The 72,089-nt window shown below is 32.8% G+C and overlaps 2 protein-coding genes across 2 annotated transcripts in view; one reads left to right on the top strand and one right to left on the bottom strand.

Annotated features, from left to right (window-relative positions):
* The first annotated feature begins 8,764 nt into the window (after nucleotides 1–8,764).
* LOC129227393 (LIM domain kinase 1-like) lies at nucleotides 8,765–41,743 on the top strand. The gene is made up of 14 exons (XM_054861943.1): nucleotides 8,765–8,798; nucleotides 8,905–9,001; nucleotides 9,999–10,010; nucleotides 14,205–14,340; nucleotides 17,238–17,347; nucleotides 19,002–19,184; nucleotides 21,424–21,517; nucleotides 21,744–21,955; nucleotides 26,972–27,119; nucleotides 32,097–32,375; nucleotides 34,040–34,105; nucleotides 34,593–34,820; nucleotides 38,204–38,358; nucleotides 41,494–41,743. The coding sequence occupies exons 1-14, from the start codon at nucleotides 8,771–8,773 to the stop codon at nucleotides 41,741–41,743; spliced, it is 1,998 nt and encodes a 665-aa protein (XP_054717918.1). The 5' UTR covers nucleotides 8,765–8,770.
* A 26,959-nt stretch (nucleotides 41,744–68,702) lies between these two features.
* LOC129227522 (nuclear cap-binding protein subunit 3-like) overlaps nucleotides 68,703–72,089 on the bottom strand; it is a 33,768-nt gene continuing 30,381 nt past the window's right edge. The window contains exon 12 of the mRNA XM_054862097.1: nucleotides 68,703–69,441. Coding sequence (XP_054718072.1) covers nucleotides 68,820–69,441 — 622 coding nt within the window. The 3' untranslated portion in view covers nucleotides 68,703–68,819. The remainder of the gene's footprint in view (nucleotides 69,442–72,089) is intronic.

The following is a 72,089-nucleotide window of genomic DNA, read 5'->3' on the forward strand; positions in this document are numbered from 1 at the left end:
TGACTCCAATATCATCACCTGATCCATGGAGTGACGACCAAGTTCGAAAAGATCAACTTGAAGACCCCGACATAAAACCAATTTTGGAGTTCATGGAAAGTGACAGTCGGCGACCTAGCTGGCAGGACGTTTCCATCTTCAGTCCTGCAACAAAAAGATACTGGGCTTTATGGAACTCGCTCCATTTACGGAACGGCGTGCTACACCGAAAATGGGAATCTGACGACGGCAAAACATCTAGGTGGCAGTTACTACTTCCCCGATCAAGGATTTCAGATGTTCTGAAAGAAATACATAGTAGTGCGACTGGAGGACATTTTGGTGTCTTGAAAACCCTCAATAAAGTTCGGGAGCGCTTCTTCTGGAGCAAGGCGAAGGATGACGTGGAGAAGTGGTGCCATTCTTGTGACGCCTGTGCTGCTCGTAAAGGACCGAAAAAGAGAAGCAGAGGGAAGCTACATCTGTACAACGTTGGAGCTCCTTTCGAACGAATTGGGATCGACATCCTGGGTCCTCTACCAAGAACTGCTGACGGGAACAAATACATTCTTGTTTCCATCGACTACTTCACCAAATGGCCGGAAGCATATCCCATTCCAGATCAAGAAGCTACCACCGTAGCAGAGACTCTAGTTCAACATTGGATCTCGAGATATGGAACACCTTTGCAGATTCATTCCGATCAAGGGAGGAATTTCATCTCTGCTGTGTTTAAGGGCCTATGTCAAATTTTCGGAATTGAGAAAACTAGGACAACACCACTACACCCACAATCGGACCGCATGGTGGAGAGATTTAACCGCACAATCCTGAACAATCTCTCGCTTATGGTATCCAGAAATCAACAGGATTGGGACAAGAAGCTACCTTTGTTCCTGCTGGCCTACCGCAGTGCTGTCCACGAGACTACCGGATATGCCCCATCTCAGATGCTCTTCGGACGAGAGCTTCGGCTACCTTGTGATCTCGTCTTCGGTCGTCCTCCGGATGCGCCTGCATCGCCTGAGGAGTACATCCAGGATCTCCTGGCCCGGTTGGAAGACGTTCATAACTTCGCACGAGAGCGAATCAACATCGCGGCGGAGAAGATGAAGACCCGATACGACACAAGGTCTACTGGACATGAATTCAACGAAGGCGACAAGGTTTGGTTATGGAATCCCATCCGACGGAAAGGTCTGTCACCCAAATTGCAGTCGCATTGGGATGGACCCTACAAAGTCCTTAACCGGCTAAATTACGTCGTAGTGAGGATCCAAAAATCACCTAATGCAAAACCTAGGGTTGTACATTATGATCGGTTAGCCCCATACTATGGCCATAGTTCATGAATATTACGTAAACAACCATGGTTAATAACATAAAAGTTGTAGATAATTTTTTTTTTTTTTTTTTGCTTTTAATATTTAGTAATATTTCTTGTTATTATTGTGTCTCCTATGCATTATTGGTTATTATTTAATGTGTGTATTTGTGAACTTGTGATGGACTTGTGTTTGCACCCTTTCTGGGGATTGTACTGCCCGGGACGTGCAGTCCTTAGGAAGGGGGCAATGTTACAAATTCTGTAAATAGTAATTATTGTAGTAACGTAACCTGTAAATAGTTTCCCGTAATGAATATACAACCCCTTAACAAATGGCTAAAGTATACAACCCCCTATTCTTTTTTTTTTCTTATTTCATTCACTGATTTTATCAATGAAAGTGTAGTTGTAGAACGTTGTAGCATTTTCTGGAATATTTGAGAGATTTCTTTTCGGTGTATATAAGCCGTTAGCGATGGATAAACAGTTTAGTTTCGATTGAGAATTTGTTCTGAGAGTGTATTAGCTTTGTTTATTGCGAGGCATTTCGCTGTTCTGTTTTCGTATTTGGAAGTAAATACGTGTGTAAACGTTGAGTTTACGGTGTTGTGTGATAATTGCTTAATTGCTGATGAATAATTTAGCAGTTGTTGACGATATTTCCTGTACATAGTGTAAATAAATTTCCTGTGTTTTTATCAAGAACTGTGTCATCCTTTCAAGAAAGTTGGAAGTCTCACCGAATCCGTTACAGTACGTTCCGACGTAAGATGCCGACGCTGGTCCAATGTAATATGATAACGTTGGACCAATGTTCGTGTGCTAGCTGGGATTGAAGGGGGAAAAAAATCAAAATTGCAATTTTGTCTCAAACTTCGTCAAATCATCAAACTTTGTAGAATAAGAAGGATTTTTGGTTTTTGGAGGGGGGAGGCTTCCACAGCGATCTGCCATCGGAATGCTTTAAGAATTTTTTTAAGAAAACCAATATTAAACTGCAGTGTTGAAAGATAATTTTCATTTTTTAAACATTTTAAGTCCATTCCCACAATGCAAAAAAAAAAAAAAAAAAACTGTCTAGCAAAGCTTGATTCCGCGTGGAAAGATATATTACTAACATGTTTTAAGATGTCATTGTAGAATTTACTGAAAACAAAACAAAAATCATTTGAAATCTAGGTAATTTTTTTAATTGCTTTTTTTTATTACTCCCTTGCATATAGGGGTTCCAGTCTGTCCCAGGTTCTGACAAAAGGCATGACACACCTTGAAACATCTGCTCGGGGTGGGGGGGGGGGGCGGATTTTGAAACTGTTAGTTTTAGACGTTCTTTCGTGATATAAGGGGGAAGAAAGGCACAGCATGCCTGAAAGGAGTTTTTAGAAATTGAAGTTGAAAAAATGCGAGTATAGGCCATATTTTTGATGTTAAGATAAAGGGATGAAGCTCAGGGACTGTCCTTGATCGATTTTTTGAAAAGTAGATCAAAACTGAAACCTCACTGGTCGACCGGCGAGTAACCGGTTGCTAACCGCAGCGTTCTTGAGAGCTATCGATTAACTGGTTGCTTCCGAAATCATTTTATGAGCCTCACCGGTTGATCCACCGGTCGACAGCAACTCTAGCTGGTTGATTTGTTGATGGAACCACGTGACATTTTTGACCAATTATATGTAGTTTTCACCTGCGTGCTATTCGTCTGCGCAAGTAATCGGTGATCAACCGAAAGCATTCGATGAAGCATTGGTTCGTGAACAAGCGGTTAGTAACCGCTGAAGTCAATGCTGCCACGTGATTCACCAACCGGTCGTGATCGTCGAACGTAAGCTCAGCATTCTGGGTTTCTTTTCTGGTTGTGCCTCAATGGAGGGGGGGGGGGGGATCGAAATGTATAAACTCAATGCAAATTCCTTTGAAAAAGATAAACATCACGCAATTAATTTCTTAAAGCTGGGGGGATAATAGCTCTCCCCCCCCCCTCCGAAGACAGGCCTGTTAATAATGTCGTCTCATGAAAGAACTTTAATACATTTATTAGAATTCTTCATATGCATTTATTGGAATTCCCTTCGAGGATTCTAGTGCAGGGCGTAAAGTGTCTAAAAAAAAAAAAAATTGGTCCCGAAACGGCAAAACGAAAGTGTGCACTTATGAGCTTACAAAAAGTTGTTTCACAGTGAAAATGACCGTTTTTGTAACAAAAAATACAACTATACACATATAACCACCCAGGAGGAGGGACATGCTTGGGAGGAGGGAGCCATTTCTAGAAACAATAACTCTAATGAGTAGGGTCTTGTCGCAACTCGTGATTGCGAAAAACATAATTTGGAATTCAAAGTTTCAGAATTCAAATTAGAGATGATTGGAGGAACAGGGTCACAGGGTTTTTTTTTTTTTTTTTTTTTTTTGAGCAATCACGATTGCTTATTGTTCTCATTTGACCGTTTTTGGCGTCCGTGCCTTTTTCAACTTGGATCAGAAGCCATTGCAGCACCCACCGTCCACTGCTGGCGGCGCGGCGCGGCTGCTCCTGTTTTGAGCTATCCGATCTCCTGGTCGGCGACGGCGGCGTCCATGTCCTACACACATGCACGTTCACACACATACACACACACGGCTTCACACACATACACTCACACACGCCTACGTGCATACACACAGGTCTACGCACACACACAAGCCTACACACTTACACACACGACTATGCCCACGTAACCGCCCAGGAGGAGAGGCAGGCTTGGGGGGACAGGCACAGGCGGATTTAGGCCAAAAATTTTGGGGGTGCAACAATAACAGGGATCTTGGGACGGGGGGGGGGATTCCTAGGACAACAAGGCAGTGGCAAAATCAGAAAATATTTTTGGAATGGGGGAGCACTATTAAAACTGTTTCCCCCCCCCCCCCATCAAATAACCGGCTCCAGGTGGTTCTCTCCCCGGAAAAATTTTGATATTGTGATCCTGAAAACGCAGTTTTATGCTGTGTCTGGTGATATAGGGGAAAGAAAAGTTCGCGGAGACTACTACGAAAAGTTTTAGGAATTGAAGACTTAAAAACGCGATTATAGGCCATATTTGTTGACGTTAGGATTATATGGAAGCGTCCGCTCGCTTAATTTCAAGAGGACGGTGTGCTAAGCGTCTCATCCAATTTTTGTCTTAAAAAAAGTTTTTGACAATCTTAGATTATATTAGAGGAAAGGGTATTGAGACTCTTTCCCGAAAATTTTTCGAAATTTAAGTCTTAAAAACGCGATGTAGACCGTGCTTAGTAACATTAGGGGCTCGGCAGTTCTTAACATTTGAAACTACAGAAAAAGTTTTAAATTATTTTCGATGTTGTTAGAAGCAAAGGTGGATCCAGCTTCAGGTTTGGAAGGAGCCTGGAGAGGGGTTCACCCCCCCCCCCCCCGAAATAAATTTGAAGAAGTAGTTTTGAAATCGCAGTTTTAGAATGGGTGATGTTAGGGGGAAGAAAGGTACGAGGGGCTCCATGGCTATATTTAGAAATTTAAGTCTTATAAATGTGATTGTAGTCCATATTTATAGCTTGGGTAAGGAATGAGACTCGGGGATTGTCACCAATCGATTTTTTGAAAAACAAATAGAAATATGTCCCCCCACTACCTCTTTAATTATTCATAATTGAAGTTCCAAAATCGCAATGTAGATAATTTTTGATGCTGTTACCGAAAAGGGAGTTCTGGAGCTCTCCCCTTGAAAATTATCGAAATTGAAGTTCTAAAAATGAAGTTCTTATGCAACATCCCATTATATTAGGAAGAGGATTTCAAAGGCTGATGTCCCAAAAGGTTCTCCCCCCAAATATTACGAAATTGTAGTTTTGAAAACCAAATATTAACAATCTTTGACGGTATTAGAGAAAGGGGGTCGAAGGCTCTTTGTTCGAATATTTTCCAAAATTAAAATCTCAAACGCATGAGTGTAAGGCCATATTTGGTAACGTTAGAGACACTGCAGTTGTTCAAAATGGAAGCTCCAAAAACGCAATTTTAAACGATTTTTGATGTTTTTAGATGATTGGGGGATTTTCCTTGGAAAATTTGAAGTTAAAACCCAGGAAACGAAATTTGAGATACTCCGTAATAACTTTGGATGAGGAGAGGGCTTCGGAGAAGAAAAATTTCGAAGACTTGCTTACTTTCAGACGAAGGAAAAAGGGGGGAAATTAAAGAAAGAGGGAGAAGGGGGATGAGGCACACAATTTACCGCCAATAATCTGAAGATGTTGAAAAATTTAATCGTCGAAATTTCTCTCCTTTTGAAAGAAAAGGGTTTTTTCCCAACATTATTTTTTTTTCTTAAAATCATTGCGTTTTCACAGGATGCGTTCTTTTCTTCTCTGCAATGATAAAGAATATTTTTTAAAAAACATAAACTCATCATTCTGCGGGAGAGGGGGCACTGGTATTGTGCCCCCCCCTGAATGCAGCAAGAAGTCCGGGAGTATTCCTTCGAAAAAGTTTGAAAATTTGCCTTAAAAACTTTGGTTTTTAGTTGATTATGGAGAAGATTTTATTGATTAAGTTTGTTACAATACTTATGTTTTTCTTTTTTCAACTTGATCAGCCATGGTTGTTTTAAAATAGAAGAAATTGTAATGATATACCAATAATACCCAATTTACAAAGCGTACAATGATTCTATAACACTGCACTGAACAAAAAATAGTCAATAATAGAAATTTCTTTATTTGCATGAAATTATTTATTAAGTTTTCCTTTTTTTCAAATGGATAAAATTACTTAGATTCTTAATATGAGCACAGTTATGATATATAACTGTATTCTCACACTGGTGACTTGTGGTGATACACTGGATTTGTTTCAAGTAAATTTACTTGCATTGTACTATGAAAAGAAAAAAAATCCAACTGCGTTTCTGGGTAAAATATGTACTAAATTTTTTCAAAACATAATCAAAAATGTTGGGGGTGCGGCGCACCCCCTGGCAGTGGCGTACCAAGACAGATGGGGGCCTGGGGCGCTACTCGAAATGGGGGCCTACCTGGTATTAAAACTGAAGTTTCTCAAACTATGTGTACGTACCATACAGTAATTATTTTAAGTGGTACATTTTTACATATTTCAGTAGTGTTGGTTTGATTTCGGACACTATTGTAAATACCACAGTAAAACATATGGTTTTAAGTAAAATTTAGTAAATACTATATTTTTAATAAAATTGTGCTTTGTCAGAAAATATCAAAAACGGAAAAAAGTCCTAAAATTATATTGTATCTTAAAAATTTATTGCATCTGAACATCCAAGTACAGTGAACAGAAACGTTTAGGCATTCCAGATTTAATTAGTTTTAGGATAAAAATTGGCTTTTACAGAAAAAAACCCTTTACTATTCCTTTGAGTAAGACACACCAGGGAACTATTTACCTGATAACATCACCTAATCTCAGAGAAAAATATTTTTAAAACATGCTTACCTAAATAAGGATGAAATTCACACGTTCACAGTCTAAATAAAACTTTTCTGTTAGATCTCACTCACAAGAAAGAAAAAAAAAAAAAAACGTTCAGACCAAAAAAAAAAAAAAACTCTGGTGTGACCCTATACTTGCCTGGCGCGTTTGATTGAAGTGGAGAAAACGCTACGCGCGGCTTCGCTGGTAGAATTAAAAATATTTAATGTTCGATAGAAATTAAGACAAAAAAATTTTGCGTATGCGTGGGTTTAACTAATCCGATTTCTAAAGCGAAGAGCGTAATTTCCCCCGATTATCGGACAAAGGGCTAGGAACTATTTCTTTTGCTTGGCCGTAGCTCATTTCTCCATAGTCAAGTAAGCTTGCAATCGAGTATAGAATGGATGGGAGGAGGTATTATGCAGTCAAGGTCAAAAGTCCCGAAGGATTGACCAATTAAACAGTTTTACGCTGTCGAAAGGGGCATAGCAAAAAGGAAGTCCCCTTTGCTTGAGTCAGAAGGGATCCGATTTGTTCTTAGAAGTTACAGCTTCGGGCAGGAGACGAAACTTAAAACCACAGAAGTGCAGCTGGTAAAAAGAAAAATTTATCTGACTGATTTTTCCAACGCCACAAAGGATAGACAACTTCTCATTTAGGAATGGATTTTCTTGGTTATATGTTTGAATTTGGTTTCAAAAATAGTGTATGAATTAACACTAAACCATCGTAGTCTTAATACACAAAACAAAACATAAAACAGATATTTTAGCTGTATACTGTAATGATCAAAAATTATAAACGTGCATCTGTTATGCATTAGTTTTTTTTATAAATTGTTTGAAAAAAAATGCATAAAACTTTCCTGAAAGCACTTAACAAAATAAAAGCAAATGATTTTTAGAGGTTTAGTTAATTTAAAAATTTGGGGCCCCCATTAAATTCGTGGCCCAAGCGCTCATGTGCCTTTGTACACTAGGACGGGTCACTATGAAAAAAAGTCATATTTAACAAAATTTATGATATATACTCGCATATATAGGTAACTGATTAATATTTCTAATCATGATGTATATGACAGATCTACTGGAAAAAATAAGATACAATTTCGGGGTTTATGTCAGAGCGGGGCCTGTGGGACATAATTTGCCCTCTCTTTGTTTAGGCAAGAGTCAATGAGAAAATATTCATTATACATAAAAAGTCAACTTTTTATTTATCTAAACCATGACATAAGGCACGTCTGGCGAAAAAGAAAACGAATTAAAATTTTGGGGCCTATGTCAAAGCGGGGCCTGGGTATCATAAACCCTCCATTGATCCCGAAGAGGTATTGATTGCATCCCTGAACAAATATTTGGTCTTTAAAAAAATTATGATTTATTAAGCCAACTTGTTTAAGCATTCAAACCAAGATATGCGACAATATTGGTGAAAACCAAAAATTGAAATTTGGGGGCCTGTATCAAAGTGGGGCCTGGGGCGGACCGCCCCCTCCGCCCCCCCTTCGGTACGCCACTGCCCCCTGGCACCCCCATAAATCCGCCAATGGGGACAGGAGCCGTTTCTAGAAACAATAACTCCAATGAGTAGGGTTCTGTCAGTTCGTGATTGCGAAAAACATATTTTGGATTCAAAATTTCAGAATTCAAATTAATTTTTTTTTTTCTTTTTTACTTTAAACTTTTCTTTAAGAAGCATGATGGAGCTCTTTGGTCCAGTCATTTGTTTTCACTTCTCAGCTGTTGATACAGTTGTTCTTCTTTAACTAAAAGTATGATTCTGTGTCATGCATAACCAGAAATAATCACCTTAAATTATATTATGTATTACCTGCTTTGAAATTTTTTTTTTCTCTCATTGAATTATGATTTACATTCTCCACCCTCATTAACCACTTGACCTTGAAAATAATTTTCATTGATGGTTTTGGTTTCATCAATTGGCAATACTTGTTTATGTTGATTTATTTCTCGAGTCTGGTGTTGCAGAAAAACACATTTTCGAACAGGGATGAAGATATGGGAGATAGTTCGCCTTCTGTTTCTGGTAATTTTTCGTGGAACAAAATTAATTGTTAAAACATTTCCTTTTGAATCTTAATGGGTTTTTAGTGAAGCTAATAATCTAAATTCTTATTTGTATTTTAATTCAGATGAATCCGCAAGTGTGTGCGCTGGTTGTTTGAATGTCATTGACGATGACGAATTTTTGCAAGCATTAAGCAATGAATGGCACGTAGATTGCTTTCGGTATGTTTAAAATTACCATAAAAGCTGTATTTCATTGTAAAAAATATATGCTTCTGTTGTTTTCGGATGACACTTTTATTTTTAAAATATACTTATTGTGGAGAGAGTAGCACGGTACGTGTTTCATGTTTTTTTTATTAATGACAGCTGTTTCATCGGAAAGTTTATTGGTTGAAGTGAGAAGTTAAGCTGCGACTGAGCGGCGGATTTCATTTCAGATTTTAAAATTACTTGAGTCAAATATATAGTCATATTCACAGGCTTCCTTTAATCACAATCAATAATGCAAATCACAAATTATGTCCAGAAACAACGTGGTTATTTTTATTTTTCAATTTTTAATTCTGAGATTGAAAACTTAAATCTGTTTTTTATTTTTTACTGAATTATGAATTTTTGAATAAGTAAATGCCTTTTATAAACTGTTCGTAATCATTTACTTTTTTTAAGTATTCAATATTCATTATCTGACTGTACAAAAATTGCAAAAACTTAAGAACATTCATGTTTACCTGCTATATGAAATTTTAGACGGTGTTTAGGAGCAGTCAAGGCTTGTCAGAGCATGGAACATGTCGGACTGTTCTAGATAACTGTAATACTATTGATATTTTTCATTTTAATTTATAACCAACAAATAACACTTACAGTTCAAAAATACAATAATAAGATTCAAGGCCGTATCCAGAAATTTTTTTCGGGAGGGCCCCGAATTATTACATTGCCCTAACACACACACACACATATAGTATACATAGACACACCAAACTCATAAAAAATGTTAACATAGAAGACTTTTTGTCTCAATTTTTAATGATTCCACTGTTTGGACTGTTGTTATTTCATTTTAATTTCTTATTATTTTTCTTATTCACCTTGTAGTGGTAAGGATAACAGAAGAGTGTCCCTTTAAGTCGGATGTAGAACATCCATAATTTCTGGGGGTCCGTGAGTTTTTCCGCAGAGAAAGTTTTGAAAAGAAAATCTGTATTTTGAGGCTTTATATTAGGTAATTGAGACTACAAAAATATGAAGAAAAAAATAGGCAAACAAAGTCTTTCAAAAGTTATACATTCTTTTGCAAATCAAGATCAAACAAAATAAAAATTGCTTGCTCGACAAATCATGGAAATCAATGGACAGAGAGGAGAAAAGAGAAGCACCCAGTCATCTGCTCATATCGGCTTTTAGTGAAGTTTGTTTTTGATCACTAACCCTACTCCCATTTTTTTTTCTCGTTTAATGCCCTACAGTATGAAAATTCTACAAAATAGTTTAAAAGAAATGGTGTAGACATTCAGAAAATAAGAACAGAAGAGTAATATTCTGGCCAATTGGACAATTCACACTTTATTTTCTTGATAAGATACAAAATTGAAGAACTTTTCAAGTAATTTCAAAAACTTAAATAATTTTCAAAGACACTCGAACAGTTGAAATTATTTGAAGCTCTTTATTTACACTTTTTAGAAGTTGATTGTACAGTCTTACAAAATGATTATAACTTTGTAAGACACACCCGTTTTAAGTTAAAAAATAAATGCAACAAAATATCAGGTGTCTGGCCAGAGGATATTTGGGTCCGTTAACGGACCCTTCACAAAAATCCGATCAACCAAAACGGACCCTTCACAAAAATCCGATCAACCAAAACGGACCTTTCACAAAATCCCGATCAAACAAAACGGACCCTTCACAAAATTCTGATAAACAAGATCAGATTTTTCACAAATTGTTTATTGAAAGAGCAAATCTGAAAGTAAAATAACGCATATTTCTGTGTATAAACCAATATTTTTTTGAACCTTTTTTTAAGTCAAATTAGAGGGATCAGATTATACAAAATCGGCTAATTTTGAAAAAAAAAAAAAAAATGGCACTCTTGCGATGCTCTTTCAAGCAATAATTGCTACTGCCAAATAAATGTAATGGTTGTTTGTTTTATCACAGCTAATTAGCAGCGGTGTTGTAAACTTTTCTGAAAAGGCATTGGTAAGCACTTTTCTCCCTGCTCATGATTTAATAAACAATAATAATATATATCTGCAAAATGAACTTATAACTGCAAAAGGATAGTAAGGGTGGGGGAAAAAATATGATCGCTTCAGATAGGGTTACCAACTTCAAAATTATCACCACTTAGTGTCTGGCGTTGAACCTTTATAATGACTTGATTAGAAAATATTCTCATCATTTTACCAGCTTGTCAATATTTGCGTTTTTATGGTGGGTGTGGTGCGATGTTTAATTGTTATTTTGGGGAAAAATTATATGGGTTTTGATTTTTCGATGCTAACAAGGATGATTAACTTTAAATAAACTCTTTTAATTACCGTTTTTTTTCTTTAGATGTCTACATTTTGAAAAATGCAATCCTTTTAATCTGATATGAGAGTCATATTTTGTTCTTTTTTCGAGCTAACTTCGCTTTATTAGGATGCAAATAAATGAAAAGTCTCTTTATTTCTGTTAGAACTCTCATTTCAAGTTTTTAAAGCAAAATTCCATTTTCTGTTATTAAATCAAAAATTAAAATGCTGAATAGATGGTTTATTTTATTTTATTTATTTTTTTTTTTTTTTGCTTCAACTGTGTCCACAGATATTAATGAAATGTTTATCATAGAACACTAAAATGCAATTTTAGAATAATTTTATCAAAAATATTTCTTACACGAGCCGTTTTCATACTTTTGATGCCTTCACTTTGAGAATTGCGATCTCTTTGCATCCGCTATGGGAATCCGATTTTTAGAATTTTTGATGATTATTACGCTTTGTTAAGAGGTAAACAATTAAAATATCTTTTTATTTTTGTTAAAATCACGGAATTTATAAGTTTTAAACGAAATTCTGTGCTTTTTAAGAGTCTTGGGTCAAAAAGTTTAATGCTGAACCCTATTCTGAATTTTATTTTATTAATTTATTTTTCTGTTACAATTATTTTAAATACTGTACAGAAATATTTCTAGTATAATTTAACATAATGTAGAACAGTAGATAAATATTGATACTTGAGAGAGCGATGTCCCCCCCCCCCCTCCGCCAAAAATCAGACCACTCCAGAATGATTTTCTTGACATAGAAGAGGAAAACACTCAACTTTAAGTTTAATTGATGCAGTTTGTGCCATCTCTAAATTCTAAAATTTTGTTTTAACAATAATTTCAATCAAATAATTTTGCAAAAAAAAAAATTTTTTTGGGGGGGGGAATTATTTGATTTTTCACAAAATTAATTCATTTTTCACAAAATTATTTGATTTTTCACAAAAAACGGACCCTGTGAAAAATCCTGGACAGATCCCTGAATATTTCTTGAAACAAACTTTTTTTTTAATCACAAGTAGTGCAGAAAATGAAAGAGAGTATGTGTTATTTTTTTCTCGTACTTAAGGTATTAACAGTATGCAGTAGAGGTAAGAAAAAAAAAACAAGCAATAACAAAAGAACTTCCATGATACTGAATTCAGCATTGAATAAATGCAAGACATAAAACATATCAGTCACAAAAATGATCTTGAAAATTATGCTACAAAAACGTGAGAATCGTGATTCTTGCATTTTTTACTCAGGATGTATCAAGGAGCTGAATTTGGCACATCTTGGTAACAAGATACTCGCCTAATTGGAAAATAGGGGCCCAGCCTTTGGGGAGTCCCCGGCTCGAAATCAGTACAGTGTAAGTTTTATAAGAGTTATAGGGGGAGGAGGGCAGGGTCGTTCACAGAGGGGAGAAAGGACACCTGTTGACCCGGGCCCGAGCTTAAATGGGGCCCAATATTTTTAAACCTAGGGTTGAAAATATGGGTAAACAATATGGAGGGGGCACAAAAAAGACATTTGTGACAGCCCCAAAATTTCTGTGCACGCCCCTGGAGGAGGAAGTGCACAGAAGTCAGTTTGGTAGACTTGAAAAACAACGAACTGACAAAGGGCCTGCCTTAACCCTGGACTGCCCTGAATTGAATTGGGAAAGAGAGCAGGAAGTCCTAATTAAAGGTCTAAATTTCAAGTGTGCCTTGCAGCTAATGAGAACTGGAACTGCTTTTTCTGTATTTCTTCAAAATATTATAAATTTTGAATAGTAGCAAAATTAAGAATTAAAAAAAAAACTTTGTTATTTTCCTTTTCTGACATTAAGAAATAAAAAAATAAATAAATAAATAAAAAACCTTCTGTTTTACGGTACAAAACATTTTGGGTTTCGGGGGTGGGCCCGGGCCCGTCAGGCCCCCCCCCCCCCCCTCTGGATACGGCCCTGATAAGATTACACGGTACATTCATGCTTGGCAAGTTTTTGTTGCTGGTGGGAAAAACTTTTTTTTTTTCACCTGGCAAAAATAAATTTTTTTACAATGGTAAAAATAGAATTTTGGCTTAACTTACAGCACAATTTTTCATATTTCTTTCCTCTGAAAACTAGTATAAAGCATTATGTATACTTTTATAAAACTTCATTTTTTTTTCTAGTTTAAAATAAATGTAAGATTTAATTTGTTTTCAAAGATATATATTTTGAAATTTTTTACTTTTCAATTTTTAAACATAGAAACAGTATTTTAAATTTGTATTTGAGATAGGAAAATAGTTGTAAACTTATTATAATGTAAAGGTGATTGTCTTATTGGAGTCCAGCATCAAAAAACGGCCATTCTCATGTCATACCACTCCTATGAGCTGCCAAACATACATTCTTTTGATTTTATCAATTGCGGAGAACAAATATTTTTTTAAAAATAAGTTAATTAATAAATAAATTAGCAATTTTTAACCAATCAAATTATTAGTAACAAATATTGAAATTACCAGTAAGCACTAATTTATGCATTGTTTTTCATAATTCAAAAATGAAAAATACAGTAAAACGCGTCTACAATGATACTGTTGGAACCTAAAAAGAATATCGTAATAGACAGGTTATCGTTATAGAGAGTTTGATTATTTGTGCTGACATTTTGCTGGGGCCAAAAAAAAAATATTGTTATAGACAAGTTTCACAAATCATTTGCTGATAGAGCAAAAATCTCTCACTTAAAGAATATTAATTTTTTCATCTTCACCTACATTTTTTGCTAAAGACAACATTGTGACTTGTTTCCTTTCATGATTTTATCACTCATTGTCTTGAAGAAAGTTTATCAGTGTACTTGAAGTGTTCAATTTTTGTATCAAGAAATGAATTCAATCACTTTTATTTCCTAGGTGTTCTGTCTGTGACATTTTACTCTCTGATTGGTATTTTGAGAAAGATGGTTTATTATTTTGTAAAGATGACTACGGGTCTAAGTATGGAGAATCCTGCCAAGATTGTAATGAAGTTATTACAGGACCAGTTATGGTAAATCATTTTTCAAATATTTTTATTAATCGTCTTTATAAAAATTTGGAAAGCTTTCAACTGCAGTGGTACCAGCATCAGGGTGCTGAAAGTACACTGCCGTGTGCAGATAAAGGGCAGTAGCAGCAAAATTTTTATTTTTCATTTTTTTAAAAAACATTTTTGTCGTTTGTTCTAGTTTGGCTTTATTGCACAAGCTTGCTTATTTGGTTTACGCTGCAAAAAAAAGGCGTGAAAAAGATGCCTAAATCCAATGTTGTCCTATTGTTAGTACCTGTTGAATCCAACTCGCTCTCCAAACCTCATTTCTGCAGATACTGCCATTTACCTGCCTATGACAGTACATAAGCACAATTCAAAATGTTTGCAGCAATATTGTGTAACCACCACACTATTGTATGTGGAAGGGAAGAAAGAAAGTAAAAAGGGGGGGAGGATCAATTTTTCTTAATTCAATATAAATCAAATTCCTGCTCTTTAGAAGAGTTGCTTCAATACAGTTTTTCATTAGAACAATGTATTTTAAATGCTATGTAAGTAAATCCAAGCTTTGAACTGTTCAATCCAGAATTAAGCAGTATTTGGATGGAATCGGTTCTAAAAATGAGTCTGTTAAATGTAAAGGAAACTGCTGCAATACGATACATACCAGTACATATGTGACAGTACTATAGGGGGGTTGCGTACAAGTCGATCCCCCTACTTTTAGGAGAAAAATCAGGGAAAAAATTGAAAACCTGCTTATAAGTTGAGTCCTTACTTTTTGGAAAAAATGGGAGCGCGTTTCAATATAATTGTTACAAAAAAAAGGGAAAATATATATATATATAACTTAACGAACATTCTTATGTTAAAAAACGTCAGTTTTTTTATTCCTTTGCACAAAAAGCATTCATTTCTGTGATTGAGATTTTTGCAAAGAGTTTGACTTCACTGTCCCGAGTTTTGTTACTTGATGCTTTTATTTTAAATTAACACCAATGAAATTTTTCTCTGTAGCCCTATTAAATTATCATTTCTTCTTTTTTTAATGAGCATTAACTCGCAACTATCGGGAAAATTCATGAATGCAGGATTTCCTGCACTTTTCCCATTGGCTCAGTCATTACTACAATTATTTTGTCTATTTCACAGTCCGACCATGTAAAGTTATAGCGTAGTGCATGTATTTACTTCTTTAGCATCTGTTTAAAAGGGTTGGACTAAAATCGGGGAAAACATTTAACTTTTCGAGTGTTTTTTCAAAAATTGTTCAGCGAAAAGTTTTGGAAATTCGGCCCCTGGTTTAAGTTGACCCCTAACTTTAAACCTCATTTTTAGCCTACTTTCCCAGTAAAAGTCAGAAAAAGAAGAAAAAAGCATGAAAGAAGGCTTAATGCATCTTAAAAGTATCGCAAAAAACAAAAAAAAAGTTGAAAATTAAATAAAATAATTAAACAAATATTGAAAAATTAAAAATTGGAAAGTAGGATATTGAGATGGGGAAAAATGTCCGTCTGTCTGTCTGTCCCCCCCCCCTAATAACTTTTGAATGAATAGTCCGATTCAAACAAACTTTTTTTTGTTTGAAAGATCTCGGCGAGGACACCTCATTCCCATATTTCACTTTTTGATTTGAACTATTTTTTGTTCAATTTTGAACAGTTCAAATAAACTTAACATTAGCGCCTACGGGGAAGTTCAAGGTAAATTCCAAACTGTGAGACGAATTTGCTTCAAACAAACTTTGTAGGAAAAAGCTCTGGATGAAAAACTTGTATATAAAATATCTTTTTGATTTGAACAATTTTCCGTTCAATTTTGAACAGTTCAAATCCCTTAACATTAGCGCCTACGAGGAAACTGAAAGTCAATGTAGATTCCGTACTTGAAGGCGGATTTTTTTCAAACAAATTTTGTTGGAAATAGCTCTTGACGCCAAACTACAGACTTCGACTCCGAGAATTTAGGGGCACTTGACTCCGACTCCGACTCCTATGCCCGACAATTAATCGGACTCCGACTCCCCGACTTAGACTCTGACTTCGTAGCTTTGGCAAAAATTTATACACGTAGGACAAATGACCGACTCCGATTCTTAGATATTCGACTCTGACTCCTTTACCCCAAAATGAGATTGACTCCGACTCCGCAGCAATGGTTCTGACTGTGAAGTAATTATTATTGATTTGACTTGTTTTTATTTTTACGCTAAACTTTTAATTTAGGTATTCAGTTTTCGGCGAATAAACTCGAAGGCCTTTTTTTTTACATAAAGATATGCGCAGACGATTTTTTTTTTTTTTTGACAATGAAAATTATTTCTTTAAGCTGACATTTTATTGTTTTTATTTATTTTGGTAAGTGCATTGATTCATTTAAAAAATTGTTGTTGGCAACAGGGGAAAAAGAAACAATTTTTTTTTTATGATATGATGTATTTATTTTAATGAACTTATTAATTTTAATTCTTATTTTTTCGTTTTGAAAGCTGTTAAAGTTTTTTTTAATGGAAAAAAGTGTATTAGCTGCTTTGTTTAAAACTTGCTGCTATATATATATTTTTTTTTACGCATTTAATTTTTTTAGATGAGTGAGGAATATTTTATTCCTAGAAATCAGCTTAAAGTATTTTAAAAATATGTTTGAAAACATTTGGAGAATATTGATCAGGCACTAGAAAGTAGTATGGGTATACGGGAAAGTAAGCTCGTCTAGTTCTAGACAGAACTTGTTGTTTGCACTAAATTTCTGGACTTATACACAAGTGTATCTGTATATGGTAAATTTTATTCTAGTATGGGAAACTGCAAAAGTAGAATGCATTATTATTATGTTTTTTTTAATAACCTCCAAGTATATATATGAATATATATTTGAATTACATATATTCATTATTAATTCATTTACTTATTTAGGTTGCTGGAGATCATAAATTTCATCCTGAATGTTTTAAATGTACGAATTGTGGCAATTTCATCGGTGATGGTGATTCCTATGTTTTGGTTGAACGATCAAAGTTATTCTGGTGAGTTTTGGTCTGATATTAATTTAATTTTTCAATTATGTGCAATCTAAACCCTCCAATTTAACAAATTAGCTCTCTTCCAGCATTTTATAAATATTAGTAACTCAAAATCGATACCTGTTTAAACAAATGCACTTCTCTCTGTTAATTGTTGACATCCAGAAGCCATTGTCCCCTATCTACCACTGAGATATGTCTAGGCTAAGTTTGGAAACACCTCACCAGTCGCACCGCGCGATTGGTCAGGTTGCAATAATGACATCACTGGAATTTTTCTGGTGACCCCGGTAGAGCAGCTCTGCCGTGCTAAGCACAGATGTGGTACCTGCACATTTTATCAAAATTGAGTTATTGCGACCATGTGGTTGTTAGTAATTTAATTTACTTAAATGTCAAGTGTTTTGGCGATTTGTGAATCCGAAATATTAAAAAAAGCTTTAAGAAAAAAGTCGTAACTGCACAGTTTGCGGAGTTTGCTGAGGCAATTTGAACGTAAGTGACAAATACAAAGCCTTTAAAGTGGTATCTGCGCAGTTACCACTTTTTTCCTTAGTAATTTGCAGATACGACTTTTATACCATAGTAAAGCAGCATATTTAATAATGTAGCAGTTTATTGTAACACAGAATATTAAAATTAGTTTACCGTTGAATAGTTGATACAGGTTGATAATAAAAACTAATACAACTTTGCATAGCTGTTAAAGTAAATATTCAGCTTTTTTCTATTTAAATATTTATTTAAAATGCAAATTCTAAAAATGAAATGCATGTAAAATATTCATATTTAATTCTTTCATGCAAAAAAAAAAAAGCAAAACGCATTTCATTCTACGGCCAGTAATATTTTTATTTAAGTATCGTCTGCTGTCAAAATTATCTTTATGCTTGGTAAAAATGAATCTAGAAAATAAAGCATTATAAAAAACACATTCTTTGAATGTAAAAAACAGAAAATTGTTATGGATTACAGTTTTAACTGTCCAGAGTTTTGAAAATGGTATCTTTCAGAAGGTAGATTCTGTTAGATTTGTATTATCAAAATAAAGCGAAAGCTAAGTCCAAAGAAAGCAGATGTTTTCAGTATTATTTAATGATACATTGAGCACGTTTTACTAAGCTATTTTTGTCGTATCTGTGCAGATACCCCTAAAAATGCCTACTAATTGTCACTTACAGTGAAAATAGCTTACTATATGAAAAGGTTTTGAAAAGAAAATTTGTCGTAACTACATTTATTAATTTTAAATTAAGATTTTCGCCAAAATACTCTCTTACGGTTTTTAGATAAGTTATTTATGAAACAACTACCGCAGGTTGAGCATTTGATTAAGTCATAATTCAAAGAAACGAGTTGTAAAACTTTAATCATCAATTTCTCATTTTGAGCTCTACTGCAGATACCACATCTGTGCTTAGCACGGCAGAGCTGTGTTTCTGAACTAGTTCTAGTTCAGCATCAGACGACGCTCCCATATACCCTGCAGCGGCCCCTGCTCATGGATTACAAATATTGTACTTAATTTTTAATTCCCACTGCCCCTAATTTAAAAGAAACACTTAAAAATATGAGAAACGTTTCAAAGTGTTATGCAAAATATTCAAGAATATTTTCTGAAGAATGTAATAATATGCTTTGTTTTATATGTTTACAGTGGAGGATGTTATAAGAGGCATATGCAACCAATAGCTGAGCATTACAGTCGTCAACCTCACAGCATACAGCTCGTTGAAATCCCAGTCAATGAAAGTGATCAAGTGAGAAAAATTAAGCTGTCTGTAAATAATCCAAAATGCTCAACCGTTGCTGGTGTCCGATTAGGAGTACATGTTGTTGAGTAAGCTATGTATTATTGTTTAGATAGCTGTCAATTAATTAATAACGAAAAAGTTTTTGCTTTTGCTTTAGACCTGTAGGGCTCAATTGTTTTTAGTTGAATGTCACATCTCATGTTAAGGTTATTCTCGCAGGCTAGCCATAATAGCTATAAAATTTTAAAATGTTTTTTTTTTTTTGAAATACTGTGGAAAAACATGGACAAGGAAAGAAAACTACCAATCAAGAACTGAATGGGTCTATAGAGAAAGGGCATGTGTTACAGTGGAAGAAGAGCCTATGCTACACTTAATCTTCATTAATATTTAGTCTTTCCTGCCCTAGAAGAATGGCATGTGTTACAAATTAAAAATAAAAATTTTAATTTGTAACATATACCCTTCTTCTAAAGACCCATTCAATTATTGTTATTACTGGATGCTTATCTTGTTAGTGCAAACCAAGGACGGATCCAGAAATTTTTCAAGGGAGGGGTGATTGATTTTTATTACTTACTTTTTACTATTGTGTACTGATTTTAAAATATTGATCACAAAGGATTTGGACTTTAATTTTCGGAAAAGTTCCGCAATAAGCTCCCAAACTCAAACCTCCATTCTCTCAACATCAATGAAACTCGTCTAAATTTGCGTTTTTGAACTTCATTTTCGAAAAATTATCGGTGAAGAGTCCCTTAAGGGAGAGACGATCGCCCCTCCCTTGTATCCGTCCCTGGTGCAAACTTTGTAGTTGTTTTCCAAAATTTGGCTTAATTTCTTTTTAACCAGGACTAATGCTGGTTTCCATTTAGCTGGTTTTCCATCCAGTATTGAAACAAACAATGGGCTACATGGGTCAGCTTTGCAGGCTTGCATGTGGCTCACAGGTCGTTGGTTGGGCACCACTGCTTTTGGCAAAAAGAAGTTGTCAAATCAACCTACAAATATCTTAATTGAACATCTTAATTCATCGTATTTTGTTCTACTTGATTATCAGGATGTGCAAAAGTTTGGATTAATCTGAATATTTTTACATCATTCATTCTCTTTTAAAATTATTTATTTGTATCCTGGGTTGGATTTTAAGCATAAAGAACTGGTTTTTACAAGAACATGGTAAAAACTTGGGAACTATTACTAGCACCAGTTCATTTACTGCAGGTAGTGGTTTATTATTTATAACTGGTAAGCATCATCTGCACTTATGATATATAATAGTTTTGTTATTAGACATTATATATTACTACACATAATATATTACTACACATAAGCAAGTATCCATTGAATCATTGAATTTTGTATCAGCGCATATCAGAATTTTATTGTTGTAGCACTGCACTGTGGACACACAGCTTATAAATTGGTGAATTTTTTCCTTTTTGTATTAACCGAGTTGAACTGCACATTCATGTTACCTTTGGTTTTTAAAAGCTTTACATCATTTTTAATTGCAAGAAAAGGTAATTTGATCCTCAGAATCCTTTATTTTGAAGCAGTACCAACAGAGATATAGCTATTGTGATTTTCAAAGCATGAAAATACTTTGTCATTTTTTACAGAAGTTCATTTTGGAGGAGTAAAACATATAAAAATAGTGAGGGGAGAGGGATCATAATAGTGATCAATTCCATTGAAAACTAACTTTCTATGGATGAAATGGGATATAGCAGGGGGGAAGATATCTAACAGAGTTACTGGCTTATTTTTATGCATTTTTATGCACATTTCAGAGAAAAGTATTAAGTATTTACTAATTAAAACTAATATTTGTATTTATGCTTTACCAATATTACAGCAAATACGTATAGATTAGATTAGACCCCTTTAGCTTTAGCACTATTTTGGTCAGCTTCAGACAGTTTCAAACTGCTTTTAATGGTAAAAACCACCTATCCTGTACCAAGCCAGTTTTGGATTCTGGTTTGGGACAGGACAGTTGGATGTCTTAATCCCAACCCAGCTACCTATGTATTTGAAACATTCAATCATTTTGCATTCATAGCTGAAATTGAAAATGACTGTTATAAAGTGCTTAGTTATGTACAGTACACCAATACCTTAAGAAAAACATATATATATTTTTTATTTTGAGCTAAATTTTAATGTTTATAATAGAAGTTTTGCTATTGCATTTTAGTTATATATATGTTTTTGCACCTTCATGCATACTTATTATTCTGTCAGAATTTGAGGATTCTTTGAAATTTTATTTTATTTATTTATTTATTTATTTTTGTTTCCTTTTTTATCCCCTTCATGCAGTCTTGATATGAGTCCTGATCTTATGTCGATTCATGTTGGTGATCGCATTTTAGAAATCAATGGAGTGCCTGTGAAAAATCAAGCTTTAGACGAAGTATGTTTTCTGTATTTTCGCTTTTAAAAGTGTTTCATTTTATTATAAATATATGAGTTTTTTTTTTTTTTTTAAATAATGAATATATAATTTATTTATTCAAAATCAAAACTTAAAAAAAAAAAAAAATCACTTATGCTAATTAGTATTTAACGATATCCTTAATTTTTTTTCTCCATTACAAAAGTTTTACTAGCAATACATTTTGCTCAAAATGTTCTTTTAGATTGAAGAGCTGATCAAAACTGCTTCTACACCCCTGCAGCTGACTATTGAACATGATCCTAATGTCATTCCTAAACATTATCCTATTCCATATTTTCATCAACCGGTTATAAAAGGTAGATTGTACAAAAAGAGGGAAGGTAGATCAAGGCAATTAAAAAGAGGCAAAGAAACAAAAGAAAGGTCATCTTCCCTGCCAAGATTACTTGCCTGGTATAACCTCATTTGATCATTTGTCCAATGCCATTTGAGGCAGTGAGAAGCAAGGGGATGTAGGGGCCAAAATTTAAAATTTGGAGGTAACTAGTACACATGGTAGGTGAACCTCTCCTCTGTCTTGGGGCATGAGATGGTACTAGTAGCCCTGGTAGGTCGAAAAACTTTTCAATGAAAGCCTACCTAGGAGCTAATCTTAAAATTCGTTTCACTCAAAACTTGAAAATGTACACTTACATCGCTTTGTTTCTCACTGCCCCATTTGTTCTCTATGTGTTCGTTTTTCTTTATAAAGTATTCATAAGCATTTAGTCAAATCAAATGCTTAAAATTTATAATACAACAGAACTCTGATTTAATGTTTATTACGGGTCTGATGAGCAGAAATGTAGTGAGCAGAAAAACATTATACAAGTACCAAATTTCTGTTAAATATTGTATAATAATATGAATGAAAGTATACAGTTGTCCCTCGCTACTTTGCGCTTCGACTTTCGCAGCTTCACTACATTGCGTTCTCTTCTAGCTTTTTTTTTTTTTTTTCAAATATAGTAGTTAGCTTTTTTTTATGTGTTCGTGTAACTTTTTTTTCTACAAAAGAATAACAAAGTATATGTCTTTTAAGTAAGATAAGCTTTTAAGTAACGTCTGAGGGGCTAGTTGTACTAGTTGAGGGAGTGGAGGTATAAAATCGTCGAAGAAAGTGTAGGGAATCGCTATCTCATTTTAACCGTTAAGCACTAACTGGAAGGTATAAATCACTGTATTATTACTAGAGGATGAATACATCTGTAAATGGTGTTTAACAATGTACTAGCTTTTAAAGTTGTATACGTAAATGTAGAGGAAGAACGGGAGCTTCTATTATTGATTCATCATCGAACAAGTTGAGGTTTTTTCATAGACTAGTAATAGTGTGCAAGAACTGCGTGTGTGGGTAGTTTATTTCCCAATAATTAACAATGTGATATCTATTACGTCTAACATATCTAATTTTCTCATATTTTGTGCAATATATTAAGTAATAGAAATGTAATGGTGGTTAAGGGTGCTGTTTTATGTATAGGGGGCTCTAACTATGATAAAAACCTATTTAAATTGCCGTAAGTAAGATTTATGCGCTCTAATTAGAAAAAATATATACAGAATTCTACTTTGCGGAAATTCAGTTATCGCGGTAAAATCTGGAACGAATTAACCGCGATAAATGAGGGTTGACTGTATTTATACAGTAGAACATATTTTACATTTTATTTTTCTTATAAAAATTAATTTTCCATGCTGCAAAATAGAATGCTTACAATTAAGCTGGGTAAAAACTTCGCTATTTTTTTCTGCCTCAAATTTTTTGTTTTAGTGTCAGAATGAGTTCTCGTTCACTGAGAGGCTTTCTGAGTGTCCTTATGAAGTACAGTAAAACCTGTAAAGTTGACCACCTGTCTAAGGTGACCTCTTTTTTCAGGCACGCAATTAGCCCTTATCATATAAATCAACCTCTGTAAGTTGACCACTAAAGTAGTGTACCGCAAGTGGTCAACTTACAAAGGTTTCACTGTATATCGTTTTAAAAGAGTTTTTTTTAAAGTCATTTTATATCAGGATCTATCAAAAATGCAAATATGAATTTGACTTCTCGTATCTTTACTTTTGCTGTCTGATGACTGTACTAAGTCTAATATTTCATGAACTTCTAGGGGCAATTTCACAGTAACAGACATGTCAATTATCGACAAAAAGCCCACAAGGGCTTTAAATATGTTATATCGTAGTTTTATTGCATGAGTTTTATAATGAAAAAGTATGCTACTTCAAGGTTGCCATAGGCTACTTAAACAAAATGTTTTATCACGTTTTTCGGCTTTAGGCAACTTTGGAGACTTTTCAAGCAAAAACAGGCTAAAAAGCAACCTTTTTTTCACTAGGGCTATTTTTTTAAGCAAATTTTCATTTGAAAATACTCGTCGATCTTTTCACCCTATTTGTTTTTTATTTGTTACTAGCTGCATTGCCCGGCTTTGCACGGTCTACCTTGAAAATAAAAGTTATGTCAAGTGACGCATGTTTACCAATCGAGCTTCAATTAGAGAAAAAAAAATGTACTACAATATTTCCTGTAAAAATAATCATTCTCAAAGAAAGAAAAGGGCAAATCAAAAATTCCCGAATAAATCGCAACAGCTAAAATCCTAAAATAAAAAAGAAGATAATTTGCCGAATAATAATCAAAAGGGGAAATTTTTACCTAAAAACAAAAACAAAAGTTTATTTAGTCAGAGGCAAGAAAAAAAAAGCGGCAATCTTCTGAACGATAACTTAAAATGAGATCACGTAAAGGATAGTTTTCTTTTTGAAAATAGAACTCCATTAGGCTTAAAAGTGCTTTTTAATTTTTTCCCGGTGATTTTACAGCCTTTTTTTTTTTTTTGAAATTCCAAGGAAGTAAGGCAACTCTATGGGTATTTTCGCAGGCTTTCGAATGGTACAAAATTTGAACTGATTGCATAACTATTTCTGGTAGAAAGAACCATTTTCGGGCCCTGAAATTAAAATCCGAATAGTTGGGTTCTTTTTTGGAGTTAGCAAACCTCGCTACGTTCCTTCTCTAGGGCCCAAATACCTATCTGCCAATATATATTCTCTTTTATTTATTTAGATTTTGAAATCCATTATTTTTGTTATTGTTCTTCATTTCTTTTTCATCATCTTTTTGTTAAAAAACTTCAGTTGCCTTTTTTTTTATGGACTATTACACTCCATTACATTTAAACAGCAATCAGTATCATTTTTTGCAACTTTTCTGAAAGTTTAAGGTTAGTTTTGCTACTTTTTTATTGAATTTTTCCTCTGGCAATCCTGTTGTGCTTCTATATAATGCTGTTAAATTTGGAAATTTTTCAGAAACAATATTTAAATAATAATATCCGCTCAATAACGGACCTATCTCATTAGATACATTCGTTAGTGAACCAAAAAGCATCATATAAATACTTTTTTTGGAAATCTTCAAAATTTAATTGCCTATTATAGAAGTAAAATCCATGTTCTGCTTAAAATTCGTGCAACAGAACAAGGATCTAACATATTTGAATTCCTTGTAAGATGTTTTGGGCTATTGCTGCTTTTAATAAAAAGAAACTGCCTTGATTTGATTTAGGTTGTGATGAAGATTTACATCACAACCTGTGGATTTTTCAAAATGACACATTAATCTTTTGTTCACATTTTTTTTTTTTGGTAGAAAGAAGTTATGAGAAATGATTTAAATCATGTTTCTGGTATATAATGGGCGGAGTTAAGAGGGGGGGGCTAAGCCCCTCTTGAAAGCTCTTACCCCCCCCCCCCCCCGAAGAAAAAAAATACAGACAGGTTGTAAAGTCTTCTTTCTACACAGTTATTTTTGTTCTTCAAGAAATATTCCTCTCATAGTGGTTGGACTTTTTTTCTGTTTTGCTCAGCACTGAACATTCTGATGAGGTTTTCTTCTTATTTCCTGCCCTCTTAATTTTTCCTCATTGTTGTTTTCAGTGCCGGATCTAGAAGATCATGTTCCTGCTGACAACATTTGAGGTCTCCTATTAGGATACTAAAGAGAATCTAAGTTTATTAAAAATTAATCTCTTAGGACAATAATTTTGAAAGTTTTAAGGGGGAAAACCACTTTCCCGCCTCTTCTTCCCTAAATTGGGCCGAACATGGCGTAAAATAGCGATTTTCGGATATCAATCTCAAACAATTTCCGGGTGGTATTCCTCTCCCCTTGCTCTTGTTTAACATTGCCGAAGCGAGCTTTAAAATATGTTTTTAGGATTTGTGCTTTAAGAACTTCATAATCTACTAATCCTTTCCCTAACACCCCAAAATGATAGCCCAAAATCGTTTCCGAAATTTTAAAAGTTTTTTTCTGAAAGAGCATGTTTAAAAACATAGGATTTGACCATTTTTAAAATAATTTGACAAAGTTTAATATTTTTTAATAATTATTGTGAACAAATCCTGTACTATTCATTATTTTTTATAGAAAAATTACTACTAGAACAATATTTTCTTTGTATCCATTCAACTTCCCAATAAATGGGAGCGGCTGTATATAATTCATTACATTTTCTTTCATGACAAAAGTAAACTAATGCAATAGGTATTTTGTAGGGATTCTTTATGTCAGTTACCAGTTACAATGGAAGTATTCAATCTGTAGACTAAAATATTTTTTAGAAGTAAATTTCTTGACATAAAATGTGATAAGTTAATAGTACATAATTTTCTGTCTTCTGCTCAAATTAGAAATAGTATTCTCAATTTCATTCAAAAATTTCTCTCTCTTCAGAATTTTTCTTTTGGAAAGCTTTCTAAAACTTTTCTGAATTTTTATTTTCAGTACCTTTAAAAAACGTTTGCAATCTATTTTAAATTCCTAACATTCTGTTATATCTGCTACAAAACTACAAGAATCAAAACTACAAGAGTTTTAATTACTGAAATTGTTTATACATTTTTAAAATTGTCATATTGTTAGATCACATTTAGATTTCATGGCTTCCATTTTGATTATAAGTAGCCACTCATCATTTCATGATATTACATACTAGAATAATTTTAATCTTACTCCTTACAGTATATTATATTCTGACGTTATTTTTTGAGGTAACATAGAAAATCATTGACATAACCAAGAAAAGTGCTAAAACTATTTGTTTATCGTGACTTGGCTTTAGTTCAGTACAGTTAATTAATGTTTCACCATCAACATGTAAATAATCATTAAATTGTGGAAATGAATGTTAGAAATAAAGTTAATGTATTATCAGAGTCAGAAATGTTGACTGTATTATTAAATTGGATATAATGATCTACTTTCTGTAAATTTTGTTAAAAAATCACTGTAATTGCTCGTTAAAAATATTTTGATCTGAAATGAAAGCAAAAACATTTGTGAACTTTTTAATACTTTTTATAAATGAATCATTTTAATGTAATGATTTTCTTTCTTAATTTTCCTTTTGTAATAAATTACAGTGATTCTGCTTCATATAACAAGAACAGTTATGATTTAAGCCGAACAAAATCTTTTCGTGTTGAACCAAAAAATCACAGGATATTTCGTGCCTCTGATCTAGTCCAAGGAAAACTTCTAGGGAAAGGATTTTTTGGTCAAGTATTTCAAGTGAGCACTTTATTATTAAGGTTTCAGTTTTTTTAGTAACTTTAAATAGCAATTTTTATTTCTTGTAAATAAGGTTTTCAGTATCAAGGTTTAGAAATTATTGTGATTGAAAATATGCTGTTGATTGTTATTGTTATTGATTTCCTCTGCAAAATGTACATTGAAACTAAAAGCTGTAATAATAACATTTTAAAAAGTTCCAATGTTAATTTGACTTATCGTATATCTTAAAAAGGGTAATGTTCATTACCAAAGAAAAAAAAAACTTTATATCAGTCTAAATGCAGTTATATCTGAAAAGTTATAACTGATTTTAATCCTTTGTGTAAACACTTTGTGTAATGGTGAGTAAATAATTTACAATTTTATGAAGAATGAAAATAAAACTGAGTAAAATTCAGTTTCATATATTATTTCCTCATTGAATCTGTTAGAAAATTGTGTGGGTCAGTTGTTGAGCAGTTACCATGGGTACAAGAGATTGGAGAAAAATTCTCTACCCTTCAATCAAGTACTGCTATAACGAAATTTTTTCTTAGTCCCTTTGACTTCACTAAAAATAGGTATGACTGTAATATATAGTAATGCATAAGTTTATAATTATTTATGTATTTGTTCAACCCGCCCCTTGTAGTAAAAATCAGTTTGAGTAACTATTATTTAAAATGTTATAAAATATATTTCTTAAGTAGATGTACTAATATATTAATTTATCGTGTCAAAAAAAAATAAAAAAAAAAAAAATAATAATAATAATAGCAATTGAGATATGGTAAAAGTAGTCTTCCAAAACTCCTTCATTTTCATTTCTAAAGTTGTGTACAAACCCTACTCTAGTATAAAATTGTTTTCTTCAAAAATGTGTATTCCTCAAACAGCTTGAGCAAAATATTATCAAATAATAAAATGGTAGATTAAATATTATGAGTTCAAGATAAAACACTGAATTATTATTGATCATTTTTCTGAAGTCGATCACATTTTTTGTATCTCTTGCACAACATAAATTACTTTGATTTCAAACCTCAAAAATACCTGTGTATTTTAAAACTAGTATAATTTTTAAATATTATTATATTTTAAACTTACTTGATACTGTATTGTAGTGCAGCATATGCCCATTAAATAAATGTTTTAGCTCAGAGCATCACATGAGGATTGATTTGTTCATTTTTAATCCTAAATGTATCATTATAAATTAGTAAAATCCCGTTACAACAAATACCCATACAACGAAATATCCATTTCAACCAAATAAATTTCCAGTCCAAACATAATTACTATTACATTGCTAGAATTCTATTACAATGAAAAAAATTTGCGGTCCCTTGAAGTTTGTTGTAATGGGATTTCACTGTATGCCGCACTTTCCTGTATGTCAGTGTTTTTCAACCTTTTTCATGACACGACCCCCCTAGTATCAAAAAATATTTCGCGACCCCCCCCCCCCCCCCCGACCTTTTTTATTTTATGTATGTTAAAAATATTTAATCCATACAAAAGTTTTAGGCGTTTGCGTTATTAGGATTCGAATATAAATATATAATTAAGTACGTAAAACAGTACAGGTTCCGAGTGCTACCGACAGATGGCACTGGTAGTCCCCCGCGCGAAAGGTCCACAGGTTTCGAGACGTTTCGTTACGCTTCGAGATGATTCTCGCTAGAATGCGCAGGCCTATAAAAGGGGCGGTCGGCTACGGCAGTTGCAGTTGAGTGCATGAGCGCAAAGCAAGTGAAATCGGAAGCAAGACCGCGATACGTGAAAACGATTCGGAAGTGAAACTACGGTGTTATACGGACTGTGTGTAAGATATCAAACACTTGTTTTACGTATTTATTTGTGTTGTTTGTTTTCATTGAAAATGGATAAATTTCTGAAAAGATCATCAGAACTATCAACGTCTAGCGGGAGTAGTGGAATAAAGAAAAAACGTCTTTATGACGAGAATTATTTGAAATTTGGGTTTACTGTGATTGACAATAAACCGCAGTGCGTAATTTGCTTTGAAATTTTGTCAAGAGAAAGCATGAAGCCATCGAAGTTGGTACGCCACCTAAACACAAAACATCCTAATGAAAAAAATAAACCCGTGGAATTTTTTGAGCGAAAATTAAAAGCTCTTGAACATCAAAAAACTGCTATAGGACAAATGTCCAACCTAAATGAGAAAGCGTTGCTTGCTAGTTATCGAGTAGCTTTTCGTGTGGCTAAAGCAGGAAAACCTCACACTATCGCCGAAAATTTGATTTTACCAGCGGCTTTAGATATAGCAGAGATTATGTTTGGCAAGCAAGAGATCGAAAAGCTCAAAAGTATACCTCTCTCTGACAATACTATTCAACGCCGGATAAGCAATATGGCGACTGATGTTCGTGATCAAGTCATAGAAAAAATAAAGAAAAGTTCTTTTGTGTCCTTGCAATTTGATGAATCAACGGATATTGCGGGTTGTGCGCAGTTTGTAGCTTTTGTGCGTTTTGAATCCAATGAAAAATTAATTGAAGAAATACTATTTTGCAAGACACTTCCCACAAATGCTACAGGTCAATGCTTGCATGACATATTCATTGAAGCTACGCAAGATATGAATATCGATTGGGCACAAAAATGCATTGCTATTTGTAGTGACGGAGCAAAAGCCATGACTGGTGCGAAGAGTGGATTTATTGCTAGACTGAAAGAACAGATGCCAAACGCTTGTTGGATGCACTGCTTTCTCCATCGCCAAGCTCTTGCAGCCAAAACCTTGCCACAAGAATACAGTCAAGTTCTACATATTATTATTAGTATTGTAAATTCTATTAAAGGAAAAGCGTTGCAGACTCGATTGTTTCGACTCATTTGTGATGATATGGGGGCTCTCCACCGAAATTTGCTTTACCATACAGAGGTTAGGTGGTTATCGAAAGGCAAAGTACTGACCAGAGTTATGGAACTTCGCGCTGAACTATTAGTATATTTACAGCAAGCCAAGTCACATTACTCTGAATTCATTTCTGACCCGGAATTCCTTTTGAAACTGGCTTTTCTTTCGGACTTATTTGAGCATTTAAATAACTTGAATAAAAGTCTTCAAGGGCGGGATGAAAATGTCATTACAGCAAAAGACAAACTCCATGCCTTTATCAAAAAAATTGAATTCTGGTCATCATCTATAAATCAAAACAACTTTGATTCATTTTCGTCGACACAGTCTTTCATTGAAGAAGTCGGAAGCGAGATAAACATCAATTCATATATATCTGGTATGAAAATGGTGTTAGATAATTTGAAGAAAGAATTATGTCATTACTTCTCAGTGCAAGAGATATCGGATAGCACTGGGCAAAGATGGATCTTAAATCCGTTTTTAAATGCAGCTATAAATGAGGCGAATTTAGCAACTAAGCTCAAAGAGAATCTGCTAGAATTATCTGCCGATGGGATGTTACAATTGGAATTCAAGTCTGAAAATTTGGATACCTTTTGGTTAAAAAGAAAAACAGAATACCCAGAATTAACAAACGAGGCTTTGAAGTGTTTGATTCCATTTGCTACCTCGTACTTGTGCGAGTTGACATTTTCATCAATGGCCCAAATAAAAAGTAAACTAAGGAATCGCTTAAATTTGGAAAACGATTTAATACTTAATGTTGCAAAAACGGATCCACGATGGGAGAAATTGATTGAACAAAATCAAGCGCAACCTTCACATTAAAATGAACGAGTACTCGAAGATTTTATTTTTTGGTAATGTGTGATATGTGTAGTATGTTAATGTGTAATGTGTATAAATAACATAACGAGTATCATTTTGTAAACTTTTTTCTTAATATATCTACCTTTTTAAAATTTATTGATTTTTTACTGAGTTCTCGCGACTTTTTTCTTAATATATCTACCTTTTTAAAATTTATTGATTTTTTACTGAGTTCTCGCGACCCCCCTACAAAGGCTTCGCGACCCCCTGGGGGGTCGCGACCCACAGGTTGAAAAACACTGCTGTATGTTATCCGCGGCTGCGTATAATCCGCAGATCCTAAAATCGGCTTGAACAAAAAAAAAAAAACTATTTGTATAATCCGCGGATAATGCGATGCAAATAAATTAATTTTTGATGTAATATACACTTTTAGCTACTAAATTAAAAACATAAAAAAGATATAACTTTTAAGGTATATTCAAAATTAATATAAAAAATAATGATTTGTTCTCAAAATGTCATTATAGTATGCTAATTACTTGAAGACAAAGAGTCAAGAAAGGAGCAAATGGTCTAATCTTGTGCAAATGAATGCTTCTGCCTTTACTGTATGTTTATTTTACATGGCCTGAATTGCGTAAGAACATTCAATCTAGGTAAAATAAACAACATACAGGCAGTGTAACGGTCTCGGCGAATCCTGCTGTAAATATTGAGGTTCAATCAGGGCCGGATTTAGGGGAGGGCAGGCAGGGCTACTGCCCCGGGGCCTCCACAATAAAGGGGCCCCCACAATAAAATTTTTACAAAATATCCTAACTTTCATGGGTCGAAAATATTGTATATATACATATATATCAAAATATTCGGATATATATCAAAGTATCGGATATTTTCGAAAATATGATCTTTTCGAACCCTGATTAGGGGCCTCAACTCCTTCGTTGCCCCGGGGCCTCCACACTTCCAAATCCGGCCCAGGGTTCAATGCATTGGTGTTGAGGGGGGAAAAAAGCACAGATAATCCGTGGTAGCGTATAATCCTCACCCTATTAATTTTAGATTTTTTAACAGATAATCTGTGGATTATATTCAGGAAAATACGGTATATGTCTACTGTCTAAGTAGTGTTATTGAATTTGTTCATTAGTAAGTAGGGTGAGTATAATCCTCACCCTATTAATTTTAGATTTTTTAACAGATAATCTGTGGATTATATTCAGGAAAATACGGTATATGTCTACTGTCTAAGTAGTGTTATTGAATTTGTTCATTAGAATTTTTCTCACTAGGTTACTCACAGGGAAACCGGTGAAGTAATGGTCATGAAAGAGCTTCATCGTGTTGATGAAGAGGCTCAAAAGAATTTCTTGAAAGAAGTTGCAGTTCTTCGTTCTCTATGTCATGAGAATGTTCTCCACTTTATAGGTGTTTTGTACAAAGACAAAAGATTGCACTTAGTCACAGAGTACATCAGTGGTGGTACTCTAAGAGAAATTATTCATGATCTTTCACTGTCACTACCATGGGAACAAAGAGTTAGTTTTGCTAGAGATATAGCCTCAGGAATGGTAAGTAATCAATGCAAAAAATAACTGCAATAAATATTGTGCTCTGTAATTATGTGACAAAATTGCAATGCTGTATTTGTAGCCAATTTTTGACATGTAAAGTTTTTAATTTACTTATCAAGCCATCAGTTTTGCTAGTAATATTTTTATAGGGGAGATTTGTACTTCAAAGCACTTTTTTAGTTTTTCAGCTGTATTACTTAAAAAACTATTTTGAAGATTTTGTCTCTTTTGCCAACATTTCATATAAGCGTAAGACAGTTAAATTTATGATTCCAGAAAGGGCATAAGTCCTACATCAATAGGACTCGCTCTTCAATATTCACTCATTCAACTGTAGTAGGAGTGAATATTTTATGTTAATTTTTATGTGTAGTAATATTGCATTACAAGAGCTGGGTACTTTGCTATAAGGTATTGTTCGTAAGCAGGGTATTTTCAAGAATGTTACCCTGAAGAAGCAAAATAACATTAATTAAACTTTTTCTCTTTAAACTGTGCATACAAAAAGAGTAAAATTGTTTTCCCAAAATATAAAAAAATATCTAATTCAAGGAAACTTAAGGGGAGGGGGAGAGGAGAGAATAAAATCTTTTAAAATGGTTTTAGTTTACCTAAAATTATCTATTTTATATGTCATTATCATTGAAAAAGGAGGATCCCCCTAGTTTCATGACTTTCACTGTTTTAAGTAGCATGTAGGCTTTTCATGATGGAAACATTACATTCGTTTTGACTACATCAAATTGGGTATTTTGAGGTACAAGGGTATGATTGGGTAAGAGCTTAAACATTAGTAGTCATTCATTCACCTTCAACTCATAGGTCCCCTCACCATTTTAATTTTCAGACGTGTTAAAGCAAATATCCCTTTTAAAACAGGAATACGTATTTAATCTATGTCTCCCCCCCCCCTCAATTTCAAAGAATCACCATATAGAACAAATAGAAACTTAAAATCTTCCAGAATGTTGGCAGTTCATCCCAATATGACATTCGGAGATCGGTTTGTATTTAGCCTGTTAACAGACATTGATTGAAAGTTTTAATTAAAGCTGCAAAAACTTTTTCGAAATCAATTTTACTTAAATAGCTTTGAGTTAAGCATTGAGAATTTTAGTGTTATTTTTTGCTCCTGCTGCATAAAACTCTGTTCTCCTTTATCAAGATACATTTATTACTCTATTTAACTACATTGCTGTATTGCTTTATTTAAATTATGTCTAAAATTTTACTATTCTTAGGGTAAGTACCTAATTATGAAAGAAAATATTTCACTCAGTTATGTGATCCAGTATATATAGGTACAAAAGTTGTATGAAGTAGTCATAAAGTAAAAATGTTATACATATTGTTTGAGGTAACTTTTGCATTAGTACAGACATTTTATTTCTTTGTTGATTAATCTTTTGCTAAAATTTTTAGCAACTCTACTGCAAAGCTATACTAAATTAATTCTGATTATGTTTTACTGTATGGTCAGTTAATTAACTTTTAAGAATTAAACCTTGAGGGGAAAAATCATATAAATTAATGTGTCTAAAACTGTTCAGTAGTTCTTTATTTAGTGTAAATATTTTTTTCCCCTTATTTTGTTTCAAATTACTTTAATTATTTCATTGTGAGTTCTGCATTTAAAAAAAATTCTATTGCATATATTTTAGGCGTATCTACATTCCATGAATATTATACACAGAGATTTGAACTCAAATAATTGTCTGATTAAAGAGGTAGGTATAATATTTATAAAATACTATGCATCATAGTTTTAATATTTTTGTTTCTGTAATATCAGTTTGAAAACTACTATCAAGATTTGCACTAGAATGCGGAATTGAGCAATTTCTGCACATTTTTCTTAAATTCCTGCTGTTCACCAATTAGCTGACACTGTTAGGAACTTCACTTAAAAGTTTCATAAATGACAGTTTTTTTTTTTTTTTTTTGCATTTTGCTTTATGAAGTAAGTTTTTTTTTAATTATCATTAAAAAAAAAGTTTTTTATTTTTGATAAAAACAAGTATTTCAATGTTCCTTACTTGTAATGTTTTTGTCTAATGTAAAAGCATATTACTTAAAAGATCCAAGTTGAAAATTTTTGTATAAAACTCAAAAAGTTGGGAATGAAAGAAAAGAGGTAGTGAGGGTTGTAGATTTTTTTTTAAAAAGGCATGAGGGATGAATGCATATACATAGCTCTGGATCATTAATTTTTAGGACAAGACTGCTGTTGTTGCTGATTTTGGACTGGCACGGATAATTTCGGATCATGGTGTTCATCATTCCAGTAGGAGGTATGGAAAGCGCACCACCCCGAAGAAATTTGAGCGGAAAAAAAGATACACTGTTGTTGGAAATCCATATTGGATGGCTCCAGAAATGATGAAAGGGAAAAAATACGATGAAAAAGTTGATATATTTTCTTTTGGCATTGTGCTTTGTGAAGTAAGTGTTATTAGTTATTTTAAAAATATATTTTAAAAATGCTACTCTTTACAGCAAGTGAAAATTGGGAAGTTGCGTGAATTTTGGAAAAGTAGAGCATTCATTATCCAAATTCAAATATTACTCGACCAAAACATTAGTTGATGTAAAATGTTCCATTCAGTGAATTCTAAATTGTATACCATAGAAACTTTGCTATTGACCTTGTCGAGTTTGTTTATTCAAATATGTTTTATTTGTAAGATATTTTTTGCAAACTATTTCCCGTTATTTATTGTATTTTTATTTCTTAACACTTATGTTTGATTTTGAGTAAGTAGATTGACTGTTGAGAGAAGGCTGGTTTGTTGTAGGACATTGAGATTCTTTTTTTTCATCATGATATGCAGAAAAGCAAAATTTGGGAATTGAAAAAGTTTGGGGAAGCTATTTAATCAGTAACTATTTATTACTTTGTAGAATTAAACTTTATTATTTTAGTTTTTCTTTAGAAGGGAAATTAAAATTATATTGTATGAAACTTTACTAATAATAAAGCTGAAAGTCTCTCTGTCCGGAGGATGTCTGGATGTCTGTGACGCACATAGCGCCTAGGCCGATTTTCATGAAATTTGGCACAAAGTTAGTATGTAGCATGGGGGTGTGCACCTCAAAGCGATTTTTCAAAAATTCGATGGGGTTCTTTTTCTATTCAAATTTTAAGAAAAAAAAAATCATAAGATGGACCAGTAAATTACGAAATTATCATAACGTGGAACCGTAACATGGGCACAAACCAATTGGAGAGATACGAAATTATCATAACGATTATCATAACGTAAGATTGGCACAAGCCAATTGGCGAGAAAATTTACCATACATTATTTGTAAATATACAGGTGAACCAAAAGACCTTTTGATTTTTCTATTACGGGCGAACCCGTTCGGATACCACTAGTAGAAAATAAATTTGAAAACCTACTTGAAAGTTGATTGAATGAATGTCCCAGTTTGCTTACAATTTGGCTGATAGAGGTGTTACCCCCCCCCCCCCAAAAAAAATCAAGGTTTTGTAAAAATTGCACTAAAATAGTTTCTGATTTACTCAGAGTTTATTGATTTAAATTAGCTTGATTTAAATCATGATTTAAATCTAGTGATTAAAAAATCATTGATTTAAATCAATTGATTTGAATCAAGTGATTTTTTTTAACAAAATCATTAATTAAAATCAGTTGATTTTATTTTTACAAACTAATTTTCCATTTTTAGAATGTATTGCTCTAAATTTAACTACAGTTTACTTCAACAGGCAAAACTACATGGATCCCTCTTTCTGTGTGTGTAACAGATTTTCACTCTGGCAATATTGCTTTTACTTCGAAATCACAGTTCAGAACAATATAAAAATTTGCAATTTTTCTTATACACCTTGACAAATATAGTTAAGAAAAATAATTGTTCAACATATTATTTTACACTAAAAACGTACATGATGATGCAAACCTTATCTTTAAGCAAAGCATTAAACAAAATCACATCTTATCGAAGCATTATTACCCATTTATAAATTTTTAAAAAATCATTTATAGTTAGAGAACTTATTTGAATTTTAAAATTAAGATAATGGATTCATCTATTGTATAAAATATATTATGTTTATAAATGTAAAGTAATTAATATCTAGAAACTTTTGAAGATTGAAAAAAATAAATAAAAAATCTGATTTAAATTTTTAAAATCCAACTTTTTTTGATTAAAAAAAGAATTATGAACCCTGAATTCAATGCAGTTTGTCAAATGTGTAAATATCATGCATGTCCTTTTTAAGCAAGAATAAATTAGAAATAATTGTAATGAGATATTCATGGTATCAATTAAACTTTATGCATAACAAGGTGAAAAGTTAATGCCTATTCATTAGCATTTGACACAGAGACAAAGAATTCAAATTGTTGTTTATCTTTACTACTTTTAAAGTACAACACATAGGGTAAATGACTAGTTCTGAGCACCCAGCCAGTAATGAGCAAGTTTGTCTTGTATTGTCGAATTTGTAATTGATATTCTAGGAACACCATTAGTGGAATGCTTGCATTGAATTTTTAGGGGTATTTTTTGTTCTGGGAGAAGTTCTCATTCTTGGGGGACTCCATGATATTTGGGGGTGCACCCCCTGTTCTTAATTATCCTGTGTAAAATTTAGAAACATCAGCATAAGTTTTGTCTTTTTTCACTCTCAATAATTGAATAGTCCGATTTTGTAAAAGTGTAATGTAAGTAAAGTGTAATGTAAAGTGTACAGTGGACTCCCGCTACAACACGATCTGACTTACGCGAAATGGCTATAACGGGAGTTTTTCAGGTGCAACTAATTTTAGAGCTAAAGCGAATTTCTCGCTCTCAACACGAAAATATTTGGAAAGGAATCATGATGCTAAGTTTTGGCTTTGTTATTGACTACTAAACATTATTTGTGAATGTACTTTCATCCTTTCAGCATCACTGACATTCTTCATTTATTTATTCTAAATATGAAAGGTGATGAAATGTTGTGGTACTTAGGCACGCTGTTTCATCTAAAACTTGAAAATGGAAACAAAAAGCGAAAGTTTGCGAGAATTTAAGAAATGGTAAAGATTTTTTATATGCTTGAACAACTAGAAATTGGGTCCAAGGTAGCACGACAATTAGGTGCGGGAGAATCTTTCATACGTATTATTAAGTCAAGAGAAGGCAATCCGTATAAGTCCAGGGGGTTGCAGAGGGTTGTTACCATAGATGTAAATGTTATAAAAGTAAATGCAAAGCTACTGTGTTCAAAAAATATATTAGAATAACAATCTGCGTAGGATAAATCATCATCTTCAATTTTAAAGTTACAAATGTAACTTATTGTACCTACTTTATAGTATCTTTACAGTGCGGTGCTTTATTATTACTATATACTGTGCGTGCTCTCTTGTTTTATTTTTATGTCTCTCTTTCCCATTAATCATTGATTTTGTGCATTGTAACAGTATTTTATGTTGAATAATGCAAATTTTTTGAAAATATAGTAAAAGTTCAGCTCTTTATGTAAGAAACAGTAATATACAGTTAAAAAATCATCAAAAACAGTTTAAAAGGTGTTTAAATGTCTAAAATGATTCCGTATGTCAATAAATAAATCATATACATAACATTTTTCCACAACGCGAAATTTCGACTTATGCGAGGAGTCTTGCAACGCATCCCTCCCGTAAGTCGGGATCCTACTGTATTTGTAAGTGTTTGTGAAATTATTTATTTAATTGGAAAGGAATCTGTCTTAAATTTTATGAATGATGCTCTACATTTTATTTATTTCTTTTAACTTATACATGTGTATAATCATGCCACTACATAAGCTTTATTCCCCATAGATTATTGGGAGGGTCTTAGCTGATCCTGACTACCTTCCTAGAAGTCATGATTTTGGATTAAACACTGTAGTTTTTAAGGAAAAGTTTTGTGCTACTTGTCCAGAAACATTTTACAACATTGCCTTTTTATGCTGTGATCTAGATCCTGAAAAGCGGTATGTTTTTCCCCTCTGTAATTTTTTTATCCAATACTTGTTGTTGCTATTATTGTCTTTAACCATTTTAATTTGCAAAATCTATTTTAAAATGACTTACTATCAAAGAGATAAGTCGCGCCGTCATGTACTCCAAACTTTTAAGAATTTTTTTTTTCCAAATATGCCGCACCAGAATAAAAGCCGCATTAGCTTTGACAGAAATTAATTTTTTTACACTCCTGTATATCGGTGTTGTATAATTAACTCACTCATTTGAAACAATAGCGTTATTCTAACACATTCATGACAAAAATATACCTTTTGATTTTAAGCCTTTTACTTTTTAGTGAAAAAAAAGGTTACTCCTGGAAAGTTAACTATTGTCTTTATATGGTGTTAAAAGTGAATAACCCAAACCGTGCATTTTCTAAATTGTTATTTTTAAGTGCAATGTCCAGGTTACTTTGAAGTGAGAAAAACATGTTACAACTTTGGGTCACCCACTTCCAAAAGTAAAGCTTATTTCAACAGTTTTCACTGTTTCTAATCATGATGCGGTTTTATAATTTTAAGAACTTTTGTTTGAGTTTAAACATCAGAAGAAGAGATAAAAAAATTATGAACAATCCTACAGGTATTATACAAGAACTAAATAAGAGGACCTGTGAACCACCTTGAAAATTTGAAGAAAATTTGTTTCTCTTATTATTATTATTATTATTATTATTATTAAGTTTATCTGCTTCGACTGAACCTTTTTTGGCTGATTTCAAACTGTCTGGAAAAAGCAAGTTCCCTTAAAATGTGTCCAGAATTTTATAGATACTGTGGGCAAAAGTTAAAAAATATACCATTGTCTAGAGCAATGTTTTTCAACCTGTGGTCCTCGGACCACCAGTGGTCCGCAAACAATTTTCATATGGTCCGTGAACAGCTAGACAAAATTAATCTAAATCATTTTTATAGTTGTAATTAATTTTATTAAAGAAAACTTTTGGATTTATTTCATTTCATCTTAAATTTCATTGTTGTGAAAGAAAAAAAAACTGTGGCTAATCCAGCAGAAGGGTTGCTGCCCCCCCCCCCCCAAACCAAAGACCCTGATCCCCAACGTCCTTAAAGATTATCTAATACTTTGGTTTTATACTCCAATTCTTACAAATATCCGCAGAAGAGGGACTTTGTATCCTGCTGCTTTCTTTAACGTCATCAAATATGGCCTGGAATTGTGTTTTTGGGACTTAATTTGAAAAAAAAAAATTCTGGGTACAAGTCCAAAACCCCATCATGTTTTCTAACTTCATCATAAGTATTCTGCTATTAGTAGTGTTCATGCTTCAGGGAAAAAGGGTAGAGTGCTGGTCTTCGAAAAGGGTACTGTTTATTATAAAAAAGGCATTACCTCAATGCGGTTGCCTCCCCCCCCCCCCCCCCCCCACCAAAAGCGGAGAAAAATAACAGTTAAAACACCTTGAAAAAATTCAAACTGTAGTCTGCACCATAAGCCCCCTCTTCCTCGATGGCCACTCCTGACTTCAGAATTAAATAACGTGATTTTATCCAGAAAATGCATCTGTTTTTAGAAAAGGGTTCGCTTGATCCTCAAATGCCAACTTAGCACATTTGCTCCACTCTAAGGAGCATTTAGCTTTTTGGGTGTTTTTCAATATCCTTTTGGGTCACAATTTTGACTACTTATTCCATAAAATAAACACTCTAGGCATTAGGGTGTGTCAGAAAAAAAATTTAACTTTGACTTGCACATTTAAGCAATGTATTTGCACCTGGAGAAATTCATTTCTAATAATATTTTTGAAACATATTAAGGTTTTGCTACTGGAAAACGAGTTAGGAGGTTTGAAAAAAAGGCACAAATTGGCAAAATTATTGTTCTAAAACCATACAAATGCTTCTTTTTAACTCTCTTTTCACATATCTTTACGATTAACTACATTCCTTTACAGTTTTTAATGCATGAATAAACCATACATTTTCTTGAAATTAACCAAAAATCGATCTTTTTCCCATTTTTTGTACATTGCAATATTTTGCCTTTTCTAGTCCAGTATGGTGACCATGTTAAAAGATGAAAGATACCTTGATTCACTTCAATGAAACTTGGAGACATTAAGGCGATAATAATATTTTTATGATCTCTCAGCCTCTGCTGAAACAAAATCCTGTATTTGTCACTAAAAAACATTATTTCTATCATGTGTGGATTCACTTAGGATTCGGAAGAGTACCAAGTGGTGTTTTGTAGTAAAAAGGTTGAGAACCACTGGTTCAATGGATTATAATCATTAAAGCCACATGGGAAATATATTGCTAAGGAAAGAGGTTTGGTATACTTGAGCACTGATGGCGTCAGCCCAATCAGGAATAATTTATGTTCGCAGCACTTTTGGGGCGATTAAAATACTTAATACAGTGAAACTTCAGTAACCCGACACGCAGATAACTCGACTACCTTGGTAACTCAACATTTATTTTTCTTATGGTTTGCCCGATCCTAATTTCAATATGCAAAAACCTCTCTAACTTGACAGATTTGCAGGAACCCCTATAAGTTGATATCAAATTGCTATTCTAGTCCAATTTTTTTCATTTCTTTTCAAAAATTATTGATTTATTCCTCACGAGTTATGCAAATGATATTGGTGATTTTGCTATGTACTTTTCAAAAGAGAAAAGTAAACGAAAGTCCATTTTCTGGAACTAATTTTCGTAATGTGAATGTTAAGCATTAGTAAGTGAGGGATGCAGGAACTCTTTAGGAACTGAAATTGTGAACCTCAGTGAGTTGACATCCACTTAAGTCAGCATGTTTTCATGTCCCCTTGGGGTGTCGAGTTATCAAGGTTTCACTGTAATTAATTAAATAACGTTTTGTGCAAAAAAAAAAATAATAATAATTGCATTTAGGAGATCATGTTTGATAAGCCAGCACAAAAATTTGGAAAATTTAGGATGCTGTAACTGTCTAATATTTGATTTATTTTTGACTTTATTAAAATTTTGTTTTTAACAATATTTATAAGATGCTTTAAGCGTTCTTTCATGCTTTTTTCTTCTATTTTTATGGGAAAGCAGGCTGAAAATAGGTTTTTGTAGTTATTTTTTCCTTTTTCTAAAACTAATATTATTTTGTAGACCTCCATTTGAGCAACTTCAGCCATGGTTCCAAGGGATGGTGATTCATTATGCAGTAGGTGCAGCTCTTCCTGCAGAAATGGTGAATGAAATTCACAACTATCGAAATAGGAGTCCTCCTTCCACTTCTTCCGATTCTACACCTGAAGCTCTGGTCCATAGTACTACCTGTCCAACCCTTCATACTATCAGCAAACATGAAGATGATGACACTTTTGAAACTTGTGGCACTATAACCTATCATATGTAGAGATAGGGTAAGTATAAGATAAATTCTAGCAATTTCTACAGAAATGCTATATTGAATTATTTTCTTCAAAACATAATTTGTTAAATAATTGATAAAACGTAAAACTTTAAAAAAAAATAATAATTATGCATGCTGTTTTATTTTTAAAGTTAAGTCTGACTAATATTATGACCAGTTTATAATTGTGTTTCAGCTCAAGTGTTGAGAATATAGTGAGATATTTATTTGAGTTAATCACTTAAAAGCAGTGTGATATTTTAATATTGTATTGTTATCTTTCCTTTTCAGTGCATTTTTACAGGGTGACAAGAAATAGCTTGGACACACGTGATACGTTATAGTTTTAATGCTAAGGAAAATATTACAACCAAACTACAAAATAAATATTGTTACAAGTTCTGTGAATAGTAATTATTTTTGTGATTAATTTGTCTTAATCTAGCTAAATTTGGCGTTTATTAATTTATCTTTTATCCAAAATTATTGTGGTAACGTAACATGTAAATAGTTTATTGTAATGAATATACAGCCCCGTACATTTGGCTGAAGTATACGGTCCCCTCATTTCTGAATGATAAAATTTGTGAATGAAAGAAATAAGATAACGGTCTATGATTTTCGGGAATCTTGTGGAATATTTGAGAGTTCTTTTTCAATGTGTATGAATAGCGGTCACATGATAAAAAGTCAGTTTTGAGTTAGTTTTTGCTTGTGAATCGTTGCAGCAGTACACTGGAGAGCATTTATTGCTCTGTTTTGTGAAGCCTTTTGAGCTGTATTTTTGCTTATTTGGATGTAAATACGTGTGTAACCGTTGAGTTTACAGTGTAGATTGTTATTTGCTTAATTGCTGATGATTAATTTAGCAGTTGTTGACGATCTTTCCTGTACATAGTGTAAATAAATCCCCTGTGTTTTTCTCAAGAACTTTGTCGTCCTTTCAAGAAAGTGGAAGTCGCACCGGATCCGTTACTATATGAATACATTATTTCGCTAAATATATTGAAACATTTTTCAAAGTGGCTCCTTTGGCCTTAAAGACTTGACTTGATTCTCTTAGCGCGTAGTGGCGCATGAGGCTGCTAGCATGGCATTCCATCCCGACCGGTTTAATGCCGCCTCCCTGGTACTCCCCCAGCTTGGCCAACCAAAGGCTTGTATGGCCATCTGACGCCAGGTTAGTTTTGGACACCTTAATACAGAGCTTTAAACGTGTCACTAAATTTTCGGCAATGGGCTGCAACTCATTCTCTAATATTTTATCCCATTCCTTGCATAAGAAATTCTTTAGAGATGCAAAAGTTTTTTGAGGTTTAGTACACACCCTCGTCTCCAAGATGGACCCTACACAATAATCAGTTGGGTTCAAATATGGGGAATAGGGTGGCCATTCTTGAGTTTAAATGAACTGAGCAGTGCAAAAAGAATAATAGAGTGAAACGAATAGAGGAATAAGTGGATGTTATTTTAAATATTTTCAATGCTTCTTATAACTCAGGGACAGTGCCAGAGGACTGGAAACTGGCTAACATAACACCGCTCTTCAAGAAAGGGTCTAAAGATAATGCTGGGAATTATAGACCTGTAAGTCTGACTACAATAGTTTGTAAGAGTTTAGAAACTGATCAAAATTTATGATTATGAATTTCTTATGGCCTAATAGTCTGTTGACTAGTTTGCAGTATGGGTTCAGGACAGGTAAATCGTGTGATATTAATTTATTGCATTTCTATGACAAGGTTACCATGGCTTTAGATAACAAAAAGTATGTGGATGTTGTTTATATTGATTTTCAAAAATCTTTTGATAAGGTACCACATGTTGCTCTTCTCAGCAAATTAGCTGATATAGGAATAGGAGGAAAAACTTTACTTTGGGTTAGAAATTGGCTGACTGGACGGAAACAAAGAGTAGTTGTGAGGGGAAATTATTCTAAATGGAGTGATGTTTTAAGCGGGGTTCCGCAGGGTTCAGTGTTAGGGCCTCTCTTGTTTATTATTTTTATGAATGACATCAATGAGAATATTTTGGGAAGCATGAATTGTTTTGCTGATGATATAAAAGTTATGGGGATTGCAGAAAACGAAGAACAGGTAAAACAGCTTCAAGATAATTTAGATTATGGGCAGTTCTCAAAAGGTGGGAACAAAAAAGTTAACTTTGAGCAATTTCAAAAATTTTCAAATTTGACATCAATTTTGCTTTTATTCTACAGCATGCATACCTAGAACGCAATATATGAACATGAAAAGACAGCAGGTATTTGTAAAAATTGTTAATTAGCAAATCAAATCAGCAGTCTGTAGGTAACAGATTTTGGACATTGTTGTCCTGTAGGTAACGGATTTTGGACATCATCATAATGTAAGTTTTACCATTTTTGACAATTGTTAATCTGATTTTTAACTTTTCCAATGAAAATTTTATTTACTACTTTTTGAATTTTTAAATTTAATGATAAAGAGGATATTAATGAAGTACTTGAATGGCTATACATACTGCTCTTTATATATAATAAAGTTTTGGAATGATTTTGAAGAAGTTGATGAAAGGTTAAAAAAAAGCTTCACGGAAATAACTGTACAAACTCGTAGCTTCTTTTATTAAATGACATTTGTATTTCTCTGGATTATTAACTTTCATTTATGCAGATATTTTCCAAACTTAGAATGTACTTCTACCAGAACCTCACTTTTTGTTCTACTTCTAGGAAACATCTCGTGTGAGCATTAAACTTTGCAATAAATCCTTTTGCAAATAGGTATTAAAAATCAATAATGACTTCAAAAAGCATGTACAACACAAATTCCATAAAAGAACTTAATTAAATTGCTTAAAGCACTTTTTCAAAACATGTTTTTAATTCAAAAGGCTTACTATCTCTCAAATCTCAAGATAGAATGAAAATTACCAACTGATATTTGTTTACAAATCAACTGCAGACAATTTTTTTTTTAACTCTAAAAAATTAAAAATAAAAAAATTGGTAGCGCAGGTGATAAAGTTGCCAAAACTGGTGCAGCTGACGATAAACTACATTTGTCAAACTGGAATTCCCCTCTGGTAACCTTTAGCTTATCGTACACTGTGTTGTCGCCAACGGAGTTTGCTTGGCGATTTTAGCGCAAAATGGCTTTCGTTACGAACATAACCAGCCATGTTTCTACTGTAATTTATGTATTGTTCAATGTGTAACGTATTAATTATGCAAAATACCAATGGATTAAAGAAGATAACATTGTAATAACCTTTTTTATTGAGGTTAGAAGACAGTGGATCATCAATAATTATGAATAAACGGACAGAATTATCGGCGTCAAGATCATAACGCCATTTGGACATCTCACGTGTATGTTTAAGAAAAATCATTTTTCTTCTAAGATACTGCATAAAAGCTTATGAAAACACTTTTAAACAATTAAAAATTGATTCTGAGGATCGATAAATACCTTTAAAACGAAAACATCATATACTTAGTTCTCAAATAATAGCATTGTAAAGATCGTAACTTTTGGACATACATCAAATTTCAAACTTACGTTTTTTTAAAATCGCTTACAAAGTAAATAATTTATCTTTACTTTTGTTATTTGTGTAAAATATTAACAAAAAGTTATTCAGTGTAAGATTCATAACTTTAATTTTTTTTTTTGAAACGTACGGAAATAATTAAAAAAAAATTTTTTTTAATGGTACATTTGCTCAGTTAACGTTTTGGTATGTCCAAAATTGTACCTTCTAGCAAAGAAAATAATTTTTTAAGAGCATTTGAAGAGCATTTTTTCCATAATTTATGTCAATTCTTGTCTCTATACAGTATTATAGTTTAACTCAAAAATTTTTGAGTTAATTAAAATGAAAGTTATTTGGTGTTGAAGCTTCAAAGTTGAGGTCTGTGTTTGCTCCCACCTTTTGAGAACTGCCCTTATATTACTAAGTGGGCGGATAGGTGGGGTATGGCAGTTGAGGTAGGGAAATGTCAAGTGCTACACTTAGGTCACGGAAATAAGCGTACGAGTTATCGTTTACCGGGTTCAATCATTATTCAGGCAGAAAATGTTATGGATCTGGGTATCTTAATAAATCAGGACTTCAAGTTTAGTCAACAGTGCAGCATTGCTAGTAACAAAGCCAACAAAGCCCCAAGCTTGGGTTTATCAATAGATCTATTTCAAACAAATCTAAGAAGATTCTTCTGCCTTTATATAGGAGTTTAGTAAGACCCCATTTGGAGTATGCTGTTCGGTTTTGATCACCTTATCTTAGGAAAGATATTTGTGTATTGGAAAGGGTCAAAGAAGGGTAACTAGACTAGTAAGGAGACTTTCAGATTTAGAATGTGATACCAGACTTAATAGGTTTAATATGTATAGCCTGAAGCAAAGAAGGATCAGAGGGGACATGATTCAGTTGTTTAAATTTATCAACATGAATGATGTTAATGAATTAAATTTTTGCACCGAAAGCAGGACGAGAAGTCATTGTTTTAAGCTGTTCAAATATCAGGCTAACCTGGAAATAAGGAAAAACTACTACTTTCGTAGGGTCGTGGGCACTTGGAACAGCTTACCGGAAGAGGTGGTAATGAGCAAGGGGGTGGATAGCTTTCAGAAGGCCATTGATTTTCATTGGAGACCAATAAATTGACTCAGACCAGCCTATCAGGACCAAGAGCCTGTTGCTGGTCGTCACATTTGTATAAGTCTGGATAATGTGTCTTACACCAATTTTGTGTGCCTTTAGCTCTGTGTGCAGGTTCGGAATCCTGCTGGAAGGTCCATTTTTTGTTTCTAAAAAACTTTTGTGATTAAGGTAAGACAACATCTTCCAAAATGGTTTGCAATGTTTCTTGATTATCCCTTGATAACAAAAACAAGTGGTGTTTTTCCCCTAGCACATATCCCACCCCAAACCATTTCAGATTGGGGTCGTCGACGGCATTCGACAATGCAAGAAGGTCTTGGAGACAAGAATGTGTGCTAAACCTCATAAACTTTTTTATCACTAAAAAGTCCTTTTGCAAGGAATAAAATATCTGCGAGTGAGTTGCAGCATATGACTGAAAATTTTGTGGCATGTTTAAAGCTTTGTATTAAGGCTTAAGGTAGCCACTTTGAAAACATGTAAATGTATTAGATTAAATAATGTATTCATACCTATTTTGAAGTTTTTTTTTTGTAATATTTTAATTAGCATTAACATTATAATGTATCAAGTGTGTCCAAGTTATTTCTTGTCACACTGTATATCAGGCTTATGTAGCTACTAGTGGTACCCGCACGCAGTGGCGTACCGAAGGGGGGGCGGAGGGGGCGGTCCGCCCCAGGCCCCACTTTGATACAGGCCCCCAAATTTCAATTTTTGGTTTTCACCAATATTGTCGCATATCTTGGTTTGAATGCTTAAACAAGTTGGCTTAATAAATCATAATTTTTTTAAAGACCAAATATTTGTTCAGGGATGCAATCAATACCTCTTCGGGATCAATGGAGGGTTTATGATACCCAGGCCCCGCTTTGACATAGGCCCCAAAATTTTAATTCGTTTTCTTTTTCGCCAGACGTGCCTTATGTCATGGTTTAGATAAATAAAAAGTTGACTTTTTATGTATAATGAATATTTTCTCATTGACTCTTGCCTAAACAAAGAGAGGGCAAATTATGTCCCACAGGCCCCGCTCTGACATAAACCCCGAAATTGTATCTTATTTTTTCCAGTAGATCTGTCATATACATCATGATTAGAAATATTAATCAGTTACCTATATATGCGAGTATATATCATAAATTTTGTTAAATATGACTTTTTTTCATAGTGACCCGTCCTAGTGTACAAAGGCACATGAGCGCTTGGGCCACGAATTTAATGGGGGCCCCAAATTTTTAAATTAACTAAACCTCTAAAAATCATTTGCTTTTATTTTGTTAAGTGCTTTCAGGAAAGTTTTATGCATTTTTTTTCAAACAATTTATAAAAAAAACTAATGCATAACAGATGCACGTTTATAATTTTTGATCATTACAGTATACAGCTAAAATATCTGTTTTATGTTTTGTTTTGTGTATTAAGACTACGATGGTTTAGTGTTAATTCATACACTATTTTTGAAACCAAATTCAAACATATAACCAAGAAAATCCATTCCTAAATGAGAAGTTGTCTATCCTTTGTGGCGTTGGAAAAATCAGTCAGATAAATTTTTCTTTTTACCAGCTGCACTTCTGTGGTTTTAAGTTTCGTCTCCTGCCCGAAGCTGTAACTTCTAAGAACAAATCGGATCCCTTCTGACTCAAGCAAAGGGGACTTCCTTTTTGCTATGCCCCTTTCGACAGCGTAAAACTGTTTAATTGGTCAATCCTTCGGGACTTTTGACCTTGACTGCATAATACCTCCTCCCATCCATTCTATACTCGATTGCAAGCTTACTTGACTATGGAGAAATGAGCTACGGCCAAGCAAAAGAAATAGTTCCTAGCCCTTTGTCCGATAATCGGGGGAAATTACGCTCTTCGCTTTAGAAATCGGATTAGTTAAACCCACGCATACGCAAAATTTTTTTGTCTTAATTTCTATCGAACATTAAATATTTTTAATTCTACCAGCGAAGCCGCGCGTAGCGTTTTCTCCACTTCAATCAAACGCGCCAGGCAAGTATAGGGTCACACCAGAGTTTTTTTTTTTTTTTGGTCTGAACGTTTTTTTTTTTTTTTCTTTCTTGTGAGTGAGATCTAACAGAAAAGTTTTATTTAGACTGTGAACGTGTGAATTTCATCCTTATTTAGGTAAGCATGTTTTAAAAATATTTTTCTCTGAGATTAGGTGATGTTATCAGGTAAATAGTTCCCTGGTGTGTCTTACTCAAAGGAATAGTAAAGGGTTTTTTTCTGTAAAAGCCAATTTTTATCCTAAAACTAATTAAATCTGGAATGCCTAAACGTTTCTGTTCACTGTACTTGGATGTTCAGATGCAATAAATTTTTAAGATACAATATAATTTTAGGACTTTTTTCCGTTTTTGATATTTTCTGACAAAGCACAATTTTATTAAAAATATAGTATTTACTAAATTTTACTTAAAACCATATGTTTTACTGTGGTATTTACAATAGTGTCCGAAATCAAACCAACACTACTGAAATATGTAAAAATGTACCACTTAAAATAATTACTGTATGGTACGTACACATAGTTTGAGAAACTTCAGTTTTAATACCAGGTAGGCCCCCATTTCGAGTAGCGCCCCAGGCCCCCATCTGTCTTGGTACGCCACTGCCCGCACGGCTTTGCCCGTAATAGAAAAATTAAAAGGTCTTTTGGTTCGCCTGTATATTTACAAATAATGTATGGTGAATTTTCTTGCCTATTGCCTTGTACCCATGTTATGATAATTTCGTATCTCGCCAATGGGCTTGTGCCCATGTTACGGTTCCACCTTATGATAATTTCGTAATTTACTCATCCATCTTATGATAGTTTTGTTCTTAAATTTGGAATAGAAAAAGAATCACATCGAGTTTTCGAAAAATCGCTTCGAGGTGCACACCCCCATGCTACAAACTAACTTTGTGCCAAATTTCATGAAAATCGGCCGAACGGTCTAGGCGCTATGCGCGTCACAGACATCCAGACAGAGAGACTTTCAGCTTCATTAGCATTAACATTATAATGTATCAAGTGTGTTCAAGTTATTTCTTTTCACACTGTATATCAGACTTATTTAGCTATTCTACATATAAATGTGCAGATGAAGTCATATCGACCTCTGCAGCTCGATATTAGATTGTTTTAAAGTAATTCATAGAGCAATTTCGTGTGGAAAACTAGATATGTATGTACATACCTGCAACTCTACTGGTTTTTCCGGGAGATTCCTGAATTTTGATCATTTCTCTTCATTGTGTATAAGATGTAAGGAACATTTGGTTGTACTAAGAAAAGTAAAAAAAATATCTTTTATTTCCTAATTAACAATGAAAAATCTGTCATTGACATCTACTGGATTTTTTAATAATATACTGGATTTTTTTCCAGTAGAGGTTGGCCGGTATGCATGTATTATTATGTAGTTTACTAAACAACATAAGTTTTAGAACTGGAACACACATTTTTGTGTGTGCTGTTGAAGGACATTTTTAGGCAAACTACAGTTTAGCATTTGGTGCGTCTGCCCAATGCAACTCTGTGCAGTATATACTTAAAGACATTTCATTTAATTTATAGATTTAATTCTTTTGGGGTTTATTAACCATTGGATGAAGTTTCCACGACTGATATGTCTGATTTCATCATTTTCTGTTTGTTCGGAAAATTGATATTTTTGTAATGTTTTTGTTTTATTTGTTTTAATGAGGAAACTTATTTCATTTTTTAGGTAAAAAAGACTGGGAGACATTTATGTTCTGCATTTTTTTCTTTGATTTTGAGTCTCATTGTTATGTTTATTTTACAATTAGTCAGAGCTTGTAGTTTTTCTTTGTTTTTGAGTTAAAAATTTATCTTAAAATTTTTCATGTCTTTGTTTTTTTTTGAGAATTGTTGGAATCTAAATTTTTACATTAGTAACATTCCAAGATCGATTTAGTTATAAATGTGATACACACTTTTTTTTATTGAAGCTAAATATTTACTCTCAAGCAGTTGTACATTCATTTAATTTGAATTTTATAAAATTGTACATTTTTGTATATAATTGGTTCATTATATATATACACAATTATTTTTATTGGTACTTTACTTATGCAATGTTTTTAGCATGAATTCAAATGTTGTTTATTTTATATGTGTAAGCATACATATATTCCATATTTGTCATATATATGTATATATACACACACAGAGGTGCTCATCCCTTCCCCCAAGAGCAAAGGCAAACTCTGCCTTCTCCTCCCTCAATACCACAAAGACCCCCAATTGGCACCCCCCCCCCCCAAAAAAAAAAAGAAAAAAAATTGTCTTCAAAAATCCCCTAAAATTTTAATGGCTCAGTCTGTGCCAATCACCTCTTTCCCCTCAGATGGGCATCCCTGTTATATATATATATATATAATTTTAATTGTATATAATGTCACTTTTCATTTTTCTGTAATGTTGTATCCAGTCATTTTTTTTTTTCCAACTAGTCTTCAGGGCAGTTCTCAAAAGGTGGGAACAAAAAAGTTAACTTTGAGCAATTTCAAAAATTTTCGAATTTGATATCAATTTTTCTTTTATTCTATAGTATGCATACCTAGAACACAAAATATGAACATGAAAAGACAGCAGGTATTTGTAAAAATTGTTAATTAGCAAATTAAATCAGCAATCTGTAGGTAACAGATTTTGGACATTGTTGTCATGTAGGTAACGGATTTTGGACATCATCATAATGTAAGTTTCACCATTTTTGACAACTGTTAATCTGATTTTTAACTTTTCCAATGAAAATTTTATTTACTACTTTTTGAATTTTGCAATTTAATGATGAAGAGGATATTAATGAAGTACTTGAATGGCTATACATACTGCTCTTTACACATAATAAAGTTTTGGAATGATTTTGAAGAAGTTGATGAAAGGTAGAAAAAAGCTTCATGGAAATAATTATACAAACTTGTAGTTTGATTTATTGGGACAAATAAGGAATAAAAATAGAAACAAATAAATACGACATATATATTTTTAAAGGAAAAATAAACAAAATATGCTTTAAGAAAGAATGTAAAAAATGACATCAGTTTTAATGACGAATATTTTTTCTAATGTCATAAGAATTAAAACGATGTCTAAAAAAATTATTGAAAAAAGAAATTCGTATTTCTATTTCGAGATCGTTAAATTATGTTTAAAAGAAAGAGAAAAAAAAATTCTAAAATAATAAAAGCGGCGGGAAAAAAAATTGCTAGCGCAGGTGATAACGTCGCCAAAACTGGTGCAGCTGACGATTAACTACATTTGTTAAACTGGAATCCCCCTCTGGTAACCTTGAGCGTATCGTATACTGTGTTGTCGCCAATGTCGCCAGCGGAAGTTTGCTTGGCGATGTTAGCGCAAAATGGCTTTCGTTCGATCATAGAAAGCCATGTTACTCCTGTAATTTATGCATTGTTCAATGTGTAACGTATTAATTATGCAAAATACCAATGGATTAAAGAAGATAACATTATAATAACCTTTTTTATTGAGGTTAGAAGACAGTGGATCATCAAAAATTATGAATAAACGGACAGAATTATCGGCATCAAGATCGCACGCCATTTGGACATCTCACATGTATGTTTAAGAAAAATCATTTTTCTTCTAAGATACTGCATAAAAGCTTATGAAAACACTTTTAAACAATTAAAAATTGATTCTGAGGATCGATAAATACCTTTAAAACGAAAACATCATATACTTAGTACTCAAATAATAGCATTTTAAAGATCGCAACTTTTGGACATACATCAAATTTCAAAGTTACGTTTTTTTAAAATCGTTTACAAAGTAAATAATCTATCTTTATTTTTGTTATCTGTGTAAAATATTAACAAAAAGTTATTCAGTGTAAGATTCATACCTTTAATTTTATTTTGAAACGTATGGAAATAATTAAAAAAAATTTTTTTTTAATGGTACATTTGCTCAGTTAACGTTTTGGTATGTCCAAAATTGTGCCTTTTAGCAAAGAAAATATTTTTTTAAGGGCATTTGAAGAGCTTTTTTTCCATAATTTATGTCAATTCTTGTCTCTATACAGCATTATAATTTACCTCAAAAATTTTAGAGTTAATTAAAATGAAAATTATTTGGTGTTGAAGCTTCAAAGTTGAAGTCTGTGTTTGTTCCCACCTTTTGAGAACTGCCCTTCAAATATCTTAATGTATAATATTACTGTTTTGTTTCCATTCCAGCATTTTTGTTAAAATTATTACTTTCAGTGAACTATTTGTTGAATTACTGAAAATGTTATTTTAGAAGTAATAGGTGTTTAATTTCTAATGATTCATTAAAACAAGATTTACTTTTGGAGTATTGACATCTGCAAAAAAAAATGTCTGTAATGAGTTGTTTCAATTCATTTTGTTGTTACTACCCGGAATCTCATTCTTGAATTACTAGATGCTTTATAAATTTAAAGATTTGCGCACATTTTTTGTTTCAGAACTTTTTTGTTTTCTGTAAATACTTTTTTATTTGGTGAAATTTTTGGTTGCTTGTTTTCTCAATGTCTTATTTTTAAAACTTGTTACAAAATGTTATTCTATTGTTAGTTTTTGTTCTTTTTGTCTGAGTTTATTTGAGATTATTGTTGTTGCTTTTTTTAACTATCTTTATCCTTCACACAACTAAGGTACCATATTTCTGAAGGCATTAAATCAACTTAAGTTCAGGCTTTTATCATCTTTCCAAATTACATTTACTTACAATCTAAAACGAAAATAATTAGTCTCTTGTATCAAAGTCATCATAATCTTTTTTTGCCAGAAAATTTTATTTTGTAAAACAATGCTATTTTTAGCTGTAAGTTAGTGTCTCCAAGCCAGAGAGAGAGAGAGAAGGCAGAAAACTACATGCAATAACCAGACAGCTCGGTTGTCACATAAAGAGACTGCAGTTTCGTTCTCATTAGAACTCATCAGGCTGAATTAGTGAATAACCAAGCTGGAGGCAGATGTCATCTCATTGAACTGGGAGTGCAAACAAACTGGTAAACTGCTAAATATTCAAACTTTGCGTTCAATTCACGAGTCGAGCCGCACCATGCTGTTTACAGTCGCTGGTGAGATAAATTTGCTTTATCAATTAGTTTGTTCGCACTCTCAGCTTCAATGAGACGACATGTGCCTCCAATTCGGTTACTCCTAATCCAGACTGATGAGTTCTAACAAGAACGAAACTGCAGTCTCTGGATGTGACAACCGAGTTGTCTGGTAAGTTGCATGTTGTGCTATTTTTGTTCCTTTTGTACACCTAACTAAAATATCTGTATATTCAGTAAATTACCGCCCATTAGCCAGAGCTAAAGCCGAAATACATGAAATACACCGCCAGCTCTCGGCTGGAAATGACTGAGCTGGCGGTTTATTTCATGTAAAATATCTGTATTCCTCATCTTTTGTGCTGTTATGCATTTCACAATTCAAAGCTTACCCTGAAGAAAAAGAAAATGTTTTCATTTTTATTAGTTTCTGAAAAGCTTTATATTTGATGGAAAGGTGGTTTAACTAGTATTTTTAATTCATTTTCTGAAAAGAAGTTCTCAGTCTGTAGTTTTAGTGGTTTAAGTGAAAAAAAAAACTTGAAAATGAGTAAAATAAAGACCAAATAAGCCCTTACTAAACTATCCCATGTATAGCAGAAACTTGATAACCTCTAATTTTTAAATTTTTAATGAGTTTTATGTTCACTCTTGCATGTGCATCCCAAGCTCAGTTTGGACAATCAAAATGTAGCCTGGATCAGTATGCGATGGTAGGAAGTTAAAATGTTTGCATTGCAGTTGAATTGATTTGTATTGTTTCATAGAAATTAAATCCTACTATAGATGTAACTAAAATCATTTAGTTTGTGAGCATGAGGCTTCAACATTTTTAGAAATGAGTATGACATTACGTTCATGATTATTAATGAGTTTTTACATTTAGTGAAAGAGTAGGATAACTTTTTGATTGTCATTATCTCAAATCATGTATTTAACATTAAAAACACATTGATTATACAGAATATGTGTGAAGATACGCTTAAAGATTTGAAATTTTTTATGATTCAATTTAACTGTATCTATGCAGCTTTTTTTTTTATAATCAGTGTTGCAGCTGGAAGAGGAGTGGGGTAGGGCACATCATTTCCTGAAATATTTAGTTAGTTATTGTAAAAATTATCCAGATTTATGTAAATTTCTTCCAAATCGCCTTTAAAAAAATGTTTTTTTTTTTTTTTTTTAATTACAGATGGTTAATTAAACTAAGCCAACATTTTGCCTTACAAAAATCCTTCAACCATGACATCCTCTCTATAAAAAGGAGCATTCCTACGAATATTATTTTACAACTACAGCAGTTCTTTCTAGAGTTATACACTCAGATTTACTGAACTATTTGGTAATTTAGCAAAGCAAACGCAAAATGATAAAAAAAAAAGTTGTTCTTTTTGTTATTTTATTAAATGGCCCTTATTCATTTTTTGTCATTCATTCAGGTTTTTTGTAAATCAAGTCAATAAATTAATCAATCAAATGACAAGTATTTAACAGTAAAAGTTTCATGTTTCTGGAATCCTTTTAAAATTTAGACACTTATATAAATTAGGATTTTCTAAACATTTTCTTTATAATGCCTGTGTAATACTCTATTTTGCAATCTATTCATTAATTTTAACTTGATAATGGTTGAGACTCAGAGGCATAGCCAGAAGAAAGCAGGGAGGGGCAACTGCCCCATCTTTGATTAGAGCATGGTTAGTTTCCTATCTGAAATATCTACTTTTGAACTCTAATTTGTGTTTCCCAAAGAAATATAATTTTTCCTCATTTATTTGGGCGTTATTTTCTCAGTCTTGCATCATTTCACCATAGTTACTAGTAAAATTGTAAACTAATGAAAGGTAATACAAAATAGGAGATATAAGATGTGGGGAAGCATGATTAATCGCTAAATGTTTTTTTATATTCTTGAAAATGCTTTTACTCTCTGACCATCGATTACATGGAAAGGCTAATATCCGGTTTATAGGTGGAAATGAACGTATCTATTTGTTTATAGGGATGTTTGTTGGTTTGTTACAGATATGCACTTTTGCCTCTCTATTATTTAGCCTTAGTTTTGTAAAAATGAAAATTTGCTCTCAGCAACATTTTTTTAACCTAAAGTATATTCTATTTATATTCTCACGGCAAAAATTGATTGATTTATTCACAACAAAGTTTTTGAGCTTACTATTTTGCTTTTACGTTCCTGAACGAAATGAAAATATTTTATTTTCTTTTTGTTGTTTCCATGGTAACTATTTTTGTTTTCCCTTATTTTATTTTAGAGAATGCAATAAATGAATGAGGCACTTGTGACATTATAAAACGCGTGCATCAAAATCCCATCGTTATTTTCGGTTCTCCCCTGCTAGATTCATTCAGATAAAATAGTCTTTACTTGGCAGATTGCCAAATTACATACAGTCCGCGGTCAAACAGTAAATTGAGTGACATAAGTTTTGCTTCATTAGATGTTATGTGCTGCCTTAAATTACCAGTAACTGAGACAAAGTCCAATTCTAATTCTTAATATTTATAGCTTTGGTGCTGACAAACTGGTTTGTCCTTTCATGTTTTCACTCTTCCTTTAGTCATTTTGTCCCTTTCCCCATCATGCAAACATCAAAAATTAAAGAAGCATAAAGTTTCTAATGACCCTAAAGACTAACCCCTCCCTAATGTGAGTCTTGGCTCTGCCCATGGTTAATGGTATTTTCTTCTCTAATTGAGTGATATTGGAAACACTATTCGAGTAAGGTTTTCTGTACATGCATTTTGATCCTAATTGTATTTGGAGAATTATCATTATTTATAGCTTTTTTTTTTTTACTGAGGATATTAGTAGAGTTTCATTAGCCAGTCTTGAATAATAACAAATTAAAAATTTCTGTTGACAAGGAATTTTTAAGAGCTTTCCTACTGGTCATACTGTTATTAAAAAATATTTATTAAACCTTTCTTGGCATTGTTTCATTGTAGTTCCATAGGATTTGCTCTAAGAAAAACTTAACTTTCTCCTTTAAAATTATTGTAATGAAAAATCAGAAGAAAAACTTAACTCGAAATTCCATCAAGATGAAAGCGTTGAATCAAAGAAAATATTGCTTGCTTTTGAAGAGATAAGGGTGGTGTGTAATAATGTTTGGACGTAGGGCAATGCTTTTATCTTTTAAAAAACAGTAATTTATAGACCAATATACAGGATGTCCGAAAAGTCCTTGGCACATTAAAAAAACTCATAAAAAAACCAACAAATTGTCGTATGAATTTGCCATTTGCACCATAATACTTCACAGATTCAAGAGTTTTTATGATATCGAAAAAAAAATGAAAAGGGGAAAAAAAGAAGAAAAAAGGCATTTCGCAGCCAGGGTGTCAGTATATGCTATGCTTGTAATTCTTTGGTTAGTAATTTTCATTCCTTTTTGTGTTTTCCCATGCCAACAAAAACAATTTAAAAGTAACTTTTAAAAGTTTTTTTTTTCAAGGTCATAAAAACTCTTGAACCTGTGAAGTATAATGGTGCAAACCGCAAATTCATACGACAATTTGTTGGTTTTCTATGAATTTTTTAAATGTGTCAAGGACTTTTCGGACACCCTGTACTATCCTTTATTCTTTACTTAAATAATGAATATTAACCACTGCACATGCTTGCTAGTACAAGGGGAGAAAGTTCAAATCATTTTCATTTGTTTTAAATGTCAGGTGATATTCAAACCCTTTTTAAAAAAAACCTATTAAAAATATTTTTTTTATGATTTTATTTCGGGAGCATTAAATGACATATTTTCAAAACAATATTAATACAGTAAACCCACAATAATCTGGACTTGTTTAATCCAAACAGCCATTTAGATGTACTTACTGCATAAATAAATGACAAATTAGATTAATAATTTTTTTTTGTAGGCTGTATTTTGTATTTCTATAATGTATTTTTGTTGTTTTCTCTTTTGCAGTTTTATATTTCATTCTCTTGAATTCCAAGTACAATTTTTACTGAATACAGTAGTTTATGTGCCTTGGCTCAATTTATATGTTATTTTGTTTAATCTGTATGTTCTCATTAATTCAGATTAGTCCGGTTTAATTAGGTTCTACTGTATTAATGTTTCTGATATTGGTTTAAGTTATGTTATAAAAGTACTTGATAAATGACATAAAAATATAAGGCAAAGTTTGATTGTATTTTATTTTTTTATTCATGATATTACCTGTGTTAACATAAATCAATCAAGATTTTTAAAGAGTTTAATTTTCAAACTGAATGTAGTCCTGCCATGTAATTGCCAAATTTATATCTGTTGCATACTAATGTTAGTTTGAAGATATGTTAATGTATATTACTTGTTATACTGTTTGTTGATTTGATTTTTTTCTGAGTTCTAATGTTAGAAAATAGTTTTTATCTTTAACCCCTTGCCTTTACACAATAATTTACAACAAGGTTGGTGACATGTCATGCTATTCATGGTTTTATCTGAGCGTTCAAAGTTGTGCATCCCGCAGACATCCCATGATTTGCATATACAGTGAAACTTCTATCAGCGACCACCTCCATTAATGACCACTTTTCTGAGGCACCGAATTTCCCCCGTATATGACTAATGTTAAAATACCTCTGGGAAAGACCACTGAAACCTCTCACAACGACCGGCAAATCGTATACCTCAGCATTCAAAAATACCGGAATTTTTGTTAGAGAAAACTCAAAAAGAGAGAGACAACAGAAGAAAAGCAATAGAAAATAAAGTTCATGTGGACACAGAGCAGTTTTCTTATATTAACAAAAGGTGGAAAGAAACCGGAATAAGGGATTAAAATCTTTCTCCAGTGGGTCCAAACGTGTTCCTTTCTTGCTCTCTCTGCTTAGAACCTCGTTAAAGCCACAAAAAGGAGGGCGTTGTTTTTCGGACCCTAGGGAAGCTAAGGTGGCCCATGCAAATCTCAAGGCAAGTCACGTGTGCACCTTTCATTGAGGGAGGTCGATAAGAATAGAACTTTGTTAAATGGTTGTTTCTTGGAATTTCTTGATTGCTTACGGGAGAGAGTGGTTAGAAGGGAGCATTCCTACTTCATCAGAGTGGATAAAATCTCTTTTTAGTGCCTTTGAAAGCTCAAGAGTTGGTTTCAGTGAACTTGCATTCTGCTTTTCATCACCATGCCATACATCGCAGTCAGAATTTCCAAAAACCGAGCAATCTCACGCTCGAGAAACGTGCAGGAAGTCTTGAATTTACACAAGAAAAGAAAATCAGAAAGGAAATTAAAGGAAATTAGCAGTAAAAAAAAAGCTGTCTGTGCAACAAACGCTATCAGAAATAGATAATCTTATCTTGCACTAATAATAAGGACTCATTGTTAATTTATTTTTGCAGCTGAAAACTAAACTAGAAACTAAAGTTGTTTTAGGAAAAACAAAGAATCTGAAGCAGGCAAATTTTAAAGCTATCATGTAAAAAGTATATTTAAAATTAAAAAAAAAAAAGAAAAAAAAAAACCTTCTTTATTTAAATACATTCTTATCAAGATGTTCTTGGTTAATATACTGCAAAAAGAAGGTAAATAACAACTATGGTGCTATATTTGCATGTTCGAAAATGACCTCCAAGAGCGACCAACCTCCATTAACGACCACTTTTTCAGGAACGGAGAGTGGTCGCTCCAGAGAAGTTTCACTGTAAATGTGTTTAGTGAGGTCTATTTAACATAACAAGATATTTGATAAAAAATTACACTTGATTGCTTATTGAACACAAAAAGTTTATTCCTTCAGAATGAATAATGCATTTTTGTTTATAAATAAATAGATGATTTAGAATATCATAATCTTAGTAAAATTTACAAAACTTTAATAATCTTGTAAAGAAAACAGAATTAATATTGTGTATGTAGCCTAATCAGCTAAACATCTTTTTTTTTTTTTTTTTTTTTTTAAATCTTTTATTTACCATTTGGCTCAGCTACCTCACTCTTGTTGATATTTAACCCAGTCAGCATATGTCTCTGACACAACATTGTAAACTAAGGGGTTAATATGATGCAAAGATGGTTTTACTTTTATCTATTACTGGTGCTCTTTTATTAAAAATGATTGTTAATATTAGATTTGTTGAATTATATTGGGAACATTATTTAACTACCTACAACTTTGTGTTGAAATTTATTTCTATTTTGTTGCTATTAAATAGTTTGAGATTTTTGAATGCTCAATTAATAAATTGTTATATTGTTGTTTAATTGTATAATATTTATATGCATTTGCAAGTTTTTATTTGATTATAAAATTTTAATGGTACCTTTGATCTTATTATATAGTTGCTTTGCCAATTTAATTTTCATTAACAGGGGGGGGGGGGGGGTTGCCATGTAGAAAATACATTGTTGAATACAAGACATTTTATTTATATAACAAATACACTTTATAAATGAAGAAATTCAAAATATTTACCTGTGTAAAATTCATTGTTGTTTTCAACTGTTAAAAAAAAATAAAATAAGGTGTAAAAAAAAAAAAAAACTCAACTGAAATAATTTAAGAAAGGCTGACATAAAAGACAAAAGTTAGCTTGAGAGCAACCCCTCCCCCCCCCCTTTTTTTATTTACCACTTTTTATGATTTAAATTCAACCAAGGGCTTAACTGTACATTGCCAATAATGCCAGAAGCTTTAATTGAAATAAAAATGCTAAATAGAATTATTAGCTTTTTTTTCCCATTATTTAATTACGTATTCAATTTTTATAAGCTTGAAAATATAAACCTTCTTAATGCACTAAAATCGAGTATAAAATTTTGAAATGTGATAGTATGTCTCGCAAGAGCATCATGTTGGGGTTTTTTGTTTTCTTTAACACAACTTGTTTCACTCAGTTTGATAGCTTTGAATATGTCAATCAGATAAAATGAAATTATTTTATATACTCATATTTTCAAACCAGGGGTGCATTCATAAATTTTCCAGCACTAAAACACTAATGAAAAATAATCAAGTCCAAACATGGATTAGTTGTAAGCCTACCAGAGCCATCGTGAACTAGCCGTCAAAAACTTCATATGAAAGGCGACTTTGGTTTTCCAGAAAAGCAGTACCAGAATGAGATATTGCATGTACCTCATGCTGTTCCGGAAAATTCCCCCACCAAATTCACCGTATTATCCAGTTCCCCTGGAAATTGATTCAGATTTAAGAACTTGATAGCTATAACTAATTCAGCTTCTGTAGGTGGCAAAGATGAGGTTTTAAGGGGCTATTCATTAATTATGTAAGGATGAGACTGGCAATTTTTGACCCCCCCCCCCCCCCCATGTAAGGGTAAGTAAGATTTTTCAAACCCCTCCCCCCCCCCCCCATCTTACGTGAGATTCCATTCTGTTTCTCAAAATAATAAAAAAACGAATCTTACATCGCTGGAATCGTTATTCAATTCACTATTATTAATTTTTGTTTAAACCTTTTTGTGTAAAGAAACATTTACTAAAAGGAATCTAGACTAGGTGTTTTTTCGACAAATATTTTTTGTATATGATGCAATACTAATTAAAAATAAGACATGCCTTACACAGTGAGATTCTTTTATTATATTTTATACCATTCCTTCTTTGAAAAATAAGTAAAAAACAGCTCATCCTAATACGTTTTTTACCTTCCAGAAGCAAACAAAATAAGGGTTCTGCCCCCTCCCCCCCAAGAAAGGGTATGTAGAGAGTTTTCCAACCCCCTTCCCCCTAGGGACCCTTACATAATTAATGAATGGCCCCTAAGTATATAATCTTCATTGCAAAAGATGGCTGTAGAGAGGTAGATTTTTTTTTTTTTTTTTTTTTAATAGGAGAATGATTTTAGTCTTTTATTTTTATTACAGAATTTTATAAAAATTTTCAGATGAGTTGTGATGTAAAGATTTTTTTTAAATGCTGGCTAAAAATGAATGCAAAAGCATTTTATTTGAAAAGCAGTATTGCAGCAGCATTCCGGCATCAATGCACCCGATTTCATACCCTATAATGCATAGTTGTTGGCAGCAGTAAGTGCTTCAAATTTTCTCATTATTCAAGCTTTTTGATGTTATAATATTTTAAGATCATTTTGTTACACAATAGAACGGTATTCAAAATTACTATTTTGAACAGTTTCACTTAGTTGTGACGCAGATTATAAATAACAAACACTTGCATTGTAGGGTTGAAGAGAAAAATAATATAAATGTAAGAGCAGCTATTGTGTGTAAAATAAGAGGCCTTTTTAAATGTGCATGTGTCAGCATTATTATTATTACTTCTATAGAAGTAGTATGTATATATATTTTGTACAGTTTTTCAGCAATTTGTTTTTCTGTTTTTGAAGATATCTTACCTGGTTATGAAATAAAAGTTTTTAAAAATAATTTTTCTGTGTATTTATGAGTTCCATATTTTTAACCCTTTACTTGCAATCAGAATAACATTGTGTAATTTGGTTAATTCTTTTGTTGAAAAGCTTGTAGGCTATTTTGCAATGCAATATTCTAGTGAATTTTGCATTGCAAGCGAAGATTGAGAAATTATCCTAAGGGACATTTCATCAACAAATAACAGAAATGAAGTACACAATTCAAAGCCCACATTATTTTAATTCGGGAGGACCAACTGTGGCTAATCTTTCTGTCCTAAATAGAGGACAGATAACATTCACTAAAATATGCTCTTTTTTTTTTTGCCTTGCTTTTTTCGTTATTAAGGCAGCAAATGCAAAATAATCTATTATTCACAGGAAAATGTTATGCACATTCATTATTATTATTATTTTTTTTTTTTTATTTTTACAATGAATGATGGTATGATCATCATGATTTTTTCATTTTTGAAGACAAAATTATTCTTTCAACTTCTGGATATGTTATTGGACAATATTTGAAGTACTTAACTTTGTCAGGTCCTGATTTTTTGTCCGTCTCTTTTTTTCCTTCAAATAAATAACATTTCCATCTTTAGTGAAATCTTTTTTCATGTCTGTAAAATATTTGACTACAAATTGCTTGACGTTTAGAGTAGACTATAACTGCTCTTACTCAGGGGCGTGCACAGAAATTTTGGGGATCCTGTCACAAATGACTTTTACGGGGCCCCTCTATATTGTTTATCCCTATATTTCACTCCTAGTTTTAAAAATATTGAGGTGTCTCTCCCCCCCCCTGCTCTTACTACATATTTATCTGGAAAAATATAAACTCTTAAGATTACTAAATGGTTTTATATTGTACTCTAAAACCTCAGTTGCTTAGTCTTGTCAAACATGTCCTTCGCAAATATTCGAATTTGAAGTGGTTCGCCAGCTTCCTCTACTCCCCCCCCCCCTTTTTTGGAGGCATTATTAATTTTCACAAAATTACTTTCTATCGGTTTCCAGACTTTTTGTTCTTTATGGCGAACTAAATATGTTTTTTTTTTTTTCATTTTTAATTGAAAACAAAGGAAAACAAGTATAGTAAACTCCGGATTATCCGCAGGAGGTATTATCCATGAGTCAATCAACAATCAGGAACATGTATTTCCGCAGCAAAAAGCAAATACCAATAGCTGTTTTTTTGCCCAAAAAATTGCAAATTTAAACTCTGTTGTTTTTGTTTTACTTATCTATTTATTTTTTTCCGCTTTCTTCAGCGTATTTAAATGCACTAAATGATTACATTTGCAACAAGAATTAATCTTCAGAGTATAATAGTTCTTGAGCAATTAGCTTAGTTAGGTTTAAAGCAAGTGTAGATCCACCTACTGTCTGACCATCGATTACATGGAAAGGCTAATATCCGGTTTATAGGTGGAAATGGACGTATCTATTAGTTTATAGGGGTGTTAGTTGGTTTGTTACAGATGTGCACTTTTGCCTCTCTATTATTTTGCCTTAGTTTTGTAAAAATGAAAATTTGCTCTCAGCAACATTTTTTAAATTTTTATCTGAAGTATATTCGCTCTATATTCTCACGGCAAAAATTAATTGATTTATTTATTCACAACAAAGTTTTGAGCTTACCATTTTGCTTTTAAGTTCCTGAACGGAATGAAAATATTTTCTTTTCTTTTTTGTTATTTCCATGATAACTATTTGTTTTCCCTTATTTTATTTTAGAGAATGCGATAAATGAATAAGGCACTAGTGACATTGTAAGACGCGTGCATAAAAATCCCATTGTTATTTTCCCTTTTCCCCTGCTAGATTCATTTAGATGGAATAGTCTTTACTTGGCAGATTGCCAAATTACATACAATCCGCAGTCAAACAGTAATGATTTTTTCCATTTCCCCTTGATAGAAAAAAATCCGAACATTGAGAGGTGTTTTATGGACACACAAGGATTAAATACACTGAATGATATGATTTGCAACAAGAATTAATCTTCAGAGTAAAATAGTTCTCGAGCAATTAGCTTAGTTAGGTTCAAAGCCAGTGTAAGTCCCACATAATGAATTTTTTCATTTCGCCTCTTTAGAAAAAATCCCCAGCATCGAGAGGTGCTCTACGGCCACGGGAGGATCAAATACACTAAATTATCATTTTTGCAACAATAATTAATCTTCAGACTACACGTGTTCTGTATTGATGTTAAGTTTTGTTGTGCAAATATACAAAACATTTTTACTTTTCTGTATATATTTTCACTGTTTGTTGAGAGTATTATGCATCAATACAGCTATGTTTTTGAGGAAGGAAAGTTTCTACCTTATTTGTATCTCACTTTAGTCTTTTTGCAGTATCATCTGTGGCACTCGTACCACCCAATTCCGTGGATAATCAGGAGTTTACTGTAAACACATCAATATTCATTTATTTTTTAAATTTGCTGTTTTAAATGCATTTCTATGCACTTATACATTTGCATATAATCTGGGCTCTACCGTTGAAACATTTTCATTTTCCTTATTTTTTCAGCTTTGAACTTTTCAGACTATGAACTCCAACTAAACGTTTTAGTTATTTTTTTTTAAAATCCTTATCACTTTTTAAGTTAGCTGAAGGTGGCTTAACTTGGATGTAATGACTCAGTTCAAAAAATGGCAAATGATCACTTGGAAAAACCATGATGAAAAAGTAAGAAAGACAAAAAAAAAACACTTGCAAAAACTGAAATATTTATTCTGCTTTCAAATACATTTTGTTCATGCCAGATATCGGAACTAATTTTAACAGAATTTCTGTTGAACATTTTGTGGAGTACTACCAAGATTGCTCTTGAGCAATCCATTCAAACAATTTTTTTCTTTTTACAAATGAGGTAATGATTTAACGAACGTTTATATAAATATTTGTCATAAAAATCATACAACAACCCTGTTAAAATTCATAAACTTTCATTCACAAAATTGGCATTTTTAAGGAATTGAGTCCTTTGTTCATCTAAAATGAAGGAAAATAAATTTTACTCTTTAAAATCAACAAAAGGAATCCTGGAACAAAATACAATCTGTAATCTGACCAGCAACGAGATGGAAAGGCTAACACTCGTTTTTACAGGCGGAAATGGAAGCATCTATTAGTTTTCAGGGATGCTAGCTTTTGCACTTATTTTGCAGTGCTTAGCCTCTAAATTAAGCAGAGTCGTATCAAAATTACCAAAGCATGCACATAAAATTTTTACTTTCCCTTTCATTCAGATAGGCTTGTCTTACCTGGACGTTTTCCAATTCCATATCAAATGTGGGCAGACTGTAGTGCAAGTGATCCATTAAACAAAATTTTGTTTATTCTGAACTTCTCATGTATGTATCTTATAGAGTGCACTGCAAAATTTTGTACTAAAAGAAGATTTGCTGTAAGCCATGTTAGCAAAGTGCTTGCTGGAAAATCACAAAATTGTTACTATGTTTTGTGCCAGACATATTTTGTTTACACATCAGTAAAATGATACACATTATGGACTACATAATGACAGATAAGCGAAAACAGCAGTCAATGTACAAAAATTTAAAACAAAATCGAGTTAAAGTGCAAATTTTTAGCCTACTTTCCCAGTAAAAGTCAAAAAAGAAGAAAAAAGCATGAAAGAAGGCTTAATACATCTTAAAAATATCGTGAAAAACAAAAAAAAGTCAAAAATAAATAAAATAATTAAATAAATATTGAAAAATTAAAAATTGGAAAGTAGGGTATTGAGATGGGGAAAAATGTCTGTCGGTCTGTCTGTCACCCCCTAATAACTTTTGAACGAAGAGTCCGATTCAAACAAACTTTTTTTTGTTCGAAAGATCTCGGCGAGGACACCTCATTCCCATATTTTACTTTTTGATTTGAACTATTTTTTGTTCAATTTTGAACAGTTCAAAAAAACTTAACATTAGCGCCTACGGGGAAATTCAAGGCAATTCCGAACTGTAAGGCGAATTTGCTTCAAACAAACTTTGTAGGAAAAAGTGTTTGATGAAAAACTTGTATATAAAATATCTTTTTGATCTGAACAATTTTCCGTTCAATTTTGAACAGTACAAATCCCTTAACATTAGCGCCTACAGGGAAACTGAAAGTCAATGTAGATTTGGTACTTGAAGGCGAATTTACTTCAAACAAATTTTGTTGGAAATAGCTCTTGACGCCAAATTCCAGACTTCGACTCCGAGAATTTGGGGCACTTGACTCCGACTCCTGTGCCCGACAATTAATCGGACTCCAACTTCCCGATTTCGACTCTGACTTCGTAGCCTTAGCAAAAATGTATACACGGAGGACAAATGACTGACTCCGATTCTTAGATATTCGACTCCGACTCCTTTATCCCAAAATGAGATTGACTCCGACTTCGCAGCTATGGTTTTGACTGTGAAATAATTATTGTTGATCTGACTTGTTTTTATTTTTACGCTAAAGTTTTAATTTAGGTATTCAGTTTTCAGCGAATAAACTCGACGTCATTTATGTTTCTACATAAAGATATGCGCACACGATTTTTTTTTTTTTTTGACAATGCAAATTATTTCTTTAAGTTGACATTTTATTGTTTTTATTTATTTTGGTAAGTGCATTAATTCATTTAAAAAATTGTTTTGGCAACAGGGGAAAAAGAAACGATTTTTTTTTTTTGATATGTATTTATTTTAATGAGCTTATGAATTTTAATTTTAATTATTTTTGTTTTGAAAGCTGTTAAAGATTTTTACTTTCTTCTATATCTAATATATAGAAGAAAGTATTGGATTCGTGCAGATTTTCGAATTTCGAATTTTGACGGATTCGAACGTTTTGAGGTGTGCTGAGTTCATTTCGAATATTTTTGGAAAATGTCTGTCTGTCTGTGTGTATGTGTGTGTGTGTATGTGTGTCACGTCTGTGTGTGACCAGTTTTTTGTGGCCGCTCTATAGCAAAAACTACCGCATGAAATCGAACGAAATTTGGTACACATATGTGCCGCTATGTGAACTTGTGCCCATTGGTTTTTGGCGCGAATCCCTCCAAGGGGGGTGGAGCAATGTGACGTTTTTTGAGTTACGCGTGCTTGCTATTCCTCAGGAAGTAACTGGCGGAAACAAACAAAATTTGGTCCATATGTTGCCATTAACAGGAACAGGTGCTGATTCAATTTTGGTGTCAATAACTCAAACGGGGGTTGAGCTATAGAAAGTTTTTTTGTCGTCAATTGTGACTGCTGTATCTCAAGAAATAATGAACGGAATGAAAGAAAAATTTATCGGCAAGTAGCCCTTAGTGGGTATAAGAGCTGATTTTATTTTGGTGTCAACAGCTAAAAAGGGGGTAGCGCAATCGCCCGTTCTTTTTTTCCATTGTGAGTGCCTTATCTCAAGAAGTAATGCTACGTTCTAGTTGAAATTTGGAATATATGTGAATCCATACGTAAACAGGCTTTGGTTCAATTTTGACTCCAATCGCTCCAAGAGGTGTTGATTTTTTTTTTTTTTTTTGGCGAATAAAAATAGTTTTATTAATGCAACAATAAGAAAGATAAATCATAATAGATTGTCGTCTGCGTATTTCTCGTGATTTTAATGGTATGGAAACGATCGGAAATATTATCTCAAAGATTTAAAATTTTTAACTGTTGCCATCTTATGTTTGTTAATAAATAAAATATTTGTAATTAATTGAAGTAAGGCTTTTAAAGTAACTTTCAATTTTCGCTCTTTGTTTTGTTTTTACAATAATTCAGACATCGGGATGGTCGTCAAGTTTTTGCATGTGTAATTTTGTTTTTGTTAGGAATATTGCTTCCTCGTCAAGCATGGGGAGGGATCAGAAAAAGGAAAAATATAGAAGAAAGTTTCGTGATGGCCACAACATACTAGTTTTTATTGGAAAAAAAGTGTATTAGCTGCTTTGTTTAAAAATTGCTGCTTTTTTTTACGCATCTAGTTTTTTAGATGAGTGAGGAATATTTTATTCCTAGAAATCAGCTTAAAGTATTTTAAAAATATGTTTGAAAAAATTCGCGATTTTAGCTATTTTTGAGTATATTGATCAGGTACTAGAAAGTAGTATGGGTATACGGGAAAGTAGGCTTGTCTAGTTCTAGATAGAACTTCTTGTTAGAAAATGATATCATTGCTACCAAGTAATCCTCAAGCCAGAATCAGTAATTTAAGTTATCACAAGCTTTAGAAATCAGTTTAACAAAGTAAAGGTTATCGCAGATTGTTCTGTGAAGCTAATGTAACAAATCTGTTTAAAAAAAATTAATACAAAAAATAGTATTACTATTGCAGAGCACATTTTCTCATGGTACGCTATTTGTACTGAAATATATTGCATTCTGCATTTCTGTAACTTTTTCGAACACCCATCATTAATGAATTATTTTCAATGCTTCAGCCTTCTAAACTTGCCTATCCTTGCTATGCCACTAATGGCTAATCAATTTAATATTTGAGAAAATATTGATTTTACATAAATTTTTACATACAAAGATACTATCTGACCACGGATTGTATGGAAAGACAAACATCCGTTTTACAGCCGGAAATGGACGAATCTATTATTTTTTAGCGATGTCAGCTTTTGCAGAGGCAGAGTCTCATTCAAATGAGCGGAAAACGCACATCAAATTTTTACTTTTCCACCTTATTCTCATAGATTCATCTTATCTAGACGTTTGAAAATTCCATGCAATCCGTGGTTGGACAGTATACAATGAAATCCCGTTACAATGAATAATAATACAACAAAATATGAGTTTCACAAAATAAATTTTCAGTCCCAGTTGAGTTGCCATCACATGCTTGAATTCCATTACAACAAAGAAAATTTGCAGTCCCTTGAAGTTCGTTATTACGGGATTTCACTGTAATTAGCAATGTTTAATTTCCATTTTTAATTTTCATATAAAAGTTGATTGACCACAAAGATCTTTAAAACAAGATTTTTAAGGTTTTTCCATAGACGTGCAATATTAATCATCTTTACATAAGGGGGAACGATGCTTAGAAGCTGATTCTGAATCGTCTCTTTTTAATTTTTTAATCTTTGATCGCAAATCACCTTGAAATTTTGAAGAATACGTTCTTCTGTCTGAGGATGAATCCCTTCTTCTGTCTGAGGATGAATTCATTCTTCTGTCTGATGATGAATCCCTTCTTCTGTCTGAGGATGAATTCGTTCTTCTGTCTGAGAATGAAGACTTCATTTTTCTGTCTGAGAATGAAGACTTCACTCTTCTGTCTGAGAATGAAGAATGAGATGAGATACGAGAGGAAAACTTATCATGATATCGGGGAGGTGAGTGTGTCCTCTTGCGAGAAGCTGAACCATCGAGATTATTTCTTAAATCCCTAGTTGGCTCTTTGCTTTTCACTTCATCACGAGGCGAATAATTTTCTTCGTCTGCCATCGACTTCGCAATATCATTCCATATGCTGAAACGAGAAGTTACTTTCCTTTCTTCTTTTTTATCACTTTCATTTTCTTCATTGTCAGAGAACTTTCTTCCAAGATGATAGAGATCCTCCTTGGTGTACTTGGTTCCTAGGCGACTGAAAATATTCTTTTTCCCGTCCGATGAATATTCTGCAACTCTGGAATCAGAAAAATTATTATAAACTATGACAAAAAAATATTTCCTAAGAAAAAAAAATCAATGTTGATCTTTACATTAAATTTTTTTTTTTTTTACATGAAAGACTTAAACATAAATCTGCATACTTTTCAGAACGAAGTAATTTAAATTTAATCATGGAAAATTTAGGAGTACAGTCACAGTCGAGTCCCGACTTAACCAAGGGATGCATTCCAGGACTCCTTGTGTAAGTCAAAATTTTGCGCTGTGAAAAAATGTACTTTTACAATTTTTTTAGAAACATACGAAATCCTTTTAGGCACTTATAAACACCCCCTCAACTGTACACTACAGTCTTACATAAAGAACTAAACTTTTGCTGTAGGTATTTGAACAATAAAAAACAGCTGTTTTATTCAACATGAAATACTCCAAGGTGAACAAAATAAATGATCAATGGGAGGAAAAGACCTAAATAAAACAACACGGTACGCAGAGTATGTAGTAATAATAAAATGCTGCACTATAACAGTGCTGTACAGTAGATACAGTAATATTATTTATGAGTTAAAAAATGAAGATGATAATTATTTAGGCTTCATTATCAGATCATTATCTAATATATTTTCAAATACGCTTGTTCTGCCTTTTCTTTTATAACGTTTCCATTTATAGAAACAGCCCCTCTTCCTTGTCCCTTCAATCCACAATACAAGAGCAGCATCTATTTTCATAATATTTACTTTGGTTAGACATTACTCTGCTAACTTCAATGTTGAAACTAAGTTCTGAACTTTTATGGATATCTTTTTCTTTTGACTTCTGTAATTGTATGTATGGTACACTCACTCATACTTGTTGTCTTGCTACTGTGGACGTTTTGTAGTTGTTCAAGCATATCGAGAATCTTTGCGCTTTTTTTTGTCAGAAATTTTCTTTTTTGTACCATTTTCACAAACTTTAAATGAAACAGTGCGTTAAGATGCCATTATATTTCATCATCTTTTACATTTAGAATGAAAAAAAAAGATAAATGAAAGATATTGAGTGGTTATTTGATGCACTAACAGCCCGATGTGTAAACTAATTTGGTGTGAGACCTTTCACCGTCTAAAAAGCTAAAAGGATGTAATAATATTCCCGAAATCAGTATTTAGTAACCAATAACGAAGCCAATACTTCCTTCAAAAACAATTCATGTTGTGTACTCCAAATTTGCATTAGCTATAAATTCGTTGCTCGTGAAAAATTTGCGTTATAGCCATTTCACGTAAGTCGAATTGCGTTGTAGCAGGAGTCAACTGTATTACAAGTTGTTCAACAATTAGCTGATTACTAATAAAGTAGCTACAGTTAATACTTAATAAAGAGAGTCAAAGTGTTAAATAATAAACTACACTACACTGAGAAGGCTCAAGTTATGGGATACCTCCTCGTATTTTGTCAGATTACTATCTGCTTTGTTACGTATCTCATGACTTTTGTCACCTCACTGCTTAAATTTGCAACATACGTCACAGAACAGATGCCTGAACTGCAGAACAATTCTGTTCAAATGAGAGAGGAAAACTCAGACAAATTTTCTGCAGAAATTTATTCTGGAAAAGTCTAGAATTTCTGCATAAACTGCAGATTTTCTACAAATATCTTCCAACTAAAGATATAATTCTGTAGATTTCTTTAAATTAGAAGGAAAACTGAAATTCTCTCAAATTACGCTTATTTGGTGGAAAGCTAACACAAAATGTCAGAATTTTATGCGTCATTCATTGCTTCAAACTTAATGTTGCACAAATTTTGCAGATATTTGCAGAAATTCTACAGATTTTTGCAGAAAACCAACTTTGACTGCCTGTACCTACTTTATTCTTTTAATTGCCGTATAGGATGAGATTTTTACGGAATTTTAGCTTTTTATGTTTGTTTTGTAAAGTTTTCCTCCTTGTTCCACTTTTTCAGACCTCAGAGCAATCTGATATTTCTTGTAAATCTTAAAAGATTCTGATTTTTCTTGCATTTTTGGTTTCCTTTTCCTCATTTTCCTGAATCTATCTTCATTCATCACAATTTCTGCCATGAACGTCTGTTTTGGAAGCATGCCAACATTGAAACAAGTCTCGCTGAAAATTGCGTGTCTTGCTTGAGATTTCAATCCCTTTGCATCCTGAATAGATTTCAATTATTTTGAAAGTTTGGAGATATTTTATTGTATGCTGCCATAACTTGGCTCATTAAAAAAATTATTTTAGTAATTAATTCATTTATTAACATTATTTTAATTGCTCGTTCATACTCTGTAAAATTAACCAACAAAATAAATAAATAAATAAATAAAAATAGTTTGACATCCAGAATAGGATTTCAATAAACTTGACCTGTTTGCTTTTTCCATACATTTGGAGAATCTTATGGGGTTTAGGTTTTACAGCCTATTCAAGTTTTGGGGATTTTATAGTTTACATGATCAATTAATTTTATAACACTTCTACATGTACAATGCCAGAGGTACTTGCAGAACAATTTTGGGCAAATGATTTTATGTTGCAAAGCATCACAAAGTGTTCTGCTTTAGGGCCTCACTGTATTATAACATATCCTATTGTTTTTGTTCAAAGAAATATATATTTAAAAATTAGTGTGGACAATTGAGGCAGTGAGAAGCAAAGG

This window comes from Uloborus diversus, chromosome 8 (genome assembly GCF_026930045.1).
Source record: "Uloborus diversus isolate 005 chromosome 8, Udiv.v.3.1, whole genome shotgun sequence".
Classification (NCBI taxonomy): Eukaryota; Metazoa; Arthropoda; class Arachnida; order Araneae; family Uloboridae; genus Uloborus; species Uloborus diversus.

Excerpts from the sequence above, each read along its gene's own strand:
- LOC129227393 (XM_054861943.1), top strand. The coding sequence starts at position 8,771 with ATGGGAGATAGTTCGCCTTCTGTTTCTG. Across the intron at positions 27,120-32,096 it reads TTTTTGGTCAAGTATTTCAA|GTTACTCACAGGGAAACCGG; the intron begins GTGAGCACTTTA and ends TTTTCTCACTAG. Across the intron at positions 34,821-38,203 it reads TTGGCATTGTGCTTTGTGAA|ATTATTGGGAGGGTCTTAGC; the intron begins GTAAGTGTTATT and ends TATTCCCCATAG.